The 70308-nt window shown below is 35.3% G+C and overlaps 8 protein-coding genes across 13 annotated transcripts; 6 read left to right on the top strand and 2 right to left on the bottom strand.

The window, feature by feature from the left end:
• The first annotated feature begins 11743 nt into the window (after nt 1-11743).
• LOC140875459 (uncharacterized) lies at nt 11744-14732 on the top strand. The gene is made up of 7 exons (XM_073279143.1): nt 11744-12006; nt 12088-12165; nt 12362-12468; nt 13455-13532; nt 14106-14207; nt 14299-14380; nt 14497-14732. Exons 1-7 carry the CDS (start codon nt 11880-11882, stop codon nt 14613-14615), a joined length of 693 nt encoding a protein of 230 aa, XP_073135244.1. The 5' UTR covers nt 11744-11879; the 3' UTR covers nt 14616-14732.
• Nucleotides 14733-18389: 3657 nt separating this feature from the next.
• Nucleotides 18390-19303, bottom strand: LOC140866403 (uncharacterized). Its single transcript, XM_073271388.1, has 3 exons — nt 18832-19303; nt 18581-18649; nt 18390-18452 (listed from the first exon to the last, which is right to left on the bottom strand). The coding sequence occupies exons 1-3, from the start codon at nt 19237-19239 to the stop codon at nt 18390-18392; spliced, it is 540 nt and encodes a 179-aa protein (XP_073127489.1). The 5' UTR covers nt 19240-19303.
• Nucleotides 19304-21403: 2100 nt separating this feature from the next.
• LOC140874738 (serine/threonine-protein kinase STN8, chloroplastic) lies at nt 21404-23570 on the top strand. The gene is made up of 3 exons (XM_073278105.1): nt 21404-22169; nt 22292-22465; nt 22561-23570. The coding sequence occupies exons 1-3, from the start codon at nt 21570-21572 to the stop codon at nt 23314-23316; spliced, it is 1530 nt and encodes a 509-aa protein (XP_073134206.1). The 5' UTR covers nt 21404-21569; the 3' UTR covers nt 23317-23570.
• Nucleotides 23571-24936: 1366 nt separating this feature from the next.
• On the top strand, nt 24937-28343 carry LOC140880047 (receptor-like protein kinase FERONIA). Its single transcript, XM_073284135.1, has 2 exons — nt 24937-25142; nt 25541-28343. Exon 2 carries the CDS (start codon nt 25568-25570, stop codon nt 28172-28174), a length of 2607 nt encoding a protein of 868 aa, XP_073140236.1. The 5' UTR covers nt 24937-25142; nt 25541-25567; the 3' UTR covers nt 28175-28343.
• Nucleotides 28344-30167: 1824 nt separating this feature from the next.
• On the bottom strand, nt 30168-33578 carry LOC140877802 (thioredoxin H-type). Of its 2 annotated transcripts, none has more exons than XM_073281386.1 (5): nt 33395-33578; nt 33116-33204; nt 32034-32156; nt 30645-30767; nt 30168-30466 (listed from the first exon to the last, which is right to left on the bottom strand). In XM_073281386.1, exons 2-5 carry the CDS (start codon nt 33134-33136, stop codon nt 30314-30316), a joined length of 420 nt encoding a protein of 139 aa, XP_073137487.1. In that variant the 5' UTR covers nt 33137-33204; nt 33395-33578; the 3' UTR covers nt 30168-30313. The 2 variants fall into 2 exon arrangements, with proteins under 2 accessions (XP_073137487.1, XP_073137493.1); XM_073281392.1 differs by having other exon boundaries at nt 33432-33566.
• A 2008-nt stretch (nt 33579-35586) lies between these two features.
• Nucleotides 35587-48319, top strand: LOC140875675 (vacuolar protein sorting-associated protein 52 A). 2 transcript variants are annotated; one of them, XM_073279432.1, is made up of 20 exons: nt 35587-35742; nt 35839-35921; nt 36042-36099; nt 36196-36291; nt 36649-36750; nt 37133-37216; nt 37486-37566; nt 38472-38615; nt 39115-39206; nt 40320-40401; nt 42302-42484; nt 43111-43226; nt 43382-43440; nt 43694-43794; nt 44536-44586; nt 46514-46693; nt 46787-46921; nt 47432-47506; nt 47662-47719; nt 47807-48319. In XM_073279432.1, the coding sequence occupies exons 1-20, from the start codon at nt 35716-35718 to the stop codon at nt 48109-48111; spliced, it is 2112 nt and encodes a 703-aa protein (XP_073135533.1). In that variant the 5' UTR covers nt 35587-35715; the 3' UTR covers nt 48112-48319. The 2 variants fall into 2 exon arrangements, with proteins under 2 accessions (XP_073135533.1, XP_073135541.1); XM_073279440.1 differs by lacking the exon at nt 47432-47506.
• Nucleotides 48320-48806: 487 nt separating this feature from the next.
• On the top strand, nt 48807-50117 carry LOC140875775 (uncharacterized). The gene is made up of 2 exons (XM_073279560.1): nt 48807-49120; nt 49783-50117. The coding sequence occupies exons 1-2, from the start codon at nt 48843-48845 to the stop codon at nt 49985-49987; spliced, it is 483 nt and encodes a 160-aa protein (XP_073135661.1). The 5' UTR covers nt 48807-48842; the 3' UTR covers nt 49988-50117.
• An 821-nt stretch (nt 50118-50938) lies between these two features.
• Nucleotides 50939-66376, top strand: LOC140894600 (uncharacterized). 4 transcript variants are annotated; one of them, XM_073303255.1, is made up of 27 exons: nt 50941-51457; nt 51538-51639; nt 52107-52279; nt 53345-53588; nt 53658-53725; nt 53806-53875; nt 53961-54311; nt 54686-54765; nt 55486-55537; nt 55746-55899; nt 56067-56154; nt 56601-56703; nt 56948-57038; nt 57295-57392; nt 58018-58197; nt 59283-59534; nt 60463-60558; nt 60659-60753; nt 60832-60898; nt 61543-61624; nt 61703-61773; nt 62587-62835; nt 62926-62999; nt 64053-64159; nt 65165-65283; nt 65711-65788; nt 65921-66376. In XM_073303255.1, the coding sequence occupies exons 1-27, from the start codon at nt 51245-51247 to the stop codon at nt 66131-66133; spliced, it is 3570 nt and encodes a 1189-aa protein (XP_073159356.1). In that variant the 5' UTR covers nt 50941-51244; the 3' UTR covers nt 66134-66376. The 4 variants fall into 4 exon arrangements, 3 of the variants coding, with proteins under 3 accessions (XP_073159462.1, XP_073159356.1, XP_073159290.1); XM_073303189.1 differs by having other exon boundaries at nt 50942-51457; nt 61700-61773; XR_012153916.1 differs by lacking the exons at nt 65165-65283; nt 65711-65788; nt 65921-66376 and adding an exon at nt 63175-63425 and having other exon boundaries at nt 50939-51457; nt 61700-61773.
• Nucleotides 66377-70308: the final 3932 nt, after the last annotated feature.

Genomic DNA, 70308 nt, shown 5'->3' with positions numbered 1-70308 from the left:
GCAAGAGTTGCAGCCAAAGCTATTGGAGATGTTTATTTATTGTTGGACAATGATTTTAAATTATGTTTGAGAGATGTTTTGTTTGTACCAGATTTGGTGAAAAATATTGTTTCCATTTCTATGCTTGATAAAGATGGATATTCTTGTTTATTTGGCAAAGGTGTTTGCAATATTTACAAGAATGAATGTTTAATTGGTACAGGACAATTGGAAAACGATCTCTATAATTTAAAATTGAAAGATATTCCTATGTATAATGTCCAAGAGATATCAACGACATCCAAAAGAAAACAAGATACTCTGAATCCAGCACACTTGTGGCATGCTCGATTAGGTCATATATCTTTTAAAAGGATGAACAAGCTAGTGGGAGAAGGCATGTTTGATATGTCTTTTATTAATTCTCTTACTACTTGTGAACCCTATCTAAAAGGAAAGATGACCAAAATTTCCTTTAAGGGCCATGTGGAGCAAGCCAAAGGACTGTTGGATTTGATCCATACAGATGTGTGTGGTCCACTTAGCATCACCACTAAGCACGAACATTCTTACTTCATTACCTTTACCGATGACTTCTCTAGGTATGGGTATGTGTATTTGATGAAATACAAATCTGAAGCTTTTGAAAAGTTCAAAGAATTCAGAAATGAAGTAGAAAAACAATTGGAACGAAGCATCAAGTCACTTCGATCAGATCGAGGTGGTGAGTACTTGAGTATTGAATTCCAAGAGTATCTTAGGGAGAATGGGATTCTCTCACAGTGGACTCCTCCTGGTACACCTCAGTTGAATGGTGTTTCGGAACGTCGTAACCGGACTTTGATGGACATGGTTTGGTCTATGATGGGGTTCACGGAGTTGCCGCCATCTTTTTGGGGATATGCACTTGAGACAGCGGCATTGTTGTTGAGCAATTTCCATTCAAAGGCAGTTGATAAAACACCATATGAGATATGGATGGAAAAATCTCCAAAGTATTCTTTTCTAAGAATATCGGGATGTACTGCTTATGTGAAGCAGATAGTGGGAGATAAATTGGATGCTCGATCCATTTTATGCTACTTCGTGGGATATCCAAGGAATTCGGTTGGATATTATTTCTATCATCCCAAAGAAACAAAGGTGTTTGTTTCTAGGAATGCAACCTTCTTGGAGAAGGAATTTCTATTAGATAGAAAATGGGAGATGATAGAACTCGAAGAAGTTCGAGAAACACCCACGATTGTGGAACCCACACCCGAACAACCAAGAGAGGAGATACAAGTTCCTAGAAGATCTGAGAGGATCTCGAGACCACCTGTGAGGTATGGTCTGCTTCTTGAAGAGGGCCAAGATGAGCCTGACCATGGATGTGATCCAAGGACCTTCAAGGAAGCATTGTCTGATGCCGATTCATCCAAGTGGCTTGAAGCTATGGAATCTGAGATGAATTCTATGTATTCGAACCAAGTGTGGAATCTTGTGGATCCACCTGAAAGAATTGTTCCTATAGGGTATAAATGGATTTACAAGAGGAAGCTTAGGACGGATGGGAAGGTCGTGACCTTCAAGGCTCGATTGGTAGCAAAAGGTTATACTCAAAGGCAAGGAGTTGACTTTGAAGAAACTTTTTCTCCAGTCGCAATGTTCAAGTCTATAAGGATAATGCTAGTCATTGCCGCATGGTATGACTATGAAAGATGGCAGATGGATGTGAAGACAACTTTTCTTAATGGGGATATTAAGGAAAAAATTTACATGTCTCAACCTGAAGGGTTCACATCTATCGGAAGTGAGCATAAAGTATGCAAACTTCAGAGATCTATTTATGGTCTCAAACAGGCATCTAGGAGCTGGAACCTCAGATTTGATGGTACAATCAAAGAGTTTGGGTTTACTAAGAATCCTGAGGAACCATGTGTATATAAGAAGGTCAGTGGGAGTGCTGTGACATTCCTGGTACTTTATGTTGATGACATTCTACTCATTGGAAATGATGTAGGAATGTTGCAATCAACTAAAGTATGGTTATCGAGTAAGTTCTCGATGAAGAACTTGGGTGATGCATCTTTTGTATTGGGAATACAAATCTATCGGGATAGATCGAAAAGATTGCTTGGTATCACCCAGTCCACATACATTGATACCATCGTGAAGTGGTTCTCGATGGATGAGTCTAAGAGAGGACATCAACCAATGTGCATGGCGTGTCTCCATCCAAATCCATGTCTCCCAACAATGATGCAGAGATAGAGACGATGACACGCATTCCATATGCATCTGCAATTGGTAGTATCATGTATGCGATGATATCTACATGTCCTGACGTGGCTTTTGCACTAAGTGTTACAAGTAGATATCAATCGAACCCTGGTCTTCCACACTGGAAAGCTGTGAAAGACATTCTCAATTATTTGAGAAGGACTAAGAATATATTCTTGGTTTATGGGGGTGGAGAACTAAAATTGGAAGGCTATACCGATTCTAGCTTCCAAAGCGATGTTGATGATTCGAAGTCAACTTCTGGTTTTATATTCATGCTCAATGGTGCTGCTGTTTGTTGGAAGAGTTCTAAGCAAAACAGCACTGCAGATTCAACCACTGAGGCAGAATATATTGCTGCATCCGATACTGCAAAGGAAGCTGTTTGGATTAGGAATTTCGTCCAAGAGTTGGGCGTTATTCCTAATGGAGTTGATCCAGTCCCGGACTACTGCGACAACACTGGTGCCGTTGCTCAGGCAAAAGAACCAAGGTCTCATCAGAAATCCAAACATGTACTGAGAAAATACCACATCATCCGGGAAATTGTGGAACGAGGAGATGTCTTGTTAGACAGAGTCGCCTCCGCAGATAATGTTGCTGATCCACTAACTAAGCCTTTACCAGGACCATTGTTCGAAAAGCATCGCGAATCAATGGGTTTGAAGAATATGGGTAGTTGGCTCTAGTGCAAGTGGGAGATTGTTAGAGTAGGTGCCCGTCGAGCCAATGTGTTGGCCGATGGTCCTTGTGAAAACTCTTGTATGACAATCTTTATTTTAATAATATTTCACATTATTAAATTTGGAAAATCTTTATCTGTATACCCATGCAAGCTGCATAGATAAATCCCTTGAATATATAAATAGTAGAAAGAATATGAGATGGTCATGTGATGACTATCATGAAACTCATATTTGGAATACTGTATATTCTAAACTGTTCCTAGTCGATTCAGCTGCCATAAAGATGGATAAAGGCCGCTCGAGCTTGAGACGAGTATTTGCGATGTGGGACCATGTTTCATTGGTAGGGGACATGGAGATGTCCAAGCATGCAAATAGGTGCTCCTTGTAGAGTGCACTGAACAACCCTCCCTAAAGGACTTTCCAAGTGGTTATCACTTATCGAGTGGAGAAGTCCTAGTTTATGGTTGTACACCATTAGTCCTTATGACCCGGGACAACATGGAGACTCTATATACTAGTGCTTCACTTTGACTTGTTTACCGACTCATCTAGGGTCATCAGGTGACAATGTTGGGTGTTGTGATGAAACATATAGGAGTCAATGCATTGTAGTCGGGGATTCACCGCTTACCTACGGGTATGGATATCCTATGTAATCTCATGTATGCATAGCTTGAAATCTCTGATCAGAGTAGGTGGTAATTAAGAAAGGGGTTTTTTGAATTACACCTTCGATGCAACTACGACATGACACATAGTAATCAATTTAATGACAACTCTCGATAAACCAATGGTTGTCAAATCGGTCGGGATATATGAGTTGAAGGGACCGTACTGTACGCTAACCATAATTGATTGGTTCTTGCAGACACTATCATTTGATACCTAGGGAGTCATGTAAGCGATGCTGCTAGACGTTTACATGACTGGTTGGGTACTATCAGACTTAAGTTTTCTGACGTTCTTATTATCAATGTGTTGATCAATAAGAATGGAGCTATATAGGGTATGCTCATATAAGGGACTTTTTGATCCCGAATCACATGGAGATGTGAACCCATTGCTAGTTATATCAGTCAACCATTGAGGGTCACACAAGTACTGGCTTTCTAGATCCCGTTGAGATTAAAATAAGTTCAATGTGTTGAACAACTTATAAAGGAGTTTATAAGTAAAATAAATTAGAAGTTTGACTTCTAAATTAGAGAATGAATGGAATAAGTAACTTTTAATTTGTGAATGTGTTCCAAGATTAAAAGTTGACTTAAAATAATTAGTTTATGAAAATGGTGATTTTCTAAACTATTATTTTGAACTTAGTTAATTAATTCAAGTGTTGAATTAATTTAACACTTGTAATCATTTTAATGTATAAATAATTAAACACTATTGAGTCTATTAGAGCTCAAATAAAATAGTGTTATATAATTATTGTTACTAGTGTACTTGAATGAGTTCAAGTTGAATTTAATTAATTGATTAAACTTAAATGGGTTTGGGTTTAATGATTAATTAAAATAAGTTCAAATACCTTTTAAATATATATATATATATATATATATATATGATATATATATATGTGTGTGTGTGTGTAATGGAATTTGAAGGGTTGGAAGATGGTTTACAATTTTCCATGCAAGTCTTGTGTTTTTCCATGCATGTTTAATTGTATTCTTTAATCTTTGACCATCAATATATTATTATACACACATTACACAATTCATTCCATTCCAAGGAACCATAGTGGCCGAACACTTCTCAAGTGTTTTCTTCAAGTTTTTCTTTCATTTTTGAGGGAGAAGAAAAATGATATCTCAATGCTAAATTATCTAAATATTCTAGTGCATATTTAGAGCGGATCTAGATCATCTAGTCGTGGACTTAATTCGGAGGCTCGAAGTGTTGAATCCATTTTGAGCAAGGTGTGCTCTTGGAAGCTTGTAGATTGTATCTACCGTTTCAAGAGCCTAGTTGTTTATCAACTTGGTTGGAGCCATAAATCAATCTTTGAGATTGATAGGTAAAATTTTAAACACCCTATGGTTGTTTATGTTTTGAATGCTACACAAGTGCTCGGATCTCCTTTTGTTAAAAATTTTATATTTCCGCTGCGTTTCCGGGCACGAGTTAACCGATCCCCTTCACTTCCTCCATCAATATTCGGTGCATACATGTGGAAGGTCTAATTCCCTTGATGTCTGCTATAGTCCATCCAATAGCAGTCTTGTGCTCTTGCAATACTTTGACTAATTGCTCCTCTTGATCGACTTCCAAACTGTTAGAGATGATAACCGGTAGTGTTTCTCCTTCACCAAGGAAAACATACTTCAAATGGTTTGGAAGCGTCTTTAGTTCGACCACTGGTGCCTGCAAAACAGATGGAATACGCCTAGTATTAGAGATTGGAAAAGATAAGAAAGAGACATTACCTGACTGAGGTAGCTCAGGCGAACTATTCAGAATTTTCTCAATCTCTTCCACTTCTTGACTGCATCGAATCCCATCTTCCGTCTGCATAATGGGTGCTGTAATAGCCACCTCTAGCTTATCTTTCCCTGTATGCTCACAATACTCTTGTGTCAAGTAATCCACAATATCAACAGAAAATACACAATCATCACTATCAGGAAATTTCATGGCATCATACATATTAAATTTCACAATCTCGCTATCGAATTCCATAGTCAGTGTGCCACTGTGAACATCAATTTTTGTCATGGAAGTTTTCAAAAACGGTCTGCCTAACAAAATAGGACTATTATGATCACCGTTTTCCATGTCTAGCACATAAAAATCTGCAGGAAATACCAATTTATTGACTTGCACTAACACATCTTCTACTACGTCCCTAGGGTATGCATTAGACCTATCAGCTAACTGAATAACAATTCAAGTTTTGTTCAATGGGCCAAGTTTCAAGGATGCATAGATGGAATAAGGCATAACATTAATTAATGCTCCTAGATCTAACATGGTCTTCTCAAGTCTAACATTCCCTATAGTACATGGGATAGAAAACATACCTGGATCCTTACATTTTGCGGGCAATTTTCTTTGGATCACAGCAGATACGTTCTCACCAAGTTCCACTTTTTGACAACCCTTCAGTGTCTGTTTCCTCTTTGTTGTGCACAGTTCTTTCAAGAACTTCGCGTATCGAGGCACCTGGTTAATAGCAACTAACAGCGGAATATTCACCTCACATCTACGAAAAGTCTCATAAAGATCCTTTATCCCTTCATCTTTTGTAGACTCTTTCAGTGCTAAGGAAAAAGGGGCGACAGGCTTATATTCAAAAAGTGGAGGAAACTTACCTCTTGGCGCTTCTTCCTTGGTGGATTCGCCATCAATCGCCTTTGGTTCTTCTTGTGGCTTCTCCTTGGGTAAAGCCTCCACCTCTGTTTCCTTGATCTTCAACTCCTTTCCATTCCTTAGAGTGATTGCACTTGCGTTTTCTCTGGGGTTTGGAATTGTTTGAGATGGTAGAGTGTGAGAATGTTGTGCTTCTAACTTATTAATGGCGGTGGCGAGCTGCCCCATCTGGGTGTTCAAGTTTTGAATACTTGCTCTCATTTTCTGTTGAAAAGCTACAGTGTTAGTGACAAGATCCTTAACAATATTCTCGAGAAACTCACATGGTGTTGGTATCTGAGGTCGCTGTTGTTGTTGGGGATATGGTGGCCTATAGGCTTGATTGTGCGGTGGTGCTTGAGGTCCCGATTGATTTGCTTGAGGATTCCCATATCTTAGATTTGGATGATCCTTCCAACCAGGATTGTATGTGTTGGAGTAGGGATCATACTTCCTCTGTGGTGGTACGGGAAATCCTCCAGTAGCATTGACCTGTTCAACTGACTCTTCTTGAAGTGTGGGACACGCATCAGTAGTATGTCCCATTGCAGCACAAATCCCACATGCCTTTGCAGTCTGTCCATTTCCTACAGCCATCTGACACACAAGAGTCATCAATTCAATTAATTGTTATTCAAGGGAAGAGACATTTACCTCGTTGTTCTTCCTTGGTGGATGTTCATTCCTGATGGTGCCAAATTGTTGAGAGTTGGCAGTCATGCTCTCTATTAAATTCCTCGCTTGTACCAGAGTTTTGTCCATAAAAACTCCTCCACTGGCTGCGTCTAGCATACTCCTATCATGAGGTAACAAACCTTCATAGCAAAATTGTATAAGTTGATTTTCACTTATCTGGTGTTGCGGACAGCTAGCACAAAGCTTCTTGAACCGCTCCCAGTATTCATGCAGTGATTCTCCGGAGTATTGCTTGATCCCATAGATTTCCTTCCGGATTTTCGCAGCTCTAGAAGTTGGAAAGTATTTCTCCAGGAAGGTTCTTTTCATCTCTGTCCAAGTCGTGATAGATCCAAAGGGCAAGTAGTATAGCCAATCCTTAGCAGCACTCTTCAAAGAGAAAGGAAAAGCCCTCAGCTGAATCTCCTCCTCTGTCACTCCATGGGATTTCATACTCGTGCAGACCACATGAAATTCCATCAAGTGTTTATTTGGATCCTCACCTGCAAGACCATGAAAGGAAGGTAGTAAGTGAATTAACCCAGACTTAAGCTCAAAAGTTGCATTATTTTTTAATGTAGGAAAAGTAATGTATAAAGGTTGTTGATTGGGATCAGGAGTGCCCAGTTGTCTTAGACTCAGGTTAGCATTGGCAGCCATCTCTTCTTCTGGAAAAGCAGCCCGAGCAGCGGCTTCTTGTTGTTGCCTCAGGAGTTCTCTCCTTCGCCTATGCAAAGTTATTTCAATCTTCGGATCGTAGAGAAAGTCTTCTTCAGCAAAATCACCTGAAAGTATGAACTAGAGAGAACTAGAAACAAAGAAAAGAGAAGAGAGTGAGATGAAACAAAATAAAAGAAAAAAGAAAAAAGAAAATGAACACAAAAAAAATTAACACCATTCCCCGGCAACGGCGCCAAAATTTGGTTGCGCTTAGTCATGTCGCACCCAAATTACCCGACTCCAATCAGATAAATAAATTATGTAGTAGTGAGAGTAGGGATCGTTTCCACGAGAAAATGTAAATTTAATGTGTCCTAAGTAAATAAAAAGGGGGCTTTGAAGTTTGGACTAACTACTAAGAAATTTAAACAATTAAATATTCAAATTATCACTATCATGAAAGATTGAAAATTAAACTGGAGAAATCAATAAGAGACGAGACTTGATATCAGTTGACTACACCCTTGATATTTATTCATTCAATCATCGATTCTCTAAAAATAATTAATCCCATTAAATATTCATCACTGAAAACTAAATTCCTGTTTCATCGTAATTTTAGTTAATTAGAAAACAGCATTCTAAATTAACTCTTACCAATTAATTAACCCGATAACCGCAATCTAGATTTAAATTCACGATAGCATTCAAACTAGTAAAACTGACAAACCTAGACAACACAAACACCAGCGGTTTTATTTAGCCTAGTTAATAATTGATCCTACAATTTAATAAATTCAACAGCAGAAAATATCAAGCGTAGTTGCTTCGCAAATTAGATTATTCAAACAATTACGAATTTGAATTTTAATTTAGCTATAGCTTGCAAAACAAAATCCTAAGATGGCCAATCCTAAAATCTCGCATACAAACATGAAATAAACCAGATCAAAGATTGATACTTAATAAAGATTAAACACTGAAAATCAAATCTCATGAATAAAATATATCAAGGTTTCGTCTCCCTCAACCAAGTATAAAAGGTTTAGCTACAACGATTCATCACCAAATCAATAAAAATTCAAAGAAAAGAAGAAAACTAGAGAGAAAATTGAAGAACAAAACCTAGCCTCCAAGAGAAATTCTCCACAATCTGATAATAATCTTCAAAAACCGGAATAAAGGTCTAATAAAGGCTAGAGACTAAAATAACAAAGTTTCCAAAAATATAAAATTTTTCCCGAAAAGCGATGCCCGCTCGATCGGCAACATCCTGCGGATCGAGCGAGCCAAAATTCCCAAAATTACTGCCTGGTAAAAACATGCGCCGCTCGATCGGTAAAAGTCTGCGGATCGAGCGGCCAAAATTCTTCATGCCTACTGTCTTCAAAGTAAAGGCGCCCGCTCGATCTGCAACATCCTGCGGATCGAGCGGCTGAAAATCTTCAGAAATTCCCATCATTTCCATGACTCCAAAGTACCTTCCAAGTATCCGCAAAATTGCACAACCTAACCACAAAACCGAGAAATCGATCATGCAAATACGGAACATGCAAAATGAACAAAATGCATAAATAAAACATGTAAACTAATGCAAAACAACAACAAAATGACTTTAACAAATGCAATAAAAATGTAACTATCAGATGACAACATTATTGTTGCGGATCCAGGCAGCCATAAGATTGACATCAGTATCATCAGGTTTTGCGATAGATCCATCGATGAATCCTAACTTGTTCTTGACAGAAAGAGCGATGAGCATCGCACGACTACAAGAGGAGTAATTCTCACCTGTGAGTGGCTGAGATACGAGAGATAGCCCGGGATTGTCGGTGTGGTGAAGAAAATAAGGACTCGTTGGATCATCAATGGCGGATCTGCCATTGGAAGTAGCTGGACACCGAGTATTTGCCGTTGCCATGTGAAAGAGAAGAGATAACCACTGTCTGCGAAAGGATTTAACAGGAGAACGATCGAAAATTTCTCAAAGATTGAGCGATCGGAGATGGGCGGAGCTGCCGCAGCGACGAAATACAACTGATACCATATTACGGTTAATAGAGAGAACTTGGATGGAGAGAAAATTATCTCATTACTGCTCAAGAATGTAACTACAATGTTTATAAACAAGGGATTTGATATAACCATCATTTAACCGCTAAACAAATTAACAGAATATAAGTACAACTATAAATATATCTAAAAATTTATTTTTTTCAATGTTTTGTTTGTAATCTAAATTATAAAAATTGATCGGGAGTATTTTGGTAATTTTTAAAAACTGAAAATAGATAAATAAATAAATGAAAAGGAAAATATTCAATTTTTTTAATAAAATAATAATAAACGATACCACCCGATCAAATGTTTGTATAGTCCTCTCCCTCTTATATAATAAGAATGATATTATAAGTACAACGAAATTTGTAGATTGTTAATTTATTTATTAGATACATTAACTTGAAACATTTTAGTTTCATGGACCTCATGGTCCATCTAATGTCAAAGTTTCCGTATCTAATTTAACGAAAGTGTCGATGCTGCTCATTGCTCATGGGGTACTACCCTATAAGGGTGGAATAGGGTCGGAACCCGTTCCTTAAAACCCTTACCCATCTCTCGTCCCGAAAAGAATCGAAATTTTTTTTTTCTTCCGATCCCGTACCCGAAACATTTCGGAACCCGACTATTCGGGATCCTGAATGTTCGGGATCCCGTCGGGTAGGATGAGAAAATCCCGAATTTTTTTTCATGTTCAAGATTTCGTTCAAAAAAAAAGTGATAATGTTATTAAATATACTATTTAGAAACTTATATTTATAAATAAAAATAAATATTCAACTTAAAACATATACTATTAAAATATTCGGATAATGTTTCAAAGTTTTGTTAAAATAAAAAATGTATCAGATAATTATTAATAAAATATTCGGATACAATTATTAAATAAATTTTGTTAAAATATAGATTGTCAAATTAATCTCTTGAGTCTTGTTCTACATATTTGTTATAATTAGATAATTATAAATATGAATTAATTAAATTATTAATTTAATTTTTTTAAAAAAATACACAAAAATAAAATGGCATTTCGTGATTTTACAATTTGATCGTCCCAACAATAAAAATTATGCGAATTAAGTCCACAATTTTAGCTTATTATATTAATAAATTTATTAATAAAATATATTATTATATTATTTCGGGATGGGTCGGGAATCCCGTCGGGTTAAGGTTTTATTCCCGACCCCGCTCCCGATATTAATCGGGATGGAAAAAATCCCGAAAGTTCGGTTCGGAAAAATTTCGGATTGAGATTTTTTCGGGACGGGAATGGGATGGGATTCGGGAAGGGTCGGGATTTCGGGAATTTTTGCCATCCCTACTACCACATGGGCAACGTGGAGGGCCACAATTGGCCAAAATCAGTGGGTCCCGCGGATCATTTGAGTCTACAATTATCAATAACTGCGGGGTAGGATCTAATTTATCGGGTTGTTAGATGTATGTCAAGATAATGCATGTATAGGTAGGATCTAATTTATCGGGCCGCACATCAAATCATGTGGGATCCACTAATTTTGGTCAATCATGGCCCTCCACCACGTTGCCCATGGGGTGCATGATTGTACCTAATTTAACACACCACATTAAACATGAATGGGATTTTGGTAAATTGATATATACTCATACTTTTTAATTGTTCGTCATTTGATAGCTATTTAATTATGAAAATGTCACATTTATTTTTTTTGCCATAATTTTTGCATTTGTTTCCATCATTTATTCATTTTTTTAATTAAAAATAGATTTTACAAACACACAACACGTGTATCCAAATAGTATATATTTCAAATATATATGCAAATATCTCACTGAAAAGAAAAAATTGTGGACTACTCAGTAAATTTCTTTTTCCCCCAAAGGTTCACGCGAATAGCTACGTAAACTCATTAATATTTAGTTATTTTTGTTTTACAACGTGATGTTCGTACGGAGGTCTACCGAAAAATGGAGGCGGCATATTATATAATCTCTCACGGAATTGAAGGTGAAAATGTTATAATGAAAAGGGATAAAGTTTGAAGAAAGGTGAAAAATGTAATTGTGAAAAGGGCTAAAATCGAAAAAGGGGCAAAAATATAGTGTGAGAGATATTGGATATTCGACTTTGAACCCCCACAGCCTTATCCAACTCAGGTAGGGCTGCCGGCCGGCGAATTTGTCTGCTCACCTCCTCGGTACTTCACTGCCACGGCCATGGCGGGAATCCCGACTTTCAATCCCCATTCTTTCCGCCCACTATCTTCGTCTCTCTGCTCCAACTCCCCCCCATCTTTCCTTCTCAATCAACTCAGAACCCCCTCCCGCCGACTTGCATTTCCCAGTAAGCTAAAGCGGAAGCTTTTCCACTATTCTCTTTACCCATTTTATAGCCATGATCTCATCCTTTTCATTTTGGTTGCAGGAATATATGCGTTGTCCAGCAATGACATCAAAGTAGGCCTCAACATTGAAGTGGATGGAGCTCCTTGGCGGGTTCTTGGTAATTTTTTCTCCTCCTGTCTTACGTTTGGTTTTGAATTCTGTTTATTACTCAATGGATGGAGTAAACCCATTGCCTTCAATTTGACTTCTTTCTTTTCTTTACTTGACAATTCTCTGGTATATAATTCTGGTTTGGTTGGGTTGATTCATAGTTTTGTTGGTTATCTTTTATTTGGAATGTGGGCATTTTTTAGAGTTTCTCCATGTCAAACCTGGTAAAGGCGCAGCGTACGTGAGGACCACATTGCGCAACTATGTGACAGGAAACCAAGTTGAAAGAACTTTCAGAGCTGGAAGTAAGGTAATTTACTTTATGGTTGTTTGTTCTGTACTCTCATTCTTTCTTGTTAGTTTACTCTATCAAAGTATATATATCATGTGGTGAACGCTTTTGAGATTGGATGTGAGTACATATTCATAATGGAGTTTTATAAGTAGAGGAGGTCTAATTTATGGTTGGTATTTGTTGGAACCTAATTGTTGGTGTATTGATTTGTGTCCCACATAGGTTGGATAAATAACCTGGCCCTTTTTATATGAACAAGGGCATACCTCACCTCTTGAGCTAGTTTTGACATAGGTTGGATAAATAACCTGGCCCTCTTTATATGAACAAGGGCAAACCTCACCTCTTGAGCTAGCTTTTGAGGTGAGTTAGGTTCAAATTTCGTTTCTAACACTAATCTCCAGCAACTCAAAAACAAGTGACAAAAAAAATTACTCACTGAATTTCCTTATTGAAACACCATTTGAACCTTGACAAGGGCAAACCTCACCTCTTGAGCTAGCTTTTGAGGTGAGTTAGGTTCAAGTCTCGTTTCTAACACTAATCTCCAGCAACTCAAAAACAAGTGACAAAAAAAATTACTCACTGAATTTCCTTATTGAAACACCATTTGAACCTTGAAAGTGCGTTGATTCAACAATGAATACCATTTACAAGAGAGAAAAATTTAATTCCCTAGCCCCTAGCACATGGTAGTAATAGCCGAAAATATGTACTCACCGTTCCCTCTCAACAATGTATTGACTCGATATATTGGTGATTTGTATTGGCTTTCTCGGCCTAATTTATTTGGGACCATAACAATGTGATTATGGGATTGAAACTTCAATAGGATTATATGACCTACATGTTTGGGGAAGTCAAATTTCCCGGTGATTGGATTCTAATAAACATCATTTACATCAAGCCAGAAAATATTTTGTTCCATGGAAATTTAAGTTTGAGCTTTCCATGTTAGTTGATTTATTGTTTATGTTATTTAGCCCCCTGATTTTATACAGTTGGAAGCGGCAGATATACTGAAAGAAACCAAGCAATACACTTACAAAGATGGTACTCAATATGTCTTCATGGACTTGGTTAGTTGTCTAGTACTTTCAATTTCGTCAAATGGTGTGTTCAAAATTTTCTCATCCAGCTTTTCACCATCCAAATTAGAGACAAGAATCTCTGTTTGAACAAGTAAATCTAACTATGACAAGGAAGATGCTCATCTTCGGCTCGACATGTAGTTCTGAGTTTGGGTCCAAAATGATAGGTAAAATAGTTTCACTCTTGTTAGCTTCAAGGGAAGCATGCCCACCTTCTGTTTGATTTAATATATTATCATAAAGGAATTTACAATTGATTTTATTTTTTAGTCTGATCCTTTTATCCATTGCTCAAATTGTCTATCCCGGACTTTTGTTTGTCAAACAACCTTCCTAACTCCACAAAGCATAGGAACCAAGGGAGAAGCTCCGTAATGTATAGTATTTACTTAAAATTTGATACAATGCCCGTCTTTTGGAAACCACACCATCTAATGTTGCTAGAACTCACGAGACATACAAGCATGTGGTGATGACTTTTAAACGCTAATCTTCATTGGCACATGGGCTGTGGTACTTTTTGGGTAGTGTGATTGATGAAACGCATGGAATTCATTCCAGACGACATACGAGGAATTCCGTCTGGATGAGGCAGATGTTGGGGATAAATCAAAGTGGCTAAAGGAAGGCATGGACTGCAATTTGCTTTTCTGGAATAGCAAGGTATTTTACAGCGGTCAACTGTTTTACTTTTGTTATCCGAGATTCAAAAAGCTACAAAACACAAATAATGAATTATCATTGCTTGTTGAAGGTTATTGATTTCGAGCTCCCTATCACGGTGAAGTTAACTGTGGTCGCAGCTGATCCTGGACTCAGAGGTGATACAGCCCAAGGTACTTGCTACTAGATGCACGCTTTCTTGGTATTTAAAAGTAATTTGTGTGTTGTTCTAGTGTTCTTTACTCTAAATGCTTCATACGTATTCGTTGTTTGTTTTTGGGGATTGCAGGTGGATCCAAACCCGCGACTCTTGATACCGGTGCTGTGGTTACAGTCCCTTTGTTCATAGACAAAGGCCAGGAAATTTTGATAGATACCAGAACTGGACAGTACATGAGCCGTGCATAGATATCTCGTTATTTATGTAAAACTAGAGAAATCAAGGAAAAATCCGGCTGAGGGAAATTAAGATAAGATTTTGTTTTCGAAGAGAGAATATAATCTACCCCCATTAATTTCTTGTCATCATCATCATTAATCCCTAGAGTAACGTATCGCCATGCATTTACTCGATAAATTTGACTATTTTGTCCCACCATTACTCACAATGCAGATATTGGGTGTATATTTAATTAGCAGTCGCTGGTAGCAACCAAACTAATTATTATATCCTATAATAATGTATGTATATCAGAGGAGAAAATGAGATATTAAATAATAAAACCTACTCTTTTTTCTTGGGGTGGGATATGCAAGGCCATGCAAGAAGGATAAGAACACTGAAATGGGGAAAAATACCAGTTACAAAGATTCTTTGGATGGTTATTTGTAATAGATTACAACAAAATGAGACCACAAAATCTGATCTTTCCATACACACTGACGGCGGCCGGATGCCTGAATCAGACCCTTAATGATCTGCTGCATGTTTTCCAGAAGAAAGGGTCCGGATTCGGGGGAGCATTTTTGCTTGGACTCGATTTCTTTCCAAGAATTGGTCCCAACATCTTCTTAATCACCTTCCGGAAACCGGACTCTCGGGCTTTTGGCTTCGAAACCAGGCAGAGCTGAGCGGCGGGCTGGGAAAGGCTACGCCCCAGAATGGCTTGGTTCAGCTGCACCTCAAAGGAACGCCGCTCGTATTGATCCACCAGCGTGCTGTATTCATCCCCGAACCTCCTCAGACTACTAGCTTCCATTTTCATTTTCAGAATCCGAATTCTTCACATCCACTGAGATTTGTGAGAGGGTGGTGTGTGTGCGTGATTTATATATCTTGAGAAAGATGCGCTTTGAAAATTATGCATATTGTCATTAATTTCATTAAATTTTGATTTTTAAAATTCACATTAATACCTTTCTGCTTTTTGTACATTTCATTCAATTGCAAAAGCACGTCCCCATACTTCTCCGTTGGTCTTTGCTCCATCTAAACTAGTTTTTTGTTTTTCCCTCATATTCCAACATTATTAGATATTCTAATATAGTAATAAAAATATTTCTAAATATATATATATGTTAAGAAATCTATTTAAACGTTACTCAGAAGAGGATTGTCCAAGTCTATATATTAAACTCTCAGAATATTGACTTGTATCCAACCGATGTGGGACACAAATTAATACATCAACATATATATATATATATGAATTTTTTGCTATGCTGCCCACCAACCATGTCAACCTCTGTGCCCACCATATATAAAACACTCAACTATTGCACATGGTGGGCACAAAGGTTGGCATGGTTGGTGGGCAGCATAACAAAACTCTATATATATATATAATTCTAAAATGCACGAAGCGCACCAAAATGTAAATAAATGCACTTGAATTTTAATTTGTTTTCATTTATTATGTATATTTGTAAAAATAAAAAAAAACATTTAATAATTTATTATTATACTTTTAATACTCTTATTTGACATAATCGAGTTTAAACACATTAAAATTTAAGCGAGTTTTTTGAAACACTTATTTTAATGAAATTTGGCATAATGTGTTGATACCCGAACTTGCATTAATGTATTTTTGCTTTTTGCACCTTCATTTAATTACCAAACTTTTGTTAAAATAAAAATAAAAAAATCTGAAAAGCACTTTTTAAGTGTTTCTAGACACTATTCACTGTGTAATTCCACTTGGAAAAATCTACTTCTTTGTCCATATTATAATATTCGCATCAAACCATATAAAAGATGTATTTTTTTTCTCTTGCAAAATTAGCATTTGATTAGGGAAAATTTTAATGAACCACAACTTGTATGAAAACCTTATAAAACACAGGGCAACCATTATTGTAATGTACTTGGATTGGGATTTTTTTTTGAATAATATCGATTAACAATTACAAATAATGACTGATTTGAAAAGGAATAATGCTTTACTTGAAGCGAGAATAGAGCGAAGAAAACTGGAAAATAAACCGGTGCATGTTTTTAAGAACTTTATGCTTTCTTGTCTGACGAGAATTCTTTGAGTTTGTCCCTAGATAATTACCAGTCTTATTCTACACAAAAGTCTTGCGACATTGTGCTCAGATGCACAGTCTTCCTGATTCTAAAAATTAAATTTATGTAAAAACAATCTAAAAAAATTGTTAATAATCAGAAATTTGTAAATTTTATTTAGTAACTATGCCCAAAAAAAAAAAAAAAAAATCGGATGGAGATGCATGGACATGGGGCCATTTAAATATATAGATTTGGTCTTGTTTTCAATTCAATAAAAGAAACTCTTGGTTTTTTAATTCAGTCACAGGGTCTCAATTAAGGATAGTTTGGTCTTTTTTTTTATTTTGAAAAAAAAATTATTTCCAACACTCATTTTTCCTCCTCTCTCCCTTCCCTCTCTCCTTTTCAGGATTCGAACCTGACTCTCCTCTCTCCTCTCTTCTCCTGAACTCTAATCATTAGACCACCAATATTTTTGATAATAATACTATATAATAAAATATATATACAATGGTTTGGGTTGACCCAAGCCAACCCAGGCTTGGTCGACCCAAGCGGTCGACCAAGCTGTCAAAGCGGTCGACCAAGCCCAAGCCTTGGTCGACCGCTTTCCCAAGGCGGTCGACCGCTTGGTGAATAAAAAAAAAAAAAAAGAGGAAAAATGAGGAAGGAGAGTGAGAAAAGAAGCCAGAAAAAAAACAACAACGCAGAGACGTGAAAGAAGAGAATGAGGAAAGAAAAAACACTTAAAGCAGGGGCAATATAGTCTTTTCGATCAGAGGTCTATCTATTGAATTAAAAACAAGACCAAGTCTATATCCCTCATTTTTCCATGGACATGGGGCAATTATCTATCCATATTTATACTATGCATAAACTTGAACGACTTATATTAACTAACTTTTGTATGTTAATGTGACATCAAAATTTGTTCACTGTTTTACCTAGCTTTAATTATATTTGTTATCTTATCTTGCTAGTGCTTATTTATTAGTAATTTTCGTATATCTTTCAATCTTCCGATTTTTTCTTCAACTTTTCTCTACTATATATCAAAGTTCAGCTACTTGAATAAAATTGAATCTAATCTATAAGTATCATATCCTATAAAATAATAGAAAGACTACATTTTGATTTCATAATTTTGCTACTTTGCGATTTTGATTTTTTATATATTTGTCGCATTTCTATTTGATTTTAGTCATTTTCATTGGAAGTGCTGATGGTCGCTATGCACATGATATCAGCACTACATTGGTTGCATGTTAGCGTGAAGATAGAAAATAACTGAACCTGCAATAAAAAAATAACAGACTAAAACTGAAATTTAATAACATAAAAGATTAAAATCGTAAAGAGACAAACATATTAGAACAAAAAAGTAATTTTCTTTAAAACAGAGAACATATATTTTTTTACACAAAATTATCAAACACAACAAAAAATTTAGTATGTAACGATGCCAAAAGCACTAGTATTATATCATTTGAACGCTTGGAATTGTTCCTGTTTTCATGCCAAATCGATTTTACTATACAACTATGAGTGAAAATGTTTGCATACATCTGTCTCGTAATAATATATGTATGTAATAATATTTTCAAGAAACAGAATCCTAAAAGCCGCAGCATATATTTATATTCATTAAATAAAGGCAAGGAAGCATTACAGACTTAACTTGTGGTATAGCATAAAGAATCATGTGGAGAAAATGGCTACAAATAATAAACTCATTTCCCAATTCCACTATGCGATGGGATTTCATCTGATTTCTCCTCCTCCCTTCCATTCTCCTGTAAATAAACCAAATTCACGCAACTTAAAATCACCATTATCTCGTAAACTCGAATCAGATTATTTACAAATTTAAAGCAGTGTTTAAAAGAGATTTTAGTAAGCATTTCTCGGTTTTTTCACTTGCCTTTGCTCGACTTTCCTTTGACACCTTCTCTTGTTCCTTTTCTCTCAGTGATTTAACTGGAGACACTCTCTATAAACATAAACCAAAGAAACAAAGTATCACTACAATTTCAAAACTCAGTGATTCCAATTGTATATATATATATATATATGGACTTTAAATCATCTTTTGGGATTGAGTTAGGCTCGATTCCATAATTTAACACATGACACCCATAAAACTATTCAAGGGGGGAAAAAAAAATTTCTGACCATGCAAGATAATCTGATCTCTTTCAAACGGTACAACCGATCGACCTCCATCTCCAGCTGCTTCTGGTCTTCCCATCTATTAAGAATCTCCTTCATGTGGGAATCCAGCTTCGTCATCCTCTGCCTCAGGACTTCATCGGTGTTTTCCCTGTCGATCCTCAATCTCTCTAGCTTCTCACGGATGGCGCTGAGCTCCTGGGCAAGCGAGGTTTCGAAGGATTGGATCATGGGATGGATGTTCTCCTTGTTCGAGATGTCGACGTATAACGTACACTTCGACTTCACATCAGTACTGTTAGTAACAATATTGTTGAGGGCATTAGGGAATGGGTCGATCTTAGGCTGCAGAGCTTTGCGGTTGCTGCTAATTTTCAGGTGGCGGCCGGAATCCGGAGATTGAACTGACATATCGATGGCGGCGACGATGATATATGACGAGATGTTTTATGTGTGAAATTAAGGATTGTGGAAGGCTTTTTTTAATTTGAAGAGATTCTTGGGAGTGGAGTGGAGTGGGGATAGGATTTGAATTTGAAAAGATGTGGCGGACTAACGGCTACTATTTATGACGCAACTAAAGCATCAGCTTCCTAATTTAAAACATCAGCGCTCCAATTGGTTTAATTAATTATAAGTAATATTCATATATGCGAACTATGTTACACTATAATTACCATAAATATATATCGATTTTATTATCATAGCTGAGGCTTAGCTGTGAGAAGACATTTTTTTTAGTAAGATATGTACGATATAATTATTTTTTAAAATAAAAATATAAAAATTATTTTTTAAAAAAATATTTAATATATATGCAGATCGCAGAAGATGTTCTGGCTTTCTTACCCGTTAATATTTATATATAAATAATTTCTCCATTTTTTTTCAATCTTTACAGAGTCACAATTTTATTATTTTATCGTCTTTTGATTTTATGTATTCAACGTTCAACATAATAAAGCTGTCCCCGATCGAGTGTAACCAAGCAAAAAGAGCACATTGGCATGGATTCAGCCATCAATCGAGCTCAAAATAAGGAAAACGTTTAAATATAAATATATATATATATATATTTATATATATATTTCTTCACTGTGCTTTACAAAAAAAATGATTAAAAAACACCACGTAATGTCTCGTAAAAAAAAAAAAAACACCACATAATGATGTGGACCAAACTTCAAAATCGGAAACCACTTTACAATATCGAGCAAATTTTTTCTATACATTCGAAACACTTGTATGTAGTTGAGTTCAAGATTGTCTAGACTCTATTATATAGTTCCCCATCCCTTGTACGTCCGAATAACTAATCATGGTGTTCGAAAGATTCGAACTTTATAAATATTTGTATAATCGTTCACATATGATGCATATGTATAAAATAATATAATAAATTTATCGTTATATTAGTTAGTATACTTATGGTTTTTTTATTTATGATTCTTTTTATTTATAAAATAATGTATAAATTTAAAAGTTATTTATTTTATATATAATTGTTAGTTGAGAAAAATATTAAAAGTATTTATGAATAGAATCAATTTACATGTTTATTTAGTATAATGGTAAAATTTTTTTAAAAAAAAGTTGATTCTAATTATATTATATTATATTAATAAAAAAACTCGCAAACTACTAAATGAAACAATTTTATCTCGAGCTTGATTTGGAAAAAATTTGAACATTTTCTACTTTGACTCAATCTCAGTAACTTCGAATTTGAATACTTTATCCGTCTAAATTATATTGTTCACGTTTTTTTTTGTCCCAAATATATAGTCATATACCACATTTAATAATATTTTTTTACACTTCTTTACTAATATATCTTTATTAACTAAACCTTAAAAATTGTGCAATCATTTTTTATACATTAAATAGGGATAAAATAGAAAGTTTATATAAAATTTGTTTTTCCAATAAATTTTTATCAATATGTGTGAAAAACAAAATATGACTATGTAATCGGGACAGACGAAGTAAAATTTTATCGATCCAAATCGAAAACCTCGTAACTCATAAGCATTTCCTACGTCGGAGGGTATATATACCAAGGTTCTAAAAAGCGTGAAACGTTTCAAAGCGTGGGAGCCAAGCTTCAAGTTTTTTAAGCTTAAATTAATTTAAACTATAATTATAGTCATCTCAAACAAATTAACTGAGTAAATAATGAATAAATATAATAAGTTCAAATGTAATGCATTAATTGTTTGTGAGATTTTAATTCAATTTATTTTATCGTTCATTTCATATCTCGTGTTATCGAACATAAACTAAATTAATTGGTCTAATTTAAAACATTGGCTGTAAAATCCCTCAATATGTACTTCATTCACATCATCGCTACACTTTAATCATACAATATTGTACATTTCTAACATTGCTAACGATCACTCACTAATAAAATCGCTAATTTATGATCTATTCTCCTTTTATTAATCAATTTTGATTTTTAAAAAATTATATTTAAGCGTATTTAATAATACTTGACATGGTCAACTTATGTATATTCATTTTTTTTTATCAATTTTAGCCAAAGTGAGACGTTTTGATGAACCTTCAAATTTAAACAAAATTAAGCGAAACTTAATTAAGTTTTTTTTTAGAACACTGATATATAAAAAGATACATAGAAGGTAAAAACGTATTTAAGTGGGAATTGTGAAAAATTAATGATATGCATCGTTGTTTCCTTTCGCTCCACATATGTATGGTAATTATGGATAAACCTTTGAATGACGCGACGCAGTCCCATCTTCAAACCTTGCTTCGTTCCGGGAGAGCCATTGGTGATGGCTTCACTTCTGTCCCCGCCTGTAACTTCATTTGCCCATTACTCCAAACCATCCATTTACTTCTTCAAAACCCCCACTTCACTGCCCTGTAAAAGGAATTCCATCAAATGCAACTCTTTTCTTGATGACATTTCTCAGAGCTTGTCAAACGATTCCCTTCATTTGGACCGATTTACTGCTTTCCAGCAACTCCAAAGTGCTGTCGGGGAGCTGCCAGAAGTTCAAAAATGGGAGATTTTGATCCTTTCTGGTCTTGTTTGGATATACCTGACTGCTAGGCCCGGAGTTCTTATGGGGGCTATTGATGCGTATATTTTCGCTCCTCTGCAACTGGGATTGGACATTTTACTCGGGAGAAGGAATCTAAAGAGAAGGGATTTTTTGGTTGCTGATAGATTGGGTGAAGGGTCGTTCGGTGTTGTTTACTCTGGACTGATCGTTCCCAAGAACGTCGATGTGGATCAAAGTGTGACGAAACGAGCAGGTGCGAAATCTGTTCAGCTAAAACAAGGGCTTAAAGATAAGGTTATTCTCAAGCAGGTTTGCCCATTAATTCTATGTAGCATATTTTACATACGCATTTCTTTTATGGGTGCGTGCGTTGCTCTTGGCCTTGGAGATAATGCAGATAAGATGTATGCTGATATGGGTGTAGCGTATAGGTAAAGATTGGAGTTCAAGGTGCGGTGGAGTGTGGGGATTATGAGGAGTGGTTCAATTACAGACTGTCGAGAGCAGCTCCAGATACATGCGCTGAGTTTCTGGGCAGCTTTGTATCAGATAAAACTGATACTATGTATACAAAGGGTGAGAAATGGCTTGTCTGGAAATTTGAGGTACTTGATTCATAGAAACACATGATAGCTCGCTTGTTTTATGAACTCAAGATTTGGTTACATTTTTTTCATGTTTTGAATTTGCATTGGTTCAGGGTGATCTAGACCTCGCCGATTACATGAACGCTCGCGGGTTCCCGTTGAATTTAGAGTCTGTGGTGTTTGGTCGCAAGCTGCAAGGGCTAGAGCCCATTGAACGCAATGCTTTGATCATCAAGCAAATAATGCGCCAGATCATTAGTTCCCTCAAGAAAATCCATGACACGGGGATCGTTCATCGAGACGTAAAGCCATCCAACTTGGTTGTCACGAAAAACGGACGAATAAAACTCATAGACTTCGGTGCAGCAACAGACCTACGAATCGGGAAAAACTATGTCCCCGACCGTGGCCTGCTAGACCCCGATTACTGTCCACCCGAACTTTATGTAATGCCTGAAGAAACCCCGAGACCACCGCCGGAGCCCATCGCTGCGCTGATATCCCCGTTCTTGTGGCAACTCAACAGCCCTGATCTATTCGACATGTACTCGGCGGGCATAGTGTTGGTGCAAATGGCAATACCAAGCTTAAGGTCCAAAGCGGGATTGAAGAACTTTAACTTGGAATTGAAGGGAGTGGGATATGACTTGAATAGATGGAGGGAGAAGAGTAGGACGAGGGCCGACCTCTCCATACTCGATCTCGACTCGGGGCGAGGCTGGGATTTGGCCACGAAACTGATAACTCCAAGAAGTTTCTTGAGGCGGGGGCGTCTATCGGCCGCAGCTGCTCTAAGGCATCCTTATTTTTTGTTGGGTGCGGATCAAGCTGCTGCTCTTCTCTCCAAACTCACTGTAATCAAACGCTGAATCCATGCGTACATCTACGTGTGGGGCTGTATACTTATAATTCCATTCATATTGTCAATATCTCCATTCTCCTCCGCCTTTTGATCTCTCTTTTATCATTCTAGTACCACTAGCTAGTAGACCACATTATTCTTTTTTATTCATCCATAATTCGTAATTACTATTTCTTTCAGCATGTGACAATGCGCGTGGGACGCATACATATTAAAATTTAATATAGAATTTAGTTCTCGTTAGATAAAATTTTCTTTTAATACATAGCGACTTGGACAATCATGAGTGTATTAAGACGTCTAAGATCGGCAGGATAAAATCTCAAATAAAGTCCTTGGGAGTTATATACATGAACTTAGACAATCTATCTGAACTAGTTTTTGAGATTGTGAACTAGTTTTTGAGATTGAACTTACCACGTGAAACTAATCTGACACAAGATATCAAGTTTAAAATGATGTTTTGAAACATAATTTGTAACAAATTCTTCACTTTTGTTGAAATTATGGGTTTGAGTCCAACTCAACTCCAAAACATAGTTCAAGAGCGAGGATTGTTCGAGTCCATCCCAAAAGCTAGTAGCCCAACTGGATTATCCAACATATAAATATGAGTTTGATCTCCGATACTATATTAAAATTATGAATTTGAAATGAACTCAACCCAAAAGCTAACTGAAGAAAAATGATTGTTCAAATCCATATATATAACTCATAGAAATTTTATCCAACCGACACGTGAGACTGCCCAAAAAAAATTTTTATTCACGAGTTTTTATTTTCTGAGCATAAACATCAGCAATCCTTTATACACACGTGTATTATAATAACAAGACAAAGCAAGCATATACCCTGTTCTTAGCTAACATGATTGTTTTTAGACCGTAAGCGTGGAAATGCAATATCTTTTAGGACGCGTGAAGTTGTAAAATCTGTGGGCTGGGCTTTGTTGAACCGACCCGGAAGCAGGCCCAGTGACAGATAACGTTAACTCTATTCTAGTTGGCATTGGTCGGACTTGGGCCCCACGGGTTCGCATAGAATGTGCGCCTCCTCTTTTTCCTATATTCTTGACGCGTTATTCAATTAAAATAATAAAAAAAAAAAAATTAACATTACCAATCAATCAGCTATTATACATTATATCATAGATATATAATATATTTATGTAGATGTCATATTTTTATTTTGACCTGAACCAAAACATGGGTTTACACTCGGTAAACGTCAGGAAAAACAACACTACTAAACCCAACAACTGTCCATATCTCACAGATTTGAGTATTAAATTAAACTTAACCTTTTGACTTTCTATCACACCACAATCATCAACTTCTAATATATAGTAATTGCTAAAAATTCGAAAGGCATGGTAATATATAGTATCAATAAATGCAAGTATGGGATTGGAAATATTTTAAAAATTTACAGAAATCTAAATGCAATTTAGTTCTTCAAGTTGGGTGCATGATTCATTGGGTTAGTTGAAAAATGAAATCACAGGCAACCTGCCTGCCTGTCATGAATTATTATTATTATTTATTTATTTATTTCTATAGTCAGATCCTTTCGCAACGGTGTGAATAAATAAAATAAATAAATGTGTATAAAGTAATATAATAATGAAATGAACCTCCACTGATCCCGTCGTTCGTTTGCTGTCTAATATTTTAGACAGAGAGAGAGAGGGAGACTTTCTCACTACATTTCTCTCTGTTTTTTTTTTTTACAAAAAAAATAAAAATAAAAAAATTGCTATTCAACTGCAATACAAGCAAGGATTTTCTTTCAATTTCATCTTCAAGTGCTGCTGCTGCTGCTGTTTCGTTTCAGGTACTCCTCTTGCTGTGTTTTAGTTGTTTGATTAGATTCGTGTTTTGTGATGGATCTGCAAAATTCTGTTCGATTGCTGCGGCATTCTTAGCTACTAGCAGATCTCTGTATTGGGAGGGATTCTATATTAGCTGAGGAATGTTTAGGTTGTGAGTTCGGTTGTTTTATTTAGATTTGTGAGCTTTAATTCATTGTACAAAGGATTGCGTTGGAGGATATTATGTATCAAAGCTTTATAGTTAAAAATGCCTCGTTCATTGATTTTTTTTAAAGATTTAACTTTTAATTTTCTTGTGAAGTTATGGTACTGATTGAAGGACGATATTGTGGATTTTCTGAATTTTTCTTAGTTACTTAATTCTAATTGCTGATTATATGTTCGTTTGTTGGATTTGCAGGGGTTATCTTATCTGTATCAGTCCTCGATGAGGATCCGCAATAGTCCTTGGCTCTTAGCGGCCCTTAGTTTTTTGCTGCTTGCATTTGTGATATCGGCCGTCGATTATGTACCAACAGAGAAGATTTTCATGAGCTGTGGAGGTCCTCCCGACTCTACCGACTTGGATGGTCGGAAATGGACGTCAGATATTGGCTCGAAGTTCATGTTAACGAGCAGCAACTCTTTAACCGCCACCGCGGCCACACAAAAACCCTCCGTACCCCAAGTACCTTACATGACAGCTCGAATATTCCAATCGGATTTCACTTACAGTTTCCCTGTGGCACCGGGCCGTAAGTTTCTTCGTTTGTATTTCTATCCCGCAGCCTACGTTGGATTTAATGCTGTCAATGGTGTGTTCTCGGTGACTTGTGGACCCTATACTCTTATGAAGAATTTTAGCGCAGCTCAAACCACGGAGGCCTTGAATTATGATTATATGATGAAGGAGTTCTCTGTTAATGTCCCATCTGAGGTATTGAATGTGACATTCATGCCATCCCGTGATACTGCTAACTCATATGCATTCGTGAATGGGATCGAGGTTGTTTCGCACCCTGATATATATAGTTCAGATGGAACGGATATTGTTGTTGGTCAATCCACTGGATTCACTATTGACAACACTACGGCTCTAGAGAATTTATATCGGCTAAATGTGGGTGGAAACGACATTTCACCCTCCAAAGATACTGGCCTCCACAGGTCGTGGCGTGATGATTCGAGTTACATATTTAGTGCGGCCAATGGAGTTACCGAGGTCCCTGACCCAAATGTGACGGTTAGCTATCCTCCAGGATCGCCAACCTACACTGCCCCACTTGATGTGTACACTACTTTGAGATCAATGGGTCCAAATGCTTCTGTAAACCTAAACTACAATCTAACTTGGCTTTTCCTTGTTGACTCCGGCTTTTCTTATCTGGTTAGACTCCACTTCTGTGAGATAACGGATGTTATTTACAAAGTAAACCAAAGAGTCTTCAATGTCTTCATGAATAATCAGACTGCAGTACAGGGTGCAGATGTTATTGCCATGGCAGGTAGCAACGGTGTCCCTGTTCACAAGGATTATGTGGTTTTTGTTCCCACTGGACCACCAATGCAGGATCTCTGGCTCGATCTACACCCTTATACTTCCTCAAAACCCCAGTTCTATGATGCTATTTTGAACGGTCTTGAGATATTCAAAATAAATGATACCCATGGGAATCTTGCTGGCCCGAATCCAACTCCCCTCCCACAACCAATAGTTGATGCTGAGGGATCATCTGGATCTGTTCAATCTAAAAGTAACAAAGCAGCTATCGGAGGAGGTGTTGGTGGAGGAATTGTTGCACTTCTTGTTGTCGGTTTGATTATATGTATTGTTTCCCGCCAACGCCAAAAGCACGGAAAGGATCCAAGCACTAGTGATGGCTGGCTTCCGCTATCTTTGTATGGAAATTCACATTCTTCCGGATCTGCGAAGACAAACACCACTGGAAGTTATGCTTCCTCACTTCCATCAAACCTTTGTCGTCACTTTTCATTTTCTGAGATCAAGGCTGCAACAAATGGCTTCGATGAGGCTCTTCTCCTCGGGGTTGGAGGTTTTGGTAAAGTTTATCGTGGAGAGATTGACAGCGGCACAAAAGTTGCAATTAAGCGTGGGAACCCACTCTCTGAACAAGGAGTGCATGAATTCCAAACTGAGATTGAAATGCTCTCTAAACTTCGCCACCGTCACCTTGTATCTTTGATTGGGTATTGCGAAGAGAACTGTGAAATGATTCTTGTATATGATTATATGGCTTATGGAACTCTCAGGGAGCATCTTTACAAGACTCAAAAACCGCCATTGCCATGGAAGCAGAGGCTTGAGATTTGTATTGGTGCTGCCCGTGGTTTGCATTATCTGCACACCGGTGCAAAACACACCATCATCCATCGTGATGTCAAGACAACAAACATTCTCTTGGATGAGAAGTGGGTGGCAAAAGTTTCAGATTTTGGGCTGTCGAAAACAGGTCCCTCACTGGATCACACGCATGTCAGCACAGTGGTGAAGGGTAGTTTCGGTTATCTGGATCCAGAGTATTTCAGAAGGCAGCAATTGACTGAAAAATCCGATGTATACTCATACGGAGTTGTACTTTTTGAAATCTTATGCGCTAGGCCGGCACTAAACCCTACTCTCCCCAAAGAACAAGTTAGCTTAGCTGAGTGGGCACTGCATTGTCATAAGAAGGGAATTCTTGACCAGATTAGTGATCCTTATCTTAAGGGTAAGATTGCACCGGAATGCTTTAAAAAATTTGCTGAGACTGCGGTCAAGTGTGTGTCTGATGTTGGAACTGAGAGACCTTCCATGGGCGATGTGTTGTGGAACCTTGAGTTCGCTCTGCAACTTCAGGAAAGTGCAGAGGAAAGTGAATCGTTTGACGTGAAGAATACTACTGACTCATCCCCAGGTTTTGATGGAAACATAACGGATTCAAAAAGCAGTGGATTGTCAATGAGCATCGGTGGACGCAGCCTTGCCAGCGAAGACTCAGATGGGTTGACGCCAAGTGCAGTTTTTTCTCAGATAATGAATCCCAAAGGTCGCTAATTCCACGGAAAAAAGGTTGTGTATGTATCTTAATTTTTTTCGTTTGTTTATGTTTTGCTCAAACCTGAACCTCCAAACACATTCTTGGCTTAGATTTGTTGTGATCTGGTGAAAGATCACTTACTCCTATGTATGTTGTTAAATCATGTGCTGATATTCTTTGATTGAATGGTCTCGTGCACTAAAACTTATGTTTCATCAATCTTGGATACGTAGTTCCTACCACTCTTGAGAACCAAACTGTATGAAATGAATTACGTGGTTACCAACGGATTCAACAGTAACTCAAGCTGACATGTGGCTTGCCACACTCAAATGACCACCGTACGACAGGAAGGTGGAATTCGATTTTCTTGATTAGATATTGAATTTACTCAATCATTATCAGAAAAACAAGCTGAAAAGGCCATTGAACAAGCTTTAGGAAGGCAGAGCACAGCCGTCAATCCTAGGTGGATCACACGTGAAATAACGTGGGATCCACTGATGTTGCTCCCCCGAAGGTAATTCTCACTCCACTCTAAGGTAACACTCGGTGGAAGAACAATGCTATGTGTACATAGAGTTGTACATAGAGGGTTACATGTCAATTAAATTAGAAAAGTATTTTAAATTTTTTTTTTCTCTTCAACCTACAATTTTTTGTCTAACTCTAAAACCTTTCTCTAAAATATTATTATTTTTATTCTACTGAGTTCAACAAAAATAATTATTTTATAATATTTAAAAAAATAATTATGAAAATATATATAACTTTTTACTGAGTTCAATAAAAATAATAATTGTTTATTTTTTTAGTAAATATATTTTATAATTTTTAAAATTTAACTTTCAAATTTAAATCATATATAAACGATATTTTATTATTATGTATTTAAATTAAAATATATTTATTATTATTATGTGTAATAGTTAATATTTTGTTAAAAAACAAAATCAAAACTCAAACATGTAGGTTTGGGTTAATCGAGTTAGTCGAGTTCGGATCGGTCGCTATTGATTTATTCGAGTTTGGTTTGAGAAATTTTTAAAAAGTTTTTGTACTTACTTATAGATTAATTAAGAAGTATTTACTATATTTTTATATATTATATGTTTGAAAAACATTTATTGTATATTATCATAGATTTTCCACATGTAATAATTATTTTTTAAAACATTGATTTTTAAAATTAATTTTTATTTTGTGTAGTAAGTATATTTTAAATTTCGTACAATTAAACTTTTAATTTAAATTATATAAAACTATATAAGTGAGATTTTGTTATTATGTATTTAAATTAAAATATATTGGTTATTATTATTATGTGTATTTAATTATTTTGTTAAAAAGAAAAAAAAATCAAATATTTCAGGTCAACCCGAATCCCAAAACCTCAAAACCTTAATCCGATAATTTTTTGGTCAGCTCGAGTCGGGTTCAATTTTGACACCCCCTAAAACTGCACAATAAATAATAAAATAAAAAATAATAATATTTTCGTTAATAGTTTTTTTAGCAAGACAAACTATTGAAAATAAAGATATTTTAAAATATTTTTGATATACTTTTCTAATTTATAGGACGTGTAACCCTCTATGTACAACTCTATGTACACATAGCATTATCCCTCGTTGGAATATAGTACCCGCCCTTCAGCCATTGCTTCTACAGAATGCTCTCGTCCTCAAAATATTTCTAATGGAGCATCGACAGTTAATTCTTGCCAACTACAAATCATTCAGATGTGAATGTTAATAAATTGAAAGTTGAAATGATTTCTGATTTAAAACTGAGTCCAAGAAACGGGTGAGTTAGTACATAGCTTCAGCAGAATGATCAGAGTCCAGAAGAAGGTACTTAGGTAATCCCGCGAGAAGAAGGGGAGAAAATCCCATAGGCACTTTTCGGTGTTGTTCCTCACATGTATTATGTATATGTAATATGCAGTCATGACAAGAAAGAAATCTTTCAAGTGATGAAGAGAAATTGTACGACCAAACTCGGTGCAAATATCACAACTTTCTCAGTACTTTTTACCACCATAACGAACAATTCCTAGGCAAACACCCGCACAATAACCTCGTCCAAATATATAGTCTGACAGATATACATGGTCAGATCAACAAAATGTCTGTATACATACGGAGTCGGAAAACCTATGTCTCGCATGAGGCTGTCGAATCAAGTATCGCAGTCACCTTCTTCTGCAGTTCTGGCTTGTTGGCTCCTACGAGTTTGTCAAGTTGTTGCCCGTCTTTAAGGAAAAAGAAGGTTGGAGTTGCTTTGATATCCCATGACGTGCTAAATTCCTGAAGCAAATAAATTATTTTTAACAGCTGCGTTAGTCCAACATTAAAATTACGATCCAAAAAATGTATACATCTGCTTAAGGTGCCTGGTCTTAAATATCTACACAGCTCCATTTGAACAGACTTGAAATGCAAAATAATGATTTTAATTCAGGCATCAAAGTAGTTTAAAACTTACAGTAAGCTCATCCACATCAACTGTCAAAAACATTACAGAAGGGTGCTTCTCAGACAGCTCGACGTAGAGAGGTGCAATAATTCTGCAAGGGCCACACCATGAAGCGCTAAAATTGGCGATTACCTGATATATAATCACCAACCATTAGAACAAAAAAGCACGCTCCAGGTATGCAAGTATAACTCAGTAAAAGCCAATAAATAAGTCCCTGCTGAAGTTAATTGAGGTATTGGAAAGCACATATATGCAGTGACGGTGCTCCCCTGTACATGCAAGTCCAATTACATGACATGGAGTTGTTTGATACTTTGATTGCATGAAGCATGATGCAGCTGGCTACTGGGGTAGAAAGATAAAACAATAACAAAATGATACCTCAATGGAACACAGATAATTCATGAAAGACAAGACAAATAAAGGGGGGAACAAGTCAAGGAAAGGTATAGGTACAATACTCGTTTAATAATTCCGAACATTAGGGTTATAGCCACTGTTTCAGTACAACGGAATAAAATTTCATATGATTGAAACCAGAACCAATCATTTTCTTCCCAAGAAGAAAGAAATATGTAAGCGGCTAAGCAGAAAGACTATGGATCAGTGAACCTCTGATGCTTAAAAGTCCACATACGATTTCTCTTCATATAATATCCCAATAATCTTTATCAACGTCTCTTGTGACACGTTTTCAATGTAAGGACAAAATTCACTAGGCGAGAGGATGTGGAATTAAAGAGTTGGCATTTCAAGGAAAATGCTTGAGGTGGCGATGACTTTAAAAATTATCAAAGGACATAAGTTGAGAAGAATTTTAAGCCTCACTAATGCATGTGAGACTCACTTTCTTGGTATCAAGTTCGATAATGAATTACAAGTAAGATGCAGAACTGCATTCATGATTTATCAATCAATACCTGTCAAATATAAAGACTCATTCAAAAGATGAGGTGAGTAAGTTGAGTGTATCACACAACCGGGTCAAAAGAAGCTCCAGCAGTAGAGAGCGGAGAGCTGATAATGCATTATGGATAGACAGAGTGATTGAACCTTTGAAATTTCTTATTGCATTGCACAAAAAGTTACGGGTGCAAGATGGACAATACAACATTAAGGTTTTTACTTCAAAGTATCAAATATACTTGACACACTAAAAATTTTAATACCAGTTTCCTGTGGCACTATATAGCATATGCAAAGCATAACGGGAGATAAAACAGCTCATCTGAAGTGTGCCTGTATATGAAGGCCAACACACATTTCTGACTAACCATTAAATAAATGATGGACATGTTGCTGCAGACACCATCACATTCTTGGAAAAGCCCCATAATGCAACATATGATATTCGGACAAAAAATAGAATCAAATAAAAATAGAATGAATGCTCACAATCTTTCCATCTGCCTTAGCTTCTGCCATTTTTTGTTCCCAACCTTCCTTTGTCGTGATAAGGTGCACATTTCCACCAGCCAATTCAACATTATGATCAGAATCATCTCCATCATTTGTAGACTATTAAGTTTCAAAGAAAATGAATGCCAGTTGGCAGAGCATATCAAATCATAATCACAAGGTAAAGCAATAAAAGACACGAAAGCTCATGTAGACAGCTATAAACATGTAGAAAAATTTCAAAATTCCAAGGATTGAACACCTTTTATTTAATAGGTAAAACACTACTAAGATTCTGCATCATTCAGACGATGATTGCTGGCGAAATATGATATAGATTGAACCCATCAGCAAACATATATGGGACTGAGAGTAGGTAAAAAAAGAAAAGGAAAGACCAGTCATTTATTTTACAAGATTGAATAAAACAATTACAGTATATGTTCTCTAGGTAACTATATTGAACCATAAACAAAAACTAGAAGGTGAAACATTATTTGCCACATATATAAGTAGCGGACCAAATCAGATGCTTTATTTTCACAAGATTGAATAAAACATTAAAACTATTAGAGTATCACATGTTCTCTAGGTAATGTGTATTGAACCATAAACAAAAACTAGCAGGTGAATCATCATTTGCAACACATATAGCTATTGAACCAAATCGAATGCTTTATATATAAACATATATATATATATATATATATATATGTATGGGAATTACTAAAAGGCACCACTGAGTTTTAATCCAACTCAGCTAGCGCCCAAGGATACCCTGCTGCACACTAGATTTAGTACTCCCTATGTATATATAGTTATAATGCTTTTTTCTAAGCAAAGGAAAAAGAGAGAAGAGTTTGGGGCTCTGGGCTTCTCAAGATTTTTCGATATATCATCAGCACATCAATAGTACTCGAATCATTCAACCATATTTTGGTAGACAATTTAATGAAGGGACTGCTGATGCAACTGATAAATATGCATTTGGGTAATAGTGACAGCTGGCCGGGACATCCAGATATGACAACGCAAGGAAAAGATACTTCACACAAGACCGTAGTGCATTAACACAGTACCTTAGTTAAGCAAAGCCCCATTTTGATGGTACCTCGACGGTCAATTTATTTTTGGTGCATCCCGAAAATTGAACCAACCTCACCAAAACCTGTTCCAAATGGTGGAGAAGAAGCGAAAAAAGAAGACCAGAGAGAGAGATCAACTAAAATCATGTTCATATCAGCTAAAAATGAATCGTACGAATCAAGGTGGAAAACAATTAGACACGTTAATTTGAAAACTCGATAATTGAAGGCAAATGCAAAAAATGAATAATTTTGGTGATAAAAGGGGAATACTTCCAAAACTCGGTGGCGGGGCCGGAAGAAGGAGAACCTGGATCAGCTACTGCAGCGGCGCGAATTTGACAAATCACAATCAAAACCAAAATCTGGGGATTTATTATCCAATTTTCCGAAGCAATGAACAGGATTAATTCTGGAAATGGAGGATGATCGACAGGAACGTGTGGAGAAGAATGTCCCATGGGCCATGTAATCGGAAAATTCGGGAATTTGGAATACGCGGTGCAGCTGGCCCGGGTTCCGAACCGGCGGTTTGAAGGGTCGGACTTTAATTCCGGTTTTGGTTGTTTGTGGACCGGTTCCCAGAACAACGAGTTCGACTTTGTTCCTTCGGTCAAATTCATTGAATTTTTTTATTAAATATTTTTTTTGAATAATTCATTGAATTCGGAAGCCCCTTTTTCTTTTTTGGAACTTTGAGTTTGAGTGTATGACGATTGACGAGTCTCCAAAGAGATCTCATATTAGAGTTGACCATAAAAACTATGTTGAATTATGAAAAACTATATATCAAACGATTTTTCAAAGAAAGATGTACAATTTTTTTTTTTATTTCTCTTATGAATTTAGTGTTTTGTTTTCTGATATTTTCATTGATATGTGTTATGAACTCAAGAAGTGGATTTTTCATTATATTTATGCTACATTGAGATTACATTTTGGAAGCCACGTATTTATTTATTTTTAAAACAAAATCTCTATAAAAACGTGTTTGTTATAAGGAAAAAAATTATATGATTCACATTTTAATATCATTGTATTCATTTGTTTTGTTTTCCCCATACTTGATCTTTATTGAAATTTAGTTACCATTATGAGTTTTTCAAGATGTTAAACATTGATAGTTTTTTAAAAAAATGTTAAACATTTGTAGATTTTAAAAAATATTAACCACTCATATCATCTGTAAATTGAGTGAATTGGTTATACGACTTACGAGATAAAATTATCATGTGTGCTTGATGGTTGAATCTGGTAGCATTTCTTAGGTTTGAAATTAGAACCATCAAACATGTCGGTTTACTTTGTGACGCATGGGGCTAATAAGAAGACGGGGAGTGATCGTCGGTGCCCAAGAGGTTGCATGAACAAGGAGCTGCTCTTGGCAGGCTTCTAGCCGAGGGGATACATGAATGAACCGAATCCGTACCAGAATTAGAGGGATTATGAGATTGTATACGTATGAGACTGCACGATTGAAGAAGACTTAAAAGATTTCATAGGTACTCCTCATATCACAAAGATGCATCTACTTTTCGGGAGCTCATCACATAAGAACGCCAAAAGTTAAGCGTGCTTGACTTGGGGGCAATTATAGGATGGGTGACCTTGAGAAGTTTCTTAGGGTGCATGATGGGTGATCCCTTGAGAAGTTTTCTAGGGTGCGTGTGAGTGAGGACATAAGCACGCTGAAAAGACTCTTGATACAATGATCGTGACTATGTAGGTATGTACTACTCATATCACGAAGGTGCATCTTCTTTTCGGAAGCTCATCATATAAGAACTTCAAAGTTAAGCATGCTTGACTTGGGGCAATTATAGGATGAGTGTAATTTGAGCTCATCATATAAGAACTCCAAAGTTAAGTGTGCTTGACTTGAGACAATTATAGGATGCGTGTGAGTGAAACCATAAGCATTCTAGAAAGACCCGTCTTGATACATACATACAGTGAGGATGGTCGTCGAATCTGGGACGTTACATACTTGGTCTGTCCTGTTTGACTTAGCCCGTCGTCAAACAATGTCAAACAATGTACGATGAAATTGACGACTCTAATTGAAATTGGTATGCTAGAAATGGGTCCATCGTTTGATATGCTCGATTTTTAGTTATACGCTCACCCCTATTTAAGGGTGAGCTTGTATACAAAAGCTTGTACCTTAATAAAACACTTAAATAAATTCAATTTTTAAAAATGATTTTATTAAAAAAAACAGAATCAGCTCTAGAGTTTAGATAAATGTCGAGGAATTTTTTCTTTTACAAATTTAAATAGAATTAAAGGCAGAAACCAGCTTCTAAAACACAATTAAATAAGTATTTTTTTGAAAACGGCTATTGTAATTTGTAAGTTTTTACAAGAGAAACAAATATTTTTTAAATGCTTTTCTTTTGTTGGTTTATCAAACGCACGATTTTCCAATCCAATAGCAATAATAATAACAAATAATCAACAATATTAATAGGCCGAAGATCTGCTCTGCCTCGGCATCTGCTTCCTTGCATTTCCTCTCCGTGGATCAATACGGCTACATCTGTTTCCATTGGAGTCTGATACACACTCTTGCAACTGCTAAGACAGCCAAGAAGATGGCTGATGCGGTTACGAATCGAACTGTAAATATTTCTATGCTGCAGATTTTGCATTTTAAAGCTACGTCTGTGTGAATCAGAAAATGTATTTACACACAAGTTGGTGACTTGTTTGCATAGGTCGAGGCTAACGATGGATCGAGAACCACGATGGATTTGGGAACCTTCGTTGGGGAATTGACTGTCGAAGATGATGCAGCCAGGTTCTGAATTCCCGAAATCATTTACTTGATCGAGTCTGTATGCATATATCGTGGGTTTTGATAATTTTAATTTTAATTTTTTGCTCGCCTTTGTTTTGTATTTTTTTTCTCTTGGAATAGTGATGATGTCTCATTGGAGGGACTAGATCAAGAGCTTCAAGGTTGTAAAAGTGACGATGTATGCACACAGCATTTTCTGCACTATAGTCGTTGATAGCACCTGGTGTCGTCTTCCACTCATCGGTTTTATGAGTTTTTGGTGTTTGTTTTGAAGGTGGTTGCTATGATACTTTCCAAAGGTACGAAATTGCGGGAGTACACCAGGGATGTTGAGAATAATCTACGCCAAACTGAACTGGACTCTATCGAGGTTTTTGATTCAGTACACTAGTTCCTCAAATATATAGTTACACCTCGTGATATCGATGCTTCACATCTTCACATGTTTCTTGTGAAGTTAATTTATCCATCCCGAGTTTCTGGAACTTCAATTGATTCTCGAAAGTTTGAAGTACACTCATTTTAGCAAAAGAGGAGTATCATATTTCGATTATGACGTGACAAAATTTCAAAAAAGAAAAAGATACATTTTTCATGGTTGGCGTCACTGTTCTGAAGCTATTTGTCCAATCCACCTTCAATATGGCCTTGTTTATTGTATTTTAATATGTATTCGTGAGTGAAAACTAATTTTAGCTTGCTTATTGTGCTTTTTTCATCTGACCAGGATTACATTAAAGAAAGTGACAATTTAATCTCACTGCACGATCAAATTCATGATTGTGACACCATTCTGTCACAGATGGAAATCTTACTCAGTGGATTCCAGGTATCTGTTAAAGACATTGGCTCTGATGCTTCTCATTTTGCTAAGTATGACATAGTTACCGGGAACACTAGATTCCATGAAGTGATGATTATGTTTATTCTTTAACAGATGTCCCACATCTATTTGGTTGAATATGCATGGGTTTGTGATTGCGTTGGTGAGAACTATTGCAAATTAACATGGTGGGATTGTGAAAATGTTCATTTGATTTCTAAACGAGGGATATTCTGATTCTCTTCTGCAAAATTTTATATGGCTATTTTATAATGTTGTTATTTTGAATAAAATGTACGGTAATCAGGTGAATAATTATTGATGCTGCTGCAATTATCTCTAAAAGTTGAACCAGAAGGGTCTCAGATTTTATTATATTTGTTTCCAGGATGAGATAGGTTCTATAAGTTCAGATATAAAGATTCTTCAGGAAAGATCTATGGATATGGGACTCAAATTGAAAAATCGGAAGGTAATGTGGTTCATCGTGGTTTTTTTAGAATTTAAAAGCGAACATTTCATAAAATTGATAGAATCAGAAGAACCTGGATTCCAATATATCCTTGTTTTTTTTTGCTTTTGCATACAACTCATGTTGAAGTTATTGGTAGTTTCACGGATGGAATATTGTTTCCAGCAAAATGCTGACCAAAATCTTCTCACAGCCTTTTAGATGTTTCATTTTGTTATATTTCCACTGTATTTCCGGTATCATATAAGCTCTTATTATGTAACTGGCAGGCAGCAGAATCTAAATTAGCTAAATTTGTTGAGGACATCATTGTCCCACCAAGGATGATTGATATAATCGTTGATGGAGAGGTACCTCAAACTTTTGTTAAGTTCTCCCCCTCTTCCTTTTTGGTACTTTGGTTTTTATTTAAAAGTAATTGTAACGTATGAGTTTGTACGTCAACTGCGCCTCTATGACTGCATCATAAATATTTTTTTAAAACATTATTCAATGTACTATTTTATATGTATGGTCTTGAAATACAATATTGGTGTTCTATCTACTTGGGTAATGCCAATGTTATTTGATGAATGGTGCTTGACATCATTTCCATCTAATGCATGATGTCACAAACTCTAAGCATTTTACAAGTATGAGATAATTACTTCTGGCTTTATCTTGTTAATGTCATAAACTCTAAGCATTTTACAAGTATGAGATAATTACTTCTGGCTTTATCTTGTTAAGAAAGTTTGAAGGAGAACGCAAATGAAGATTATTGTAGTCTGTTAATTTGAAGTCTCACTTTCAGGATTTTTATCTCCGGGGTTGTGAGATTTGTACTATGTAAGGGCCTATAAAGATGTTTCTGTTAATTTGGACGGCAAATATTGAATTCATTCCTGCTAGTGCATTAGAAGAAAGGACTCTGTAATCTGTTTCCCAAAAGCCCAATCTATGAGTATACAGCTTCATGTCCTCGAATGTAATTGGTGTAGCTTCTGTCTTTTTTATGAGGGCTTTAGGTCTACAATATCCTGGCTCACCCTGTGGGATTTTATTTTTTGTCTGAAATTTCAGTCATACAATCTACAGTAATTGAATGTGGATTACATGATCAATAATTTAATCAGTTTCCTACCCAAGGCCAATTTTTATGTTTTGATTCTTATTAAATTGCGGTCATTTTCAGCTTGTACTGAATGATTTGACTGCACGCACTTCAGTGTATTTTTCAAGGTTTATTCACTAGTTTGTTAATTAATATCTTTAGGTGAATGAGGAATATATGAGAACCCTTGAGATTCTTAGTAAAAAGCTGAAGTTTGTTGAAATCGATACCATGGTGAAGACTTCAAAAGCTCTGAGTGATGTTCAACCTGAATTAGAAAAACTTCGTCAGAAAGCAGTTTCTAAGGTATGTAGAATTTGACTATTATTCACGTTTGGAATGTATTGCAGGATATTTTTCTCATATTTATTTTCACATAGTTAACAAATATCTCAATAAATGACATAATTGTTGTTTTAGTTTACTATGTCCTTTCTCAAAATTACATTTCATGGGTACTGATGGGGTGCTCATCTATACGCTTGAAGATGGTAGAGGGCAGCAGATTTGCTGATGCTTAATTACATCAGGATTGTTTAAAAATTTGAGCCTAAAACATTATGCATCTACAATGATCTATAGAACACCAATGACTATTGTTCTTCGCTATGCTTGATTGACTGGTTAGTTTTATGATATGTTAGATTCTCTTTCTCACTTATTTTAAGAAGTCTAAGTAGCCGATCTCAATTGTAGTTAATTTGTTGTTGTTTAGACCTGCCGTCATGTGACTATTTTCATTTTGGAAGTTCCATAAATATAAAACTTGATCCATCTGTTTCGTCTTTTTGGCCTGTTCTATCAGGTTTTTGACTTCATGGTACAAAAACTGAATGCATTAAGGAAGCCTAAGACAAATGTTCAGATCCTTCAACAAGGTGTTCTTCTAAAATACAAGTAAGCTATTTTGGAAGTGAAACTCTACAATGGCCCATAGTTTTTGAAATGATACAGTTCCTAATCCCTTCTTGAGGCATTCAGTTGTTATTGCTATTGTTTATTAGCTCCATATAATATTTTTTGAAGCATGTCGGTTCTAGATGACCATGTTAATGGATACTATTTTGAGTCACTGAATTTGAGATCGAAATTTACTTGCAATCGCGTTCATCTTAATCTTTGCTGATCTCACATTATGGAACTTTAAGCATTCGTGAGAACAAATATCCCAAGTAAAGATGGGTATTTGAACTGATGTGCTCTGTTATTCTGAGTAAGTGAGTAGCGAGTAATGCATAAAATTCAGGTTGCTAATTTTTGGGATTTAGTGATTGCAGACTAAATTAATTGACCTCGGAATTCAAAAGGATAAAAAAGAAGTGAAATTGGATTGGTTTATGAAATTGAAGATTTTGATTATTGTTTGAAATAATTATGTATTTTGTTTTGAAGATAAGTTTGAAAACTTAATTTTGAATTGTGGATTAACTCTTGTTGAATCTGGCATTATAATTATTAATTATTACAGACATGAAAAGAAATCTGGCTTGTGTTTTGTATGCGTTTACTGTTTTGTTCGGAAGATTGGATCCCAGATTAAGGATTTATGCTGGAAAACAAACAATTTTTTGTATGCATAGCTGCAAAGTTGACGAATACAAGGTCTTTATTGTTCATTATTTCTTGCAGTCTGAGCTGGAGTAGGTGCTGTCACGTGTCTTTTATAATTTAAATTATTTTGGCATGAACTTATAGTTTGTAAATAAATAAAATAAAAATGTACTAGTGACTCCTGTGATTCAAGGCAAAATGGTCATTTATCCTGGCTGTTGATTTCTGTTTAAAAGAGTTGTTTAGAGAGCCTCTAACCTTAATGGTGTATTTTCGGCAATGTTATTCATCAGTTGAGGAATACTTTGTCACTCACCTGAACGAGCTTCAGATTTTAAATATGTGCCTAACACTTTTTTTTTTTAAAAATAATATGTACCTAACACTTGATAGGTTTTTAGCGATATGGTATCTATTCCCAACTTGGTGGAAGCCTGTATAACTTTTAAATATTTGTAGATATGTGATTTTGTTCCTAAAGGAGCACGGGAAAGAGGTGTATCTTGAGGTTCGTGCTGCGTACATTGACACAATGAATAAGGTAAATCATCCGTAATAATTTAACAAATATTATTGCGCGGACTGCTTCAATCCTCATCTATGTATATCAAAATTGGATGATGTCAATTCTTCCTTTTTGTTGTTTGATGAGAAGGAAAAGAGTTATTGAATTATGAAAAATTGTTCCTAGCTCTCTCTTATGTATGAGAGATATAAGATGCAAATAAAAAAAATATCAGGCTTACACAAATCTAACACATAAGGCCCACAACCCCCAATACAAATAGACATCTTTTATAACATAATAAAAATGTTATCTAGGACTTTCCCTCGAGCTTGAGCATATAAACTAATCATGCCCATCTTGGAATAAGATGATAGAATATGCCAACTGCCAATCCTTTGTGAAAATATCAACATTCTGTTTTGAGAAAGATGTAAACACGATGATGATTCTCTTGTTCCTTACAGCATCATGAGTAATTAGTTAATAGCAATGTGGATAGCCGTCTGAGTGTTACAGTGGATGTTGGAACCGAACATTCTTCACCTAAGTCAATAAGGTCTGCAACTACCTCATTTCACAAGATAGTTTTATCTTTGTCTCAGCCCAAACCCTGAAACCAAATTTTGTTTCTTACTATGTCCGATATCTACCATTGTTATTACAATACCTGATATAGATTTTCTATTTGCTCTTTTGTTACAACAATAGAGTTTCAAATGTTCATTATCGATTTATTTTTATATTGCATGTCTATTCTAGGAAATTTTTAATATAAACTATTCTCCTGACAGCCTTCTCATGTACAACCTTTAGACTTCTGCATAAAATGACTTGGAACTTCCACAGAAATTTTTTATATCAGGTTTGATTACAGTCAGAAACATAAGTTTTCCAATGAGTCAACAGACTATGACGTGTCTGCAAATGTTTCTCCACATTCATCTCAACAATCAGAGTAAATATCCATATGTCTTAGGCTTCCATCCAAAATATCTGGTTCTTGTAAAAGATCAAATTTATGCTTCCTTTAAGATTGGACAACACCAAATTATTATGAGCTATCTCCATCATAAGAAAGTATCTAGGTAATATGTCTCGACACAAAATGTCGTTTTGTATATTTTCCGCCTTATTTGTAACAAGTCATGTAACTATCAGTCAAAATAATATCATCAACATCGACTAGTATTAGTGTCACAAGTGAACTATATCAAACATATGCGGAGGGATGAGCTGATGAGGGATCTATATGCTTATGGTGAAAAATATTTGATTTGGGGAAAGATGGATTATATTTGAAATTCACTTGAATGTTATCCATCTAAATATAAATCAAGGAATTTGAGACCATGGAATTGAAAACCATCAATCCAAGCAAAACCTTACAAAATTTGTCAAACCATGCACGTGGAATTTTTTGCAAAGTATGAATAACTTTAATAAGTTTGCACACCATATTTTCCTGTAAGTAACATGTCCTAGAGGTTGCTCTATGTACACTTATTCTGACAAGTCACCATATAAGGAGTCATTCTTGACCCATCCCTTATTCATAACAATAGAGAGAATGACCTGTAGTCAATTTAGGTTAGCAGCAGGAGAAAATAATTCAAAATGATATATTTTATGAACCCCTTTGCAACTAATGTAGCTTTGCACCTATCAATATTACGATGAGGCTGGTATTGATGGTAAACACCCATCTACAGCCAATGTAGCTTACGAACTCTTGTATCCTATTCCTGGTTTGGTCGATGCTAGCACATGGGCACTGCCCATGTGCTAGATCCAGCAGCTCTTCATCTCGCGTGCAAAAAAATTGAGCTGTTGGATCCCCATTCGGATAGTACCGAATGGGTCAGCATCGACAAATCTCCTATTCCTTTTAAACGGCCGGGTTCTTATGGAGTTGTTCGCCTTTTCCGTTTTTCAGGTCCTTGGTACAAAAATCCGAGCTTATATTCAAGCGTTAGAGAAGTTGCAATTGGATATAGCATCATCAAGTGATTTAATTGGTGTCGACACCAGAAGCACCAGTCTTTTCTCACGAGGAAGAGAGCCATTAAAAAATCGGTCGGCTGTTTTTGCTTTGGGAGAAAGGATAAATGTTCTTAAGGTCTGTTTTTATCGGATTCTTTCTTCTCGAAACTATGACAAGCTGCTTGTTTTTGGCATGATATATTATGTTACTGTCTTCAGTATGATATCTTTTGACTTTTGATTACTTATTTAAATTGGTCTGAAGAGCATTCATGTTTTGAAAGGCTTTATGTGATTTACGAGAGATGCATATTTTTTTGATGCAAGATTTATTTAAATACTAAGCTGTATCTTAAGTCCTGTCGTACTGATGTCATTAAACGTGAGAGCTCTCATGCAAAAGATTGTTTCCCATCCATGTGCCCGTACCTTGTTTATATGTTTATCCTTTTGCATTTTAACTTCTGCACAATATTCCTACAGGTATTCACCTTTAGTATATTGTGAGATGAGAATCAACTGAGAGCATGTATGAAACTGGCAAAAGATAAATGCTGATTGGTATTGGTTTGAATCAAAGAGTTGAAACATATTTTGTCATCACCTGCAGTTTGTGCTTTATCCCTTCACCTGTATTTATAATCAGCCTCTGTCTACATGTAATCAATATTCTGATTGACATTCCTTGGAGTATACGATGCTCTCTCAGCTCGTTCTCAGAAGTGAATATTTGACTGATCTATTATTCTCTTTTGATGACAGGAAATAGATGAGTCTGCTTTGATTCCACATATAGCTGAAGCCAGCGGTAAAAGGTACCCTTATGAAGTTCTATTCAGGAGCTTGCACAAGCTACTTATGGATACTGCTGCTTCAGAGTATGTCTGGAGTCCCAGACTCTTTCATTCCTTCGCTTTCAACTTTTGTTATATTTCTAATGTATAATAGCTGCTATATTCTTCTGAAGGATGTACCTATTTTATATTGTATAACAATGAACGTTTATAATGATATATACCTGTTTATCATTCAGATACCTTTTCTGCGATGAATTCTTTGGAGAAGAATCTATGTTTTATGATATATTTGCAGGTATTTGCAACTGTATACTGTATTTAAGTTTGCACAATTGCCATCGTCTAGAATGTTTTAATATTCTTGTTGGTAGTATGCGAGTACGTGTCACACCTTTGTGTGATGTTAACTCCTAGGACCTATTGCCTTTAGTATACTTCGACAAAATAACACTATCAACCAGAATACATAATTTTATAATAACTTTCCAATGTTTAATTTGGCTTTAACAATGATGATTTTTCTGAAATACCTCGGCTTGGATTATCAGGTCCCTTCTCAGTAATTGACGAACATTTAAATGCAATTCTCTCAAATTGCTTTGATGCAATTGGTTTGATGCTGATGATTCGCATTATATACCAGCACCAGGTAACATGCTGACACAAAACAATCTGATCTTTCTGTCTTCATATGTTTCATAGAGAACCATTTTATTTTCTTATTTGAGTAAATCTGTCTCTTCAAATTTTCCCCTCTCCCCTGTTGATATTTCTAGAATCCAATTTTCAACATTGCATGTACTGATGTGCAATTTTATAAACTGGTGTGGCAGGTAAAGGTCATTGTTTCAGTATTAAGACAAGTCGATGTTGAAAGCCTGTATTATATCCGATGTGTTTCTTTCTATGAGATGATTAACTGTGTTGACAACATGGTTGGATAATGAATAATTGGATGTTATGTTCTCAACAACATGTAAATATTTTATCACCATCCAGAGTTCCTTTTTATTTGGCTCCAAACAACTGCTAGATTGCAAAAAGAATATGAACTTTTTTGGGCCTGAGTTTGATTTTTGTATCTGTGGCAACTATTTCTGCATCAAATAGAATATAAACTTTTTTCCTGTTTGATTCATTCTGCATGTTATCTTGCCATCAACGAACATTAACACTCGCTGTTGGTGGTTTAAGATTGTTGTTTTCTATCTGCAGATATGACCTCTGGCTTGCGATGCCAGTATCTGATGTGAAAGTTTGATGTCTGCATCTGAACAGTTCCCAAATTTGCTCTTGCATGCATGCACTGACATTAAATAATTGCTTAAGTTAAATATTGATTTCAAGATTTAATATTTCTATTTTTAATGGTAATTTATTTTCCTTTCAGCTTATAATGTCTCGACGACGAATACCATGCCTGGATTCATATTTGGATAAGGTATGCATCCTTAACTTTTCCGAGTGAACCTTATGGTGGATCTATTTGTAATTTCTCCCTCCCTACATGGTTTCCCGATGCTTGCCTTGAGTTCTGTGACAATTTAATAGTTGGTTTCTTACGCACATATGTTTCTTGGTTCTCATATCTTTAAATGCGTGATGATCATAACTGTGTTATAAGAGTACATATGTGATTATTAAGCAAACATAGTATAGGCTAATTAACTGTGTTATTTCGCAAGGTTTGTTTTCATTCCAAACCCATTTCTCTTTCCAAAAATAAAATCAAATACATCAATTTTATAGTCTCATGAAATGGCATGTGATTATTTGAATAGAAAAGGTTATATCTGAAAGAATAAAAGTAAGACAATTGGTTTTTGAGAAATTTCTTTTTTTTTTTTTCTAAGCCCTGAGAAAAAAAGTATCCCTATATGCGTACTAGGAGCTCACCTCTGTTGCACAGGTGTTAGTTTATGTAATTAATTATTAGAAGTAGTAAGTATAAGAGTTTGAATAATTGTTTAAAATTATTGATATAATAATGTAATGAATATATTTAAAATTTAAATATTTTTACAAAATATTATTATACCAAACACGTTTATGTCATTTGAGATAACACTCAAATGAGGATAACAATCTAACAATCTCCTACGTTAAGTGTCCGTTTGAAGTTACGTATTATTAATCTATGTATAAATAATTTTATCTAGTCTCACGTTTTTTTTGCTATATTATTTATCCATCTTTCAATTATTTATCTCACATCAATCAAATCATTAATTATTTATCTTACATCAATCAAATCATTGAATTTAAATTACTATATTACCTTTCATAAATAATATTATTCATATTTTATTAATTATTAAAAGAATAAAATAGTAATTTACTATTTTTTTATAAAATATAATCAAATCAAACAAACTATAATCTATCAATCAAATAAAATCTTATATTAACTATCATTTCTTATTTATTTTTTATTACAAAATATTACTTATCTCTATATTATTTATCTTATCACCCACTTCAAACGGACCCTTGGCTGAATGGAACTGTTACTAATAAAAAGAATAAAAAACGATATCTAAAAATCCATCCGTATGTTATTTTGTCTATCAAAATTTTAAACAATAAATAAATATTTTTTAAAAAGTCAAATTATTTATCATTTATTAGATTAGATGAATAAATATTGATTAAAAATTGTAATTATTTTGCAAATATTAAAAATTATTTATATTAAAGTTTTAATTAAAATACATAATAATAATAGCCTTTTATGGATTGTCAATAGGCCAAAATTCACGACGACACTCATTTTAAAAGTTGGAAAACTAATATTATATAAAAAAATTTGTATTTATTTAATATGATAGATGGTAGTGAGAACTAAATATATAAAAACAACACAAAACTCAAAACCATAACCGAAATTAAGTGAAATTATATAAACAATACAAACACTTAAATGTAGTTTCTATTTTCAAGAGGCATCAAATTTAAATTTGAATATAAAAAAAGAAATTGCAAAGACTTGCATTTAATTATGTATTTATTTCTTATTTGTTTTCAGATATTTAATGCGGAGGTAAATGCATTAATACCGATAAATATGTCCTATAACATATTATTTTTGGTGGGAACTTTCCCAATATGACAAAAACTATATATATATATATTTATAGATTATACATGTCCCCATTTTTCTTTTATTTTTAGTTTCTTTGCCATGCCATGTGTAATGTCCTATGACACGGTGTCGAATGTGTATCCCACATGATAAGACATGATTTTGTAGTGTCTGTCTATGAGTCTATCATAGCTGGTGTAATTCTAGAAGTGATTGTTTCTGCTGGAAAAATCGAAATAATTTATTGGCAATGACCGTAAATGCATTCTGTTCTCATTATGAGCAGGTCAACATTGCGTTATGGCCTCGATTTAAGATGGTATTTGACATGCACCTCAGCAGCCTAAGAAATGCAGTTGTCCGGAATCTATGGGAGGATGATGTACATCCGCATTATGTCATGAGACGCTATGCCGAATTTACAGCTTCACTAGTTCAGCTTAATGTTGATTATGGAGATGGTCAGGTAAAGGGATACTCCAAAGTTTAGTTTCCTCCGTTATTTTTTTCAGCATGGGAATAATATTATTCGAAGTTTTGGGTTTACTAAATATTACAGCTTGAACTGAACTTGGAAAGATTGCGAATGGCTATTGATGATTTGCTGGTCAAGCTTGCCAAATTGTTCACGAGGCCAAAGTTGCAGACAGTATTTCTCATAAATAACTATGACATGACAATTGCAGTACTAAAGGTATGATATGGTGTCAAATGAATATTATTCAGCTAGGGGAGTTGAATTTAGAGCTGTCAAAATGATCCCCGCCCCGACCCGTCTTAACACAAGTATATAACTAAGAAATGACGAGGCCCGCCCCGCTCCACCAAATAAATGGGGTGGGTTGGGAAAATGGCGGGCCAGCCCACCCCATCCCGCCAAATGGTGGGTCGAGGTGGGTTGCAACTTAGCCCGCCCCACCAGCCCGATTTGACAAGTCTTGTTGAATTAAATTTTCTGGCTACATGCACAAATCCGTGCTCATATCTATTTACATACTTGCATTTGCGGGTGACACCCAGGGGTTGGATACTCCGTCTATATTACCCTGGTTCATCTAATGCTATTGCTCCTTTCGCCATATGTGCACCGCTATTATGTTCACAAGTGCTTTGCATGCTGAAACGCATTTATTCCTGCACGCGTTGTAAGATACACTTCACCTGTTAGATGTATTTTTCAACAAGTTTTTCTCGTATACATCAGGAAGCTGGTCCTGATGGTGGGAAAATTCAAATGCACTTTGAAGAGCTATTGAAGAACAATACAGCCATTTTTGTGGTAAATGTGGCACGATATTTTGACAAGCTTACTAACCACTTCAAGTATTTGTTTGTAAAGTTTTGACCTGCTATATTATGACTGCTGGATGTCCATAAGGTTGAATGATTTGGTTCATCTAAAAAATAGTGTAATTTGGCTGATTTTGGATGCAGGAGGAAGTACTGGTGGAGCACTTCAATGATCTAATCAAGTTTGTGAAGACAAGGGCCTGTATGTTTCGAAATTTGATTTTGTTTGTTTAAGTTTTCACCAATAGTGTTTAACATTAACTTATTTTACTGTCGCTATGGTTGGCAGCTGAGGACCCAAGCTCTGCTTCAGAACGCCCAATTACTGTGACTGAGGTGGAGCTTATTGTGAAGGACTTCGCGAGTAGATGGAAAGCTGCAATAGAGCTTATGCACAATGATGTGATTACTTCGTTCAGCAACTTCTTATGTGGTATGGAAATTCTGAGAGCTGCATTGACTCAACTACTGCTCTATTATACCCGGCTTTCAGATTGCGTAAAGAGAATTGGCGGTGGGTCTGCATTGAACAAGGATTTGGTTTCGATATCATCCATAATGTATGAAATTAGAAAGTACTCAAGGACCTTTTAATAGCTTTCCCGACACCTCCAATTATACGTATTTTTACCAAACTTCTCGAGTTGAAGATGTTGCTATTAGGTTATACTTACTGCGAACATAACCTGGACAATGCCCAACATTTTTTGTGTTACAAACTTGTTTGCGGCCAAAATTTATCTACAATTGCTTGCGAGTTAGATTCAATGAAAATACACATATTTGCTCTCATTGTACTAGTTGGTTTAAGACATGGTTTTCTTTCGATCAATCATTTACTAATTCATGTGGGAATCCCACGAAGTCGTTTCTTGTAGGGGAATGTTATTTGCCATTATTCTGAAAACTGTCAAGTAGTTTAACAAATCATTTATTATTGATTCCCTAAATAAAACCTAAAATAAAACTGAAAGAAGGTTGAAGGGAATAAAATAATTTTCAAATAAAATCAACAAGTCTAAAATATATATAATCTGATACATATCATAATTTTTTTTCTTCTAAAAAACACTTGCATTATTATGAACAATAAAATCGATACATACTTCTTTGAAAACTACACAATTTAATTCACGACAAATAATATATAATCATACAAAAGATTCTACCACCGATAACAAGTGTGTGGATGATAAATATATAATATACTCTCAAAAAAAATAAAAATGCAATAATAATATTTTATAGGATGGGAGTATGGGACTGCCACAAATACAATTATTTCGATAATTTTGTAATTTTATTATTTTCTCCGCCCCATCCAAATGGCAACATTTGTTGGTACAAGTTCTTCAGCTCCTTCATTTCCTAATCTGCACAGCTTTAAAACCCTAACCAAGAACCCCGTGTGCTTACGCCCGAGTGGGAGATTCGGAGCATCGATAGGGTTCACTTCTCGCCGCCGAATCGCTCTCAATCCCCATCGTAGAGGTGCCAAAATCATGGCCGCATCCACAACTGAGACGGAGAAATCTGGAATCAAGATTGTCAGCAACCCCACTGAATCTAAACTTTCCGACCTCGGTGTTCGCTCTTGGCCCAAGTAAATAACGCTCTCTCTTGCTCTATTGTGTTTACGCTCTCATTTGAAGAATTTTCTCCAGCTGAGATTGCATTTTTTCGTTAGTCATGCACTCTTGCCATTGAGGGGTTGAGGTTGGTGTCAAAATTGAAACTTGGCGTGTTCCTATCAAAAGAAAAGTTGAAACTTGACTGGAAAATGGGGCTTTAGTTTTAGTAGGGGCCTAATCTGATTTTTTCGTATGTGATTATCCAGTTGCCCTTTTGCATGTTGGTAACAGATAGATAGATACTATCGAACATGTTTGGTGTCAAGGAGTAGAAGGAAAAACTTGAACTGCATTCTGTTGGATTCAATAAGAAATTAAGCGATCAGAACAAAATCCCTCCATTGTAATGATTCCTCTAGATTTTCAAAACTTGAATACAAAATCAGCAGGTAATGAATGCTAACTTGTGTAAGTTGTAACCATCATTGCACCAGCGATCTGAAAACAAAATCTCCGTTTATGGTTTCTATCATTTCATTACAGATATCATCTTTAATCACTGTGAGTTCTATAAATTGTATTCAGCTTGATTGTTGTTTTAATAATTTGCACTCTGTTCAGTTACTTTGTCAATATGTCTCTTTTTGTTTTCTCACACAACCACATGGTCTGAGCTAGTTTGCTTTGAATAAAGGTGGGGATGCCCTCCTAGCAAATTTCCATGGACATACTCTTCAAAAGAGACATGCTACCTATTAAAGGGAAAGGTGAAGGTGTATCCTGATGGATCTGATGAGGCGGTTGAAATTGGCGCGGGTGACTTGGTTGTGTTCCCCAAGGGAATGAGTTGCACTTGGGATGTATCTGAAACTGTCGACAAGCATTACCAATTTGAGTGATTAGACTAACAATATAATGTATAACTATGAGGATATGTATTCCTTGGGCACTGATCATGTACTCGTTCCATTATTGAAAACTGATCACTGTCTTCTTCAATTAAACCCTGTTTACACTCGTTAGGAACAATCAATGCTACATGTGGTGAATATCATGGTTAAGGAGTAGCGCACACACTCTCCCTTGTAACCATCAGAATATTGAAATGTCCCATGATTTCTACTTTAATATCCTTTAATATCATTGGCGGCATTCACGAATTTGACCATTCCAAGTCTCCGATCAGCAATTTCTTTTGGTAGGTTGTCAAACTTAACAATGATCTATAACTATGTCATCTTTGAACAGAGGAGCATATATATATATGATTTGGAATATACATTTTAAATAAATGGATCGCTATTCGCTAATCCACAAGTTCAAAAGCAACATTGAATGAGAATTCGTTCTCTATGGGTGATCCTAGTGCATGCCGCACTCAATTCCCATATCTTATATTCAAACCCTGCAAGCATCCTGCAAATAATGTGGTTCTGAACTTGCCTGAAGTTCAGTTGATACCGCTCCCTCCGTGTCTCAGATATGTTGTAACTGAGCGTCTGGCGTGTCTATTGTTCGGTTAACTAGTTCGGTTAACTGCTCGAATTGAATCGAAACCAAAAATATTGAATCGAAACCAAAAATTGATCTTGGTTTCTCGGATTTTTTAATTTTTGGTTCCGCTTTTTAAGCACGTTGACAGAATCAAAAACTGAATTTTTCTCTTAATTTTAAAAACATTTTCGGTAGTAATTTTAAAATCATTTTCCCCAGAATATATGTAAACAAATTATTATTTAGTCTAAACAAATTATTATTTAATCTAATCTAAATGTGGAAATTCGGCTGGTAAACGAAAACCATCTAATCATATCGAAATTTTTATCTCCAAGAAAAAAAAAAAAAAAGGGAAAAAAGGAAATACTAAAACCCAATTCCGGCTCATGGAACAAATCCAGCACAGTGGAGGAGGCATATTTAAACTAACCAAATCGACGACGAAGCGATAAAAGGAACTGCAGCCGAAGAACTTGGGACCCTGAATTATGTTCCCTCTATTTTAATTTTAATTCGTGAAAGTAGGAGCTCCGGCCGTGCAACTCGGCGGTGGAAGTTCCTGCAGCCAGGTGGAGCGGGAAGGATCTGAGGGCGGATTCATCCTTCAAAAAGCAGAGGCTTTTGGATAGTGAGTAGTTTGCATTAATGGTACACGAAAAATGAATATGGCCACCAACAGAGTAACAGAGAAATCTGCTCTACTCTCAGAAATGTCATCTGCGGCGAGGTCGTGGAGAACGACGTTTCTGACCCTGAGGGATGAAACCTTGGCGTCACCGCCTACCCCCACCGTCCTCCGCCTCCTCGACCAACTCGTATTTTCTCAATATGATTCTCTCCTCGCCGCCGCTCCAGACTTGCCTTCTCACGAGGTACCATCTTTCTTTGTTTTTCACTGTGATCTGATATGATGGGGTGCATTTCCTTCTGACGTTGTACATTTCTCTTGTAGGTCACGTCTGACTTGATGTTTTTATTGGAGTTGGCTCGGCAAATATCCTTTTTTGAAGAGGTTCAGGACGTCACTAAGGCCTTTACTAAATTATCTCACTTGGTAATATTCATTTTGGTATTTGGACAGCGCTATCGGTGATTCAGTTTTTTGCTTAGATTAGATAGTCAAGCGACTGCTTTATGACCTGCATCTCGCGTGTGATATGGCAGCCATTACTAGGGAAATAATGGCAATCCGAGAACTCACAATTCTGTGTAATTGAATTCATTTCTCAATGGAAGCAAACTCACAATTCTGAACAGCTTTGATGCATAGTGTGCTATTCATTATTAGATGGGGAAATGCACAGTAGAATTATATAATCTTATTTATAACACATCGAAATCAATAGAAGAAATTTTACTTTTATTATAGATTTATAGTTCTCTTGAAAATATTGTATGTTGTTTAAAATTTTGTTGCTGTGGTGATGGTTTCTTTTCTCGTCCAGCAGCATCTTAAAATTAAATTTCCCTAAGAAATGCAACTTTATTTCAGTAATAATACCGATTCTCATTTTTTTGCAGTTCCATGGTGTCTGCCATTGTGCTTCGTTGGAAATGAATTCAACATCGTGGGCACTTGTGCTCGAATCTTTCGGAAGGATGGTGGAAATTTTCCTGGGCAAAGGAGAGAGGAATATATTGATTGGAAATGGTGCTGCACTTAAAGCTACAAAACAGTGTTTTGAAAGTCTAAGGTTTCTACTCTTTTTGCTTCCCAGTCTCTCCCCCTTCTCGTTCCTTCCATTTTTCTGTTAATTTTCTTGCATGCCAAGACATTATATTCGTAGCACAGATTATGAAGGTTTTGTACCTTTGATTCTGAAACAAGATCTACTTTGTTGAATAGAAAAATTGTCTCTTTTTTTTTCTAGGATTTGTTGTGATCAGTGAATTAGGATCGATTTTAGGGATTGGCCGTAATCTGCTATCGCAAAATTTCAAAGGCAGTATTGTGGATAGAAGATCAACATGGGGATGCTGGATTTGCATAGGCGGAAATTTGGTAATAAGGAGTTAGAAACAAAATGTGGTAGCAAAAACAGTTGCTCTTGGAATTTTTTTATGTTTCATGGTTAAAAGGATTTCTTGAAGAATCGCCTTCAGTCAATCACCATTCAAATTTTATGGTGTCAATTGATCTGCTGTTGCTATTGTTCAACACCCAATTTTCTTATGATATGAATTAGCACGTAGAAGTTGACTAGCATTTTATCATGGAAAGAATTGATGGAAGGATTGTTGATATTTTTATGCCATATGTTCCTACCATCAACCAGGTTGTTGATGTTCTGATGAAAGGTTTGGTGAAGAAACTGTTTGAGAATTTTAAATGGAAGTTGGTTATGAAAGATATTTGTATGCCAATTTGAAGAAGGGGTTGGGGGATGGGAGAGGGGGGGGGGGGGTGTTGAAATAGAAAATAAGCTCTCCTATATTTTTTAGGATTGTTGTAAAAATCAAGATATTTTGTTAGAGCGATTCTCGGGATTGGCTGTAGCTGTTTTTTTTTTTTTTAATGTTTTTGTTTTGTTATGTGTGTTACTCTTTTCTTTGTTTGACGCTAATATGATATGAAGATATACACATTTATTCCATTGGTAGCGTCACTGGCTTAATTTTATTCAAGGTATACATATTGCTTTGTGTTAAGGTTGGGATAAGCTCCTATATTTGTCTTTAAGGTCAATGTTTCACTTTTTAGTGGTGATGGTTGTGCATTTTTTTATCAATAATATTCTTGTTATGGATCTATTTTTCAGATGCCTTTATGGTCAAAGTCAGAGAGCGGCTTCACTTGTTGAGAACGAGAAGCTTTTAAATTTCCTTCTTCAAGTGGTTGAGTGTTTTCAAGGGTTATATTCTTCTTACTTTGTTGATGGTGACAAATTACCTGGATATAACATTATGTGGGAAACCTTAACAGTTGCATTTATGATGGTTGATAAAGTACACTCTGGTGTTGGTTCTTCTTTATCAGCTAACATTTGGCAGTCAATAATTGAGGTATGTACTGTTTGTGGCGTAGTAAATGATGCAGTCTAGAAATCACTAAATTTAGGTTTTTGGTCTTAGGTCCTGAGTAAAGTTATGGACATCTTGGCATCTAAGAGTTTTCTAGTGGAAGATAAGATTGTTGCCAAGTAAGCGTCTCTTTCCTTTTGTTTGAGTGTTGATAGATTAGTTTTCTTGAATTCTTATGGTGTTACCTCATGTTGCGCAGATTCTATATTGAGCTTCTCCACTGTCTGCATTTGGTTGTAGCAGATCCTAGAGGATATTTGGCTGGCCATGTAAGCAACTACTTGTGAATATGCGGAAAGGTTAATTTTCATTTCCATATTTTCATGCACTAATCCGGGTTTGTTATATTTTAAGGTTTCTGGCTTCGTGGCAGCATTGAGGATGTTTTTTAGATACGGTCTTGTAAATAATTCATATGCAACGAATCACCCTACCAGTCAGAAGGACACTCCGATGAATAAAAATTCACATTTTGCTGCATCAAGTAAATCAGGAAATGGTGCTTACAGACCTCCACATTTACGAAAGAAGGCCGTGAAAAATATGCAGCAGGAGGATGGTTCTTCTATTTTACCTGAAGATAGTTTCAGTAAAATTTATTTTACATCATCAGATTCAGATTGCAGTGATAGTGATGCATCAGTTAAAGACAATTGTATTGTCCTTTTTGCTAAGGCTAGGTTAGGTGCACTCGTCTGTATTCAGGTTTGCTCTATTCATATTCTTCATCCTGATTCATTTTATACCAGTTTTTTTGCCATAGCTGTAACTTGGTATCATTAAGTTTTATAATACCAAAATTGGTTTTGTGCCTTTTTGCATACTTTGAAAAAAAATTGTTTCTCCAGTAAGCTTGGAATCGTGTGTCACTGGTCAACAATAAGAGGTTAATTTTTAGAATAAACCAGAATCTTAAGCTTTTAGTGCAAAGATATCTTCTTGTAATTAATACTGCTTCATTGCATCTAGCCTTGGTAAGTAAGACTAGATATGAAGTCATGTTTCACATTTTTATATTTAGTAATACTCACTGATTAATTACTATTCGATTTTCTTGCCTCTTTTATATTTGCATACAGGATCTATGTCGAGCCGATCCCAAATCCTTCACTGTTCAATGGCCAATGCTTTTGCCATCCAGTGATGTGCTACAGCATAGGTGAGTCATTCTGCTTCCTTTTTTCATGTTTTTGAGATGTGGTGGTTGCAATGTTTTTGGAACCGGACCAGACCGGCCGGTTTGACCGGGAACCGGTCGGTTCTCCGGTCCGGAACGACTCCATGAACCGGAAAACCGGTCCAATCGGTCAGAACCGGTCAAGAACCGGTTGGACCGGCCAAGAACCAGAAAACCGGTTCAACCGGTTGAACCGGTTTTCCGATTTTTTTTTTAAATTTAAAATTTTTTATTTTTAAAACTTTAAATTTAATATTTATATATATATATATATACATTATTACTTAGAATTTATACTTCATTTAAAAAATTATGTTAATAATTATTGTTTTTTAAAATTAAATAATTTATTATTTAAATAATTTATAACTGTAATTGATATTTTGAATATATTTACATATTTATTTAGCTTTCAAACTATGTTAAATATATTTTTATTTGTCTATTTATATAATTTTGGAGTTTTTAAAATTCAAAATATATTATTTATTATATTAAATTATATAAACGATTTTTCGGTTCGACCGTCTGGTTAAAACGGTCCGACCGATTAGACCATTTTTTTAAGGTAGACCGGTTCGATCACCGGTCCGGTTATGAAAACACTGGGTGGTTGTTAATGTTCCGTAAGAAACAAACGTGGTTGGAAACTTGTCTTTTCTGTTTCTTCATATCCTTTAGGCTACTTTATTTTATTTGCAGGAAATACGACACCACTCTGATGAGCTGCTTTCTTTTTGATCCTAATTCAAAGGTGGCATTTAAATTACTGTACTCTGGCATTCGTCTTTCCACTCTTTCTCTAGTCTGTCTATTTTTCTAGAGAACTTAATGCAACTATGGTAGTTTTTTTGGTCATTCAGGCCATAAATCATTGCACATGCTTGCTTGAATAACATTTATCAATTTCTATCAATTTTACGTGTGTGCGGCATACTGAGATTTTGTATTATGTTGCCTAGGTGCGGATCACAGCTGGCTCTACTATAATGGCAATGTTGGATGGCCCTGCATCAGTTTCCCTTCAGGTAGCAGAATATAAATTGTCTTCCAAATGCGGATCTTTCACATCACTTTCTAGTTCTCTTGGGCAAATATTAATGCAGTTACATTCAGGTATTGGAATGCATATGTACATTTTTATACATGCTTTTTTCTGTTTCTGTTTCTGTTTCTGTTTTATCTTGTCCTCGAACAATTTCACTGCCTTTTTTCGCTGTTTGTTCTTGAATTCTCCTTTTTAATAAAATTATAAGTTATGAAATTTCATTTTCTATAAATAGGTACTTTGTACTTAATCAAACAAGAAACTCAGACTAGATTGTTGGAGTTGTCATTTAAAATCCTGATGCTTTTGGTATCATCAACACCGTAAGTGCTCATCTAATCTTCAAAATTACTGAGAGAATTTTGTTTTTCCACATTCGAGTAGACTCTTTATGGCTTTGATGTGCTAGTCCAAGATGAATCATGAGTAATTTGTGACAGGTAGCTGCAGTTAGGAATTAAATAGTTGACCAGGTGTTTAGCAATCTGGTGAACCCCTAGAATTTGCCACTTTGGGACCCACTGGTGCTGTGAGTCTGAGACTTTAACCACCACTGTCAAATATTCAAAGATGTGGCCTCTTTTTATCATTCTTAAATCTTGGCGGCTCATAAATCTGTGTCTAAATATATTGGCCGAAGTTCCATTACTCAAAACAGAGACTACATGTATAAACACCAGTTTTGGCTGTAGATGTTTCAGTGAACTCATTTACTCTGAGTACTTCTATAATAATAATAAATGCTTAAATGTATTTACCTCTTTTCCAGATATTCAAGAATGCCTGATGAGCTACTGTCAATGGTTATCACTTCAGTTCAATCAAAAATCAATGAGAGTTTTTCCTTTCAAAGTTATCAAAATAATTTGCTGGTCAGTATTCCTATATCTCATTTTGCAAGTTTTGTCATTGTGTTGTGATTGATGGCGCACCAAAGTTGTCGCAAGATCATGACATTCAGTCTGTTTGCTTCTTGGACTTTGTTTATTTTTTGTTCATCTGATACGGATGACATGTGTATTGGTTTTTGTATACATATTTCATTCTGCTGTATGTACCATTACCTTTGGAAATAATAAATAATACTATTTATTGAGTCTTCTGGCTACATTACAGGAATCTTCAATTAGTTGCTTGAGCATTGCTCTTTCTGTGTCTCCTTCATCAATGCATGTGAGTGATATGCTTCAGGTGGAAGTATCATCAGGTTTGTTGTTTCCAAATGCCTTGTTCCTTTGGCTGGATATTAGGGTTAGAGGATTTTGGAGGCAAATCTATAAAAAAGAGATATTATTTAAACTAGTACATTTTATTTTCCAATACCTTTTAAATATGCGGATGACCTGTTTCACCAAAGGATAACTTATCCTATTATATATATGTTTTTATATTTCATTTGATGGATAATTACAATAAGAATTTCAGAATGTGCACATTCATTTTTACTGTAACATGATTTGCAGGACTTCTCGAAGATCAACACAATTCTGGTCTTTTGTATACCTTGTTTCGATATTCTGATCAATCATCAAGTCCATCAGTAAGCTTAGAAGCATTTCAGGTAATAAACAACTTCTGAGGTCATATTTTGAAGTTTCAACATTGTGTGCTTCATCATCCATCTGTCGGTGATTCTGTGTATAGTCAACTTTTGCGAATATGTACCCAACCCCCTTTCAATCTGTTAACATTGAATTGGAGTTGAACTTCAGCGGAAAGGTGAACTCAAATGGTTAGTTGTTTGTGGGATAATAGCTATCTGAAATTTTGTTTTATAGTTATACTCGATATAATTGCATACATAATTTGAATCCTAGCTATTGCTTGGAATGACTTTGTTGTCCATATCAAATTCTTCCAATACCACTCATTAATTATGTTAAGGTCAGTCTGATGCATATGGCTATGGATTACTATTATCATAGTTTTTCCTATGTATCCACAATCTTTTTTTTGCAAATGCCTCAGGATTTTTCTTGTTTTCTTCACCATTTCTCCATTTTTAAATTATATTATATGTGATACGCTTAAATATAACTACTGCAAATGCCATTACTAGATTTAACCCTCCACCAAGGTCTAAATACCTCCCTGGTGATCATTCATTAAAGTTTTAATCAAGGTCTTCGTTTATTATGTTTCTCAAGTGTTCTTCAGGTATTCTCATTCATATCTATCTAATGCAGGCTCTTAAAGCATTGACACACAATTATCCGCAAGCGATGACTTTATGTTGGGAAAAAATATCCTCTATTGTTTACAGAGTTTTGAGCTTTACTCCAGAAATTCCCACAAGATCATGGAGGAGTAATACTGAGCCCACTGTTGTAGCAATGAAGGAGAGAGTCATGACTGCATCAATCAAGGTGGATGTGGCCATTATTTATTCGTTTCTATGTAACTATTAATTTTTTCCCTGAAACCGCTCCCTCAAGGTATTGATATCTATCAGCTTGATCAATCATGCCGTTCTTGTTTATTTTGTCTTCTATGAAGCTGCTGTGATCAATTCGCCTGCAATTTTAAAAAATTAGAGAAAATATATTGACACTGAGACGAGATTGTGAAAAGGGCCTGCAGTAAAGAGGGGGCAAAGCAATGCAACATTAATCAGATTTATGTAACCTGATTATAGGTTGAAGGGAATCTATTATCTATGGTCACAGTTTTGCATGCTCAGCATTATATTAACTTCTACTAAATGAATTTCAATATCATATTGTCAGCTTCATTCTCTATACTTTATGCTTCCTAAACTTCAATTCTCCTCGACCTTCATCTCTGCAATTCCTTTTATTAAGCTGTTTAAAACAGTGAAGGGAAATAATTGTGTTTTTGTGCTACATAGCTTCAGCAATATTGTTTCCATCATATGATACACTCTTGGAATCAACGTTGGCTCATTTATGAACTATCCACGTTTTTGTTTGTTGTTTGTTTTTTATTTCAAGATGAATTTTGCTTGACAGGAATGATTTTATTTTTGGTTGCCTTTGTATCAAAATATCAGAATATGTGTTGCTCGCGTAATTTACACTTATTTTCTATGAGTAAATCTGAAGCATTCTCAAATTAAACACTTACAGAACACTTTTATCTGTAAGTCCCAAAAGATGATTACGACCATGAGACAATGACTATAAAGGTGCATTGTTTTTGAAGTTTGGCTTATGTTTCACATCTGGTAAGGATGTGATCAGATTGCCCTGACATAAAATGGTTCTCACCTGGGGTGCTTGATGGATTGATGTGTAAATCTATATATTTTATCTTAGAATATCTTATCTGCATTTATCTGGAATTTTGATCTTGTTGTGCATTAGATTATCAATTATGTACAATGGTGGCGTGGTACCTGTATTTTTCCCTTCACAGCATTTGGTAAAAATGATGTATAACAAGTATGCTTTAGTTTTGTCTAGTTCTAATCTTGCATGGCCTGTTTTTACAGGTTTTGGATGAATGTCTTCGTGCTGTATCTGGCTTCAAAGGAACTGAAGATCTTGCAGATGATAAATTTCTTGGTAACCCATTTACATCTGACTATATTAAAACCAAGGCAATCTCATCGGCTCCATCGTATGGCTTAGAGGGCCCTGCGTCAATGAAAGATGAACCTAAAACATATTTGCTGGCAAGAGAGCGGTGGCTTGAAGTAACAGTCAAACATATGCCTCTGATTATCAAACATTCATCACCTATGGTTGGTTCAGATTAAATCCCTTGTGTTGCACTATTTTCTCACGGAATTAGTTCTTGGTTACAGTGGCTACAACGTGTGGTATTAAAGGTTATTTTTGTTGTACTGATGTTAGTGCATCTATGATTTGCTAACTTTACAAATTTTTGTTTTCTTCTGGTTTGAAATATTCTTCATCTTTTGGATTAGTGTAGAATAGATTCTCCAATAAGCAAGTATGAATGGGAAATCCTTTTGATGAACTTTCTTTCTTTTTACCATAATAGCAGCTGCTTGATTTTACAGAGTAGGGATACCATTTTGTGGTACTTGGCAAAGAATGTTTATTTGTATTTGTTCTAGGAATTTGAAGATAAATCAGTCCTACATTTATTACACTATCTTATGTTCAATTTTGATTTATTGGGTGCATCTGGCGATATCTATTCACAATTTCATGGATACGTTTTCCTTGGTAACCGGGCATGTAATTGAAGACGTAATCACCCCTGTTCTCATTGTGTATTGTATCGTTACTCTTTTTCATTTAAAGGGAGGGAAAGGATGAAAATCGAGTGAGCATTAGCAGATGGAGAGAAAATCTATTTTTCTTACTGTCCACTCTTTTCTTAGTCTATGCATAATCTAGTTGGTTGGTTACTGCAAGGGCTCTAACTCCATCGCTTTCAATGTGAGTTAAAATTTGGTCCATTTATTATCCGCTGCAATTCTTTTACTTTTCCACACTTTTATCAGGTCACATTTATTATACATCCACCTGAATTAATAACACTGAGCTAGTAACTTCTTGTTAGAGCTGATTCATGATTGCCTAAAATTTGATCTGGCTATGTTTCTCAAGTCATTTATTGGTCTCATATTAAGCTACCTGTGATATCAGTTTACCAATGGGCTTTGAGCAAGAATATTCACTTTTGTTTTTCATTGAAAGGTAAGGGCTGCATCAATTACCTGCTTTGCCGGATTGACTTCTTCCGTCTTTTTTGCATTGTGCGAGGAGAGCCAGGAATTTATTATTAGTTCGTCTGTAAGTTCCAAAAGCTTTAGAACTGTGTTTTGCTCTAGCTAATCGGAAATATGTTTTTTTATTTTTTATATTTACATTTTGTTGCTTTGATCCTTGGTAGATTGATGCTGCTCTGAGCGATGTTGTCCCTTCAGTTAGATCAGCCGCTTGTCGTGCCATTGGCGTTATTGCTTGTTTTCCGCAATTATGTCATAGGTAATTAAATGTTGTTGATATTTGAATTTTATGGAAGCTGAGTATTAAGCAAAAATCCATATTATTATTTGTTCTCAGCCACACACAGATCCTGGGGAGGTTTATCCATGCCTGTGAGCATAATACTTGTGATCCTCTAGTTTCAGTAAGTTCTTTTCTCTCTTCTTTAGTATTGCGCGTGCACAACTGGACAATATTTAGAACTTAATGTGTGCTTTAATGCAACCACCTGTAAATTCTTTTCGATCTTAGTGCAGCCTCGGAAAGTTGAAACAAAAAATTAATAATGTCATAAAATGTGTAGGCATCTCGTCTTTTTAAACTTAGTGACTCCGATAATCTAACGTTTCTGTGATTTCTACATGTTAAAACTATTTGAGCTTCTGATTGGCATTGCAGCCACATTTCTGGCCTGAGAAACCCAAAATTTGATGTGTTTGGATTAAGCATTTTCCCTTTTTTAACATTTCAGCGAGAGAATGCTTTTGACTGTTCTCTCTTGGTTCTTGTGCCTTTGCTATTAAACTTCAGAACTCTCATGATAAAGATAGAATGAAATGTTTTAACTTCAAAATCAGACCTCTGACATCTTAACCATTTAGATATGCCCTGAATTTGGATATTTTCCTTTTTTTTTCTTTTTTTTTTTAAATATAAGAAACAATATTATATTAAAATACGTAAGAACTTTTTGTTACAAGATGCAGACAAAGCAATCTGGGCAAGTGTGTTTATCAATAACATGTCTTAAATAATTAATTCACAAATGCATTCAATGGTAACTTTCAGGTCCGTATTACAGCGTCTTGGGCATTAGCAAATATATGTGATTCTCTTGGTCATTGCATGGATCTACAAAACCCTGGGAGAGGTTCTATCAGCCGTTACATCTTTCTTTGTTAATGCTGGTTTCTTTTCTTTAGTCTTATGTTTTATATTGAACCAGAAGCTAGGAAAAACTATCAATTTATAAGTCAATTAGCTGATGGTGCCTTACGGCTGACAATGGATAACGACAAGGTAAACACTTGCTACTAGGATTTTCTTCTATGCCCCTTTTTCTCGAGGAAACCTTTCTTTTGAATCCAGAAACAATGGGCACTGGCCACACAACTGTATATCGTGTAGGAGCATATGCTTCGATCCTTGTAAAACTTTGACATAAATAATCGTTTTTTATTGTATCTGCACCGATGTGTCCATGTCAACAATGTTATTTAGCATGAGATCTTTCTACTCAACTCGAATATATATGAATTGTACTGAATTTGCTTCAGATCTGTCACTGAGATCTAGTTCTAGACCAGTATCTCAAAGACTCCCACTTCTTTTCACTCATGCATCCTTTTGCTTTCTTGAGAAATAGAATGTGTGATTTGTCCAAATTTCTTTTGTGGTTTATATGCTCCTTGTCTCCTACTTTGCCCTTATTTAAACCCCGAATTTTTATTGTTTGCCTGAAACCTAGGTTAGTGGGCTTAGGCTTGTGCATCTCTTTAAAATCTAAACCGCTAAATATTTGAATGTGGACGTGCAAAAAGGCTTTCAAACATTTAAAGTTACATATATACGTCTATGGTGAAATACTGTCTAATTCAATAAAATTACTGTAGACCTTACCGTATGATTTTTGAAACTTTTTCTAGTGCTCAAGAGTCTAGAAATTGGATTGTTATGCCTTAATGATGGTCAGTATAAGATTGTGCTCTATTTTTAAAATATGCATGAAGTATTTATGAGGATAGCTTTCAGAAATAATGTTTCTTGCAGATACTTTCATCGCAAATCTCTCTCTGTTGCTTTTTATCATGCTTTGATTTACATGATGCATAGGTTAAAGCGAATGCAGTCAGAGCTTTGGGGAACCTTGCAAGATTTATCCAATTTACAGGGCCGCACTGCATGCACTGTGAGCCTATGGATTCTTTGTGCTCCAAACTAGCATCCAATGGAATAAAACCTCCGGGTGATTATTTGGAAGATAGGTGTGATTCATTCCATCCAGCAGCTTCCGAAAATTGTGAATGGCTGGAAAAGATGGTGCATGCATTTCTTTCTTGTGTGACAACTGGGAATGTTAAGGTTCAGTGGAACGTAGTTAATATTGCAATACTGATGAGCGGAGACATTCTTAATTGAATCATTTATCTTAGAATTGAACACCTCCTGCAGGTTCAGTGGAATGTATGTCATGCTTTGAGCAATTTATTTTTCAACAAAACTTTGAAACTACAAGACAAGGATTGGTGAGGTTCTACTTACGCCTGTCTGTCTCCCAGTTCTTGTATTATGTGTTCTCATAACTATATTCAGATGTATGACTCTGCATTTCCCCTCCCCTTTCCAGTGGAACTTCTCGTGCTACTATTCATATGCACATTGGACATTGCCATTATATAACTTACATTTATATCAGTATAGTTTTAAGCAACATCACAGGGATTTTCAACTTGATCATCAGCACTTGCTCTCACTGTTGTACTTGGAACCTAAAAGAGGATCTGCAGTATCTTCACTTATAAACAGCTCATATGGGGTGGAATCAGCAAGTGAAACTCGTCGTATGGGGTCTTTAGCCACTCCTTCCTATCTGTTTACTGTGAAAATATTATGAGTCCACTTTGAGCTATTTCATCTTTTTATGTTCGATGTGGATAGCACTTTCACCCACGGTATCTATCCATCTGAACTCACCATTCTATCTAGGACATCACTTTCATAGTTTCATTCATTCTGATGTGAATACATTCCATGATTGTTCCAATACGATTTTATCCCGATTCCATGTTATTTGAAACTATCCTTGTCTTTTCCCATGAGCACTGGTTGCATCTAGAAGTAGTATTCAACATGATGTGTTTTATTAGCAAAAAGCTAGAATCCATGGTGCTCTGAAGAATTTTCTCAGAGCTCGTGGTTTTTTCGGTTGTCAGTGAATGCGATTTTCTGTCGTACATGCATGATTAGTATCCACGGTGCTCCGCAGAATTATTCAGAACTTGTGGTTTTTGAGTTGGAAGTGAACGGGTTTTTTCATCAGACTTTCATGATTGATGATGATATGCAGTATGTCTTCCGGCATTATATTTTCTTGGTGTAATGAGCTGCACGAACATTTTTATATATGGTGTTACAGGATGTGTTTCACGAAAAACAATCAAAAACCCACATCGAAAAAAACTGATTAGTTTGAAGTTTTTATTAAGATTGTTTTCTTAACTAAAAATTGATGATTTTGAAGTTATTAAGATTGTTGGATCATCTAAAATGAAAAAACTGATAGAACTCATATTTTACAGGGCTGCTTCTGTTTTTAGTATTCTTTTGCTGCTGCTTCGTGATTCTTCTAATTTTAAGATACGGATACAAGCGGCCGCTGCGTTGGCTGTTCCAGAAACGATGAAAGGTGAAGTTTTACTTTAATATCTAGCAGGACTTGGCTCTAATGACTTCTGTCTTCTCCAACTACTTCCAACTTGTATGATTCTCATTTTATTGGATTTTTTTTATTTTTTTTTATTGGATTTCGATGTTATTAAATCCGTAAATATAAAGCCGGTAGTGTTTGGTAAGCTTACTTCTACTTCTTTCACTGGAATTGGTTATAGGGAAGTATGTAGTATGTTGTGGCAGAGGTTTAAAAGATTAGCTAGTATGCCCAGAGGATGTAACTTGTGAAGTTAACATGCGAATATGGATGGGTCATTCCCAAATGTGTCTGAGAGCTACAGGCTACTATTTTAAATGTTTCTGTGAGAACTCAACAATTGAAATGTAATTCTTCGACTGGTGGACGTTTTAAAATATCTGAGTTGCACGGTCATTAGGCGCTGTACATTTTTTGAGACAAACATTTGGTGGGCAATGCTATACTTGGTATCTAAGATAATATCACTTTGTCAATTCATGTGAGTTGCTAGATGGAATATTTATTGGGAGGGAAAAGGAATATTTATTGGGAGGGAAAATTGTCAAGGGCAATAATTACACTTATATATAACACAAATGCTTTAATAAGACTCATCCTAGAAATCAGTAGTTCTAGGGAAGATTCGAATGGGCCCGAGCTGCTTAATTTGGTGATATCTTCATGGTTGCCAGTTGAACATGACTTGCAACACCATTCATTTACTCAATACAGGACAGAGTAATTTAATTTTTGTTTTGCTTAATTTGTTTTACAGACAATTATCATTTTTGCTTAATTTGGTGATATCTTCATGCATGGTTGCCAGATGAACATGACTTGCAACACCATTCATTTACTCAATACAGGACGGAGTAATTTAATTTTTGTTTTGCTTAATTTGTTTTACAGGAACAATTGTCATTTTTCTTAAAAGTAAAAATTTTATCCCTGTTTGATCTTTAATATGTTTATTTCTTTTTCCATTGTATATTGGTCATGCAGATTATGGCAGATCATATTATGATGTCATTAAAGGTGTGGTGCTTATAGTTGAGAACTTTAATACAAATCAAATCTCTGCTCCTTCCAACTTCAAATATTTGATTGCACTTGAAAAGCAGGTGAGCTGCTCCCTTTGCTCAGTTGTGGCAATAAACTGATACAGGAGCCAAATCAAATTTGTTTAAATAAAAATTTTTCTGGTAATGAACTCAATTTGTCCGTTTTTTTTCTTCATGGGTGGATTTGTATTTGTATTGTCTTCGAGGTCTCATTCTGCTTGCATTGCTGGGTTTGCTCCACTGGTTTGAAAACAACTTGATATATAAGTGGTGAATCCTAAAGTTAGGCACTCAATGGAAACATCCGAAAAAGTAATTGAAAGACGTGACTGGTCTCATTTCCATGTCTATTATTGAAAGATTGTTTTTCTGTGTGCAGCATGAAAAGCAGCCATTTTTGTTTTTAATGTGTTTTTCACGGTTGAAATTTCTGAAAGTCATTTTTTTTTAAAATTATTTTTTTGTGGGTGCTTTATTGATGTTACAGTTGACTTCGACCATGTTGCATTTGATTGGCCTTGCTGCAAGATGTGACCTTCAGACTGTGCAGGAGTTTCTTATCAAAGTAAGAAAATTAGATTAAGTGCTAGCTTGAGAAGTATTTTGTCATATGGAATATCGTCTCTTCAATTTGAAATTTTATCAACTCAAGCTTTTTATTAAGTATGTTAATTACTTTTTCTCCTTTTTCATATAGAAAGCAGTTTTCCTTGAGCTCTGGATCAAAGACTTGTGCTCAACTCTTGGAGACTCAAGTAATACAGTCGACCAAGTGAAGAACATGGCATCTATGGACCAGAAAAAGGAGGTCGTGTTCAGGACAGTTCAGTCGCTAATTGAGGTGTACGACAGAAGTAATAATCATCATATTGCCCAAAGATTTGAGAGATTGGCAAATATCCTGCTGTGAATAACAAGGCCTGTTAGGTCTGACGAGTTTGTGTATGTATTAAAACGCTCAATTTCTAAATAGTTACCAGGAAAAGGTATATTTGTTTTCCGAAAAATAGAGGTCGTAGTGTTTTCGGCATAAAAGTGAGATTCGTGATCTGTATTCATATAAATTATTGTTTATTTCAAAATCACTACGTAGGTATTTGTTGTAAAATATTCCATGCCTGTTACTCTCTTTGAAATCAGAGTTATTATTTCACATGTTGTATTGAATGAGCGTAATAAGATCTTATCCTTAATTAAAACTGTGCTGTGATTTCCCCTGAATCGCCATATTGGCCGTGAATGACATGGCTTCATGCCTGTTTTACAGATCATGATCACAGAACTCGACTTAAGTAGTGTTTGCAACCTCTAAAAATAAGTGATTATGGAGATTTTTTTAACAAATTTGTTAAGAAAATCTTCATAATTATTTATTTTTAGATGTTGCAAACGCTACCTTAGATTGATGTCGATAGATGTCTGGTAAATAATCTGCCAGTCATCCGATCAAATAACGTGTAGTTTGCAGATGTGTAATGTGACCAAATCGAGCAACAGAACCGCGCTCAAGTCACTTATTTCGCAATTACCAGCGCATGCAGCCGATGTCGATGAACTTTTAACAAATAGAAACGTAGTTTATATATTAAGTTGAAACCTTCTCATTTTTTTAGGAGTGTTTTAGAGAGTTTTTATTTATTTAAAAGTATTTTTTGTAGATTCTTTTGAAGTTGATAAGAAGCTAAAGTAGGGAGTGTTTGAAAATAAAAGTTGAAATCTGATACTAGCTAAAGTTTAGTGTTTGGAGAATAATTGCTTCAAAACTTAATTTTCTAATCAAATGACAATCATACCTCTTATTTAATTATTTAATTTTTTAATTCAAACTATAAAAATGAGTTTATATATTATTATTATACTATGAATTTTGTTTTAAAAATATTTTATTTTTTTATAACATGAATACTTGAAAAAATATATAATATTAATAAAAATAAAATATAAAAAATATCAAAATTCGTATAAAAATACAAGATATGTACAAAAAAATTTATGAAAATGAAATATATATTTTAAAATATAAATTCTTGTAACAACAATGTAAAATTAAAAATACATATATTTGTTTAAAAAAATAAATGCATACGTAATATGATAAGTTTATTAAGAGTATAAATGTCAACTTGTAATTTTATATCTTAAACCAAAAAACAAAAACAAAAACAAAAAACATCAAAGGTTTGCTTCTTGCTTTTGAGTAAACATTGTAGAAGTTAAAAGACAATTTAATATTCACAAATACTAAACATGCAGCTGAAGCTAAAAAAAAGTACCTTGTAGAAATGTTAGCTCTACTAAACAATCCCGTAATCTTGTACACGTACATAAATTCTCAAAATTGTGATGTTTTTCCTAACGGCAACTGAAGGAGTGTTTGGCTGCGTGCAAATTGCAATGACTAAGAAAAAGGCATCCTTCACTTTTCACGTGAAAAAATCAGTTTAGATATTTTGCTTCTCTTTATGCTCAATTAAGTTATAACCTAAAAACTAACAATATGTGGTTTCGATTCTTGAAAAGTGATTATGATATTTTTGTAAAAAAAAAATAATTTTCTAGATACTTTTACCTTTATTATTTTTGTCTAATTCAAATTAAAATTACCCTTTATTTATATTCATGAAAAAAAAAAACCGAAGAGAGAGATATAAAGGTTTGTTGTTATTTTATTAAAAAGTTATTATGAAAATCACTTGGTTAGTACACATTATACCTTAAAATTTAAAAGTTAGAGATACAAAGGTATTTTGTTATTTTTGTTACTTTATATTAAAAAATTATTTTTGTTATTTTTTAAAATCATCCTTTATATTCATGCAAATAAATGAATTGAGAGAGATATAAAGGTATTTTTTTATTTTATTAAAAAATTTAATATGGAAATCACTTAGTACACACTACTATACTTTTAAATTTTCAACTTTTAACTTTTACTTTCAAACACTACTTATTTCTAAATTTTTGTCATGTTTCATAATTTATAAATTCAATCATGCATAATTTTTTGCAAACGTACTTATTGAGAAACTATTATATCGATCCTTTGAAAAGTAAATATGGTACATAAAAATCAACATTTCCACTAAATTAAAATCGTACGTGTACAAAAACTATATATGGTGAATTTGCTTCTATATGGTTAATCTTGCGTGAAAGGAATATTTTATTTCTTAAAATCATCTTATTTTGAATTTTTTTTTATTAATTATCTTTTGCCTTTCTTGGACATGAAGTTATTTAATTCCTTGAATAACTTGATTTAATTAAAGTTATCAGAATATTATGTTATCTAATATCTATTGATTTAATTCTTTATTGTGTAGATTTGCCTTGATCAGATCTAAAGTCCTGCGCCTACAAGGAAACATTCTAAAGAAGGACTCTTGCTCTATTTATTGATGACATACGCCTACAAGGAAGGTATCGATCATTGAGAGACCGTGAGTTTTCAAAAGCAAAAGAATACGTTCATAGAACGGCTGGAGCTTGACGGTTGAACATAGTGCTTGAAGCCGTGAAGAACAATTCGGAGATTGTTGATCGAAGAAGTGTGATACTCACGTGTTTTGGCTTCAAGAGTTTTTCTCCTTATTCTGTTTTTTTATTATTCTATTTCATATAGAATGATTTTTAGGAGAAACTTTATTATTTATTTTCTCACTTGTCTTGAGAAATTGATTTTTACAATAATCACTAGTGTTAGGGTTTGTAACACTCTGTGAAAGTTTTCTAGTGAAGTTTAGCCCTGAGGCGCTGCAAGAGTATTTATACTCTTGCTTAATTCAATTGAGTCTATTTATTTGGTTGCTTATTTATTTTATACACGCTTAACTTATATTCCGCTGCAAATTACTCAAGGTGTTATAGTAGGTGTTGTCAACACCTTGTGACAACACCTCAAACTGTTTATGTGCAACTCTTATTTCCTTACAAGTGGCATCAGAGCCATCTTCTTGATACACTAAGAACTGATCTTGGTTGCTTATTTTATTACAGGAAATAAGATGGACTCATCATCTGTTTCGAATTCGTTTCTCAAACCTCCAATTCTTGATGGAGCTAATTACGCACTTTGGAAGCATAGAATGAGATATACTATTAAAGCTATGGATGTTCGTGCTTGGCAAAGTATTCTGACTGGTTGGACTCCTCCAACAACGCAAGATGACGACGGAGACTATATCATCAAGAGAGAAGAAAATTGGACTACCGAGGAAACACTAAGCTCAAGCTACAATGCTAAGGCACTCAATGAAATCCTTGCAACTGTGGATATGAGGATGTATGGGATCATATCTGACTGCACTATTGCTAAGGATGCATGGGATGCTCTTCAAGAACACTGCGAATGGACTGATAGTGTGAGAAGAACAAGACTGAGATTGTTAAACGCTAAATTTGAGAGAATCAGTATGGATGAGAATGAGACTATTGCTGAGTATGATAAGAAACTTAGGAAGATAGCTACTGAGGCTCATGCTCTTGGAGGACCTATTGCGAGTGAAGATATGGTGAACAAGGTTCTTCGATCTTTGCCTAAAAGATTCAATGGGAAGATATGGGCACTTGAAGAAGTAAAGGACACTTCAAAGATGAAGATGACTGAATTGATTAGCATTCTTCAAGTCTTTGAGATGAACAATTCAGACCAAGAGAAGGAGAAAGGAAAATCAATAGCTTTTCAAGCTTCAAAGCCTTCATATGAGGAATATGTTCAATTTCATCAAGAGGTTCATCAATCTGATTTAGGAGAAGATTCGATCTCTCTCATGACTAAGAAATTCAATGATTATCTGAAGAGGATGAAAGAGTCAAGAAAGGCGGATCAAAAATTCAAGACTCCAATGTTCTCCAACAAGCCCTTGAGGATCACTGGACCTGAACAATCACCAAAGAAACCTACTAAGCCTCGGATGATGGTGGATGAAAAGAAGAAGTTTGTCTCAAAGAAGCTGGACAAGGTTCAATATCATGCTTGTCAAGGTTTTGGACACTATGCAAATGAGTGTGCCAACACACTTAGGAAAGGGATGAACACGTCTTTGAGTAATGAAGAGTCTGAAGAAGAAGAACATGAAGATGAAG

Source organism: Henckelia pumila, chromosome 1 (genome assembly GCF_033568475.1).
Source record: "Henckelia pumila isolate YLH828 chromosome 1, ASM3356847v2, whole genome shotgun sequence".
In the NCBI taxonomy this organism is placed as follows: domain Eukaryota; kingdom Viridiplantae; phylum Streptophyta; class Magnoliopsida; order Lamiales; family Gesneriaceae; genus Henckelia; species Henckelia pumila.
This window is presented reverse-complemented; position numbering and strand designations above follow the sequence as displayed.

Bases quoted from the DNA above. Each gene is read 5' to 3' on its own strand.
- LOC140875459 (XM_073279143.1), top strand. From the start codon at position 11,880: ATGGCGGGAATCCCGACTTTCAATCCCCATTCTTTCCGCCCACTATCT. The intron at 12,166-12,361 runs GTAATTTTTTCT...GGCATTTTTTAG, and splicing joins AGCTCCTTGGCGGGTTCTTG to AGTTTCTCCATGTCAAACCT. The intron at 14,208-14,298 runs GTATTTTACAGC...TGCTTGTTGAAG, and splicing joins TGCTTTTCTGGAATAGCAAG to GTTATTGATTTCGAGCTCCC.
- LOC140880047 (XM_073284135.1), top strand. From the start codon at position 25,568: ATGAGGATCCGCAATAGTCCTTGGCTCTTAGCGGCCCTTAGTTTTTTG.
- LOC140877802 (XM_073281386.1), bottom strand. From the start codon at position 33,136: ATGGGGCTTTGCTTAACTAAG. The intron at 30,768-32,033 runs GTGAGCATTCAT...ATTATATATCAG, and splicing joins CTAAGGCAGATGGAAAGATT to GTAATCGCCAATTTTAGCGC. The intron at 30,467-30,644 runs GTAAGTTTTAAA...TATTTGCTTCAG, and splicing joins TTGATGTGGATGAGCTTACT to GAATTTAGCACGTCATGGGA.
- LOC140874738 (XM_073278105.1), top strand. From the start codon at position 21,570: ATGACGCGACGCAGTCCCATCTTCAAACCTTGCTTCGTTCCGGGAGAG. The intron at 22,170-22,291 runs GTTTGCCCATTA...TGTAGCGTATAG, and splicing joins ATAAGGTTATTCTCAAGCAG to GTAAAGATTGGAGTTCAAGG. The intron at 22,466-22,560 runs GTACTTGATTCA...GCATTGGTTCAG, and splicing joins GGCTTGTCTGGAAATTTGAG to GGTGATCTAGACCTCGCCGA.
- LOC140894600 (XM_073303189.1), top strand. From the start codon at position 51,245: ATGAATATGGCCACCAACAGAGTAACAGAGAAATCTGCTCTACTCTCA. The intron at 57,039-57,294 runs GTTTGTTGTTTC...CATGATTTGCAG, and splicing joins TCAGGTGGAAGTATCATCAG to GACTTCTCGAAGATCAACAC. The intron at 64,160-65,164 runs GTGAAGTTTTAC...TTGGTCATGCAG, and splicing joins TGTTCCAGAAACGATGAAAG to ATTATGGCAGATCATATTAT.
- LOC140866403 (XM_073271388.1), bottom strand. From the start codon at position 19,239: ATGTCAGTTCAATCTCCGGATTCCGGCCGCCACCTGAAAATTAGCAGC. The intron at 18,650-18,831 runs GTCAGAAATTTT...TTATGTTTATAG, and splicing joins AGATCAGATTATCTTGCATG to AGAGTGTCTCCAGTTAAATC. The intron at 18,453-18,580 runs GCAAGTGAAAAA...GTTTATTTACAG, and splicing joins CAAAGGAAAGTCGAGCAAAG to GAGAATGGAAGGGAGGAGGA.
- LOC140875675 (XM_073279432.1), top strand. From the start codon at position 35,716: ATGGCTGATGCGGTTACGAATCGAACT. The intron at 36,751-37,132 runs GTATCTGTTAAA...ATTTGTTTCCAG, and splicing joins TCTTACTCAGTGGATTCCAG to GATGAGATAGGTTCTATAAG. The intron at 37,217-37,485 runs GTAATGTGGTTC...TGTAACTGGCAG, and splicing joins TCAAATTGAAAAATCGGAAG to GCAGCAGAATCTAAATTAGC.
- LOC140875775 (XM_073279560.1), top strand. From the start codon at position 48,843: ATGGCAACATTTGTTGGTACAAGTTCTTCAGCTCCTTCATTTCCTAAT. The intron at 49,121-49,782 runs GTAAATAACGCT...CTTTGAATAAAG, and splicing joins GGTGTTCGCTCTTGGCCCAA to GTGGGGATGCCCTCCTAGCA.